The 71,470-nt window shown below is 43.0% G+C and overlaps 3 protein-coding genes across 26 annotated transcripts in view; all 3 read right to left on the bottom strand.

Moving 5' to 3' along the window:
• Positions 10,939–60,721, bottom strand: NGF (nerve growth factor). 22 transcript variants are annotated; one of them, XM_021377203.1, is made up of 6 exons: positions 60,327–60,638; positions 54,539–57,533; positions 39,929–52,558; positions 37,808–39,209; positions 14,988–15,127; positions 10,939–11,820 (listed from the first exon to the last, which is right to left on the bottom strand). In XM_021377203.1, the coding sequence occupies exon 6, from the start codon at positions 11,806–11,808 to the stop codon at positions 11,089–11,091; it is 720 nt and encodes a 239-aa protein (XP_021232878.1). In that variant the 5' UTR covers positions 11,809–11,820; positions 14,988–15,127; positions 37,808–39,209; positions 39,929–52,558; positions 54,539–57,533; positions 60,327–60,638; the 3' UTR covers positions 10,939–11,088. The 22 variants fall into 22 exon arrangements, 21 of the variants coding, with proteins under 21 accessions (XP_021232878.1, XP_021232874.1, XP_021232869.1 ...); XM_021377199.1 differs by having other exon boundaries at positions 12,367–15,127; XM_021377194.1 differs by having other exon boundaries at positions 10,939–15,127; positions 54,539–54,693; positions 57,443–57,521; positions 60,327–60,637.
• Positions 64,971–69,168, bottom strand: FANCE (Fanconi anemia complementation group E). Its single transcript, XM_021377107.1, has 12 exons — positions 68,928–69,168; positions 68,554–68,772; positions 67,678–68,290; positions 67,256–67,300; positions 66,951–67,010; positions 66,733–66,876; positions 66,525–66,648; positions 65,790–65,865; positions 65,645–65,711; positions 65,447–65,572; positions 65,256–65,356; positions 64,971–65,182 (listed from the first exon to the last, which is right to left on the bottom strand). Exons 2-12 carry the CDS (start codon positions 68,766–68,768, stop codon positions 65,179–65,181), a joined length of 1,575 nt encoding a protein of 524 aa, XP_021232782.1. The 5' UTR covers positions 68,769–68,772; positions 68,928–69,168; the 3' UTR covers positions 64,971–65,178.
• Positions 69,268–71,470, bottom strand: part of LOC110388163 (probable E3 ubiquitin-protein ligase makorin-1) — a 3,013-nt gene continuing 810 nt past the window's right edge. The window contains exons 3-8 of one of the 3 annotated variants that reach the window (XM_021377113.1): positions 71,192–71,325; positions 70,862–70,947; positions 70,546–70,766; positions 70,069–70,179; positions 69,867–69,999; positions 69,268–69,793 (exon numbers count right to left, since the gene is read on the bottom strand). In XM_021377113.1, coding sequence (XP_021232788.1) covers positions 69,638–69,793; positions 69,867–69,999; positions 70,069–70,179; positions 70,546–70,766; positions 70,862–70,947; positions 71,192–71,325 — 841 coding nt within the window. In that variant the 3' untranslated portion in view covers positions 69,268–69,637. Of the gene's footprint in view, positions 69,794–69,866; positions 70,000–70,068; positions 70,180–70,545; positions 70,767–70,861; positions 70,948–71,191; positions 71,459–71,470 lie in introns of all 3 variants that reach the window. The other 2 variants (XM_021377112.1, XM_021377114.1) reach the window with 2 other exon arrangements.

The raw sequence follows: 71,470 nt of genomic DNA on the forward strand, positions 1-71,470 counted from the left end.
CTCTCAAATTGCTTAAAACTTTAGCTGTAGATTTTTTACTCCTGAAGGCTAAAATCCACTCTCAGCGCACTGTATCACACTTAATTTCCTAATTTCTAAAATTTAGAATTGAATGTGATTATGTAGATCAGACCTTGGTCTGGCTCAATATACTGTTTTAATGCTTTGAAGTTGTAGAGATGATCTGGTGGTGAAAATGGGCCAGCTATCAGCCTAACTGCACAACTGATAATTGCCTGCTTCTCTCGGTCCAGTACATGGAAGGACATGGATTTCCCATCCGGACTATGCTTATTACTGAACATTTTGTATTCTTTTTTTTTTTCTCAGCAGTAACTTGAGTGTTGGCGGGTTTTTTTGATAGCTGTAATGAGTTATGGACTGAACCCTTTGTTGAACAACATTTTAAGTGTGTATTGTATCCTGCTTGAGAAACCTGGCAATTTATAGCTTCCCTATGATTGTAGGTATGACTGGTCTTGCCTTTTGGGAGCATCTTGAAGGGGAAACATGGAGTCAGTTAGCGTGCCTATCTAACCTGAAGGACAAGAGATTAGCCCTGGTGTGAACTGACCAGACAGGTGTGCATAGGAGAGATGGGGTGGGAATCTCAAGATGACTGCAGACCTCTCTCCAAACATGTAGGCATAGTTTTGCAATGTCTACCCAAATGTGTAGAAAGGATGTATCTTTGTTCTGTCAGCATACACGTTAGGTGGAATATCCCCCTTCTATCCTCCAGTGCTGTAATGAAAAGTAATGTCTGCTTCTTAGTACTACATGGGTGTTAAGGAGTTTTATTTGGGCTGGGGTTTGTCCACTAACATAATGACACTTTGTATAGCAAATGTTTTAGAAGCAGTGTCCTCTTTTTTGTAAGGTTTGTTTCTTTTAGGGTAACAGAACCCTCCTTTGTTTGCAGAGATTAGAGATTTTTGCTCTTTGCAAGAGCTGCAAAGTATTTACTAAGAATGTAGCTTCCAGTGTAGGCAGGGATACAGCAAAAAAAGAACTGAATTGAGATGCTCCAGGGAAAAATATGGCTTGGAAGCAGCTCAGTTCTTTGCATTAAACTGCTGAAGTTCAACTTACAAGTTTCTAATCAAAAGCTGATACCAGATGGAAGTAAAATGTGAGGAGTAATACAAAAAGTATGTTGCAGAGAAGATCAAATGGAAGAAAGAAGATGAACATGTTCTCTAATGACTGCAGAGTTTCTTCAGAAACAGCTTTATAGTAGCAAACTCTGGTTATGCCTCACATTTATTTTGTCTCACTTGAGACAAAATAGTGCCCTGTGGAGTTGGGAGTGTGCACTGCAACTTGGCTCATGTCATCATCAAACTCAGGTTTTTTGTGTTGCTGAATCATATAAAGTTAACTAACAGACCTTCCGTGATCTCTGAAGACTTACTTTTTGGCATCTAGCTGAAAAGACAAGAATTGAAAAGAATTGTCTCCTCTACTGGTAAAATTTAGTTGTAATTTCTTTTACTTCGAAGCAGTAGGATGACTTCTGTGCCCTTGTGTGGAAGAGGAAGAGTTAGGGTATCCAGCAGTTCAAGAAGGAGAAGGAAAAATAAATAATGAAATCACCCTAACGAGAAAGATGTGTCCTTATTCAGAGAACAGGAATACCATTCTTTCCTTCTTTGGGGAATACATGAGCAGAAAAAATGAACTGAGAGACAATAACATGAGTGTTGTCAAAGTATTCTAAAAAATAGCTGAGATTTGTGCAGATGCCAAGTCTAACTTTGGCTGATTCTCTTTTAGGAATTTTGTAGAGCAATCTTCTGAATTCTATTAATATAACATGCAATATACTTCAGACACTGTGGGTCTGCACTGTGGGAGTAAAGTGTTTCTTGGTGATTTTCAAAGGCCAAGAAGACGTATGTTTTTGAAATATAAACTTTAATGATATATGTAAATTGAAGATGATTAAATGTTAAAGCAAGGGAAAGGAGAGTGAAAAGAGTAGTATATATCGTATGTCCAAACAAATGTCAGATGTAAGATTAATATACTAATCAATATTGGTACTTATTTGGACTACATGCCACAGAAGTGAACAGCAAGTACCATAGCTGCCTTCAGGTCCAGCAATCAGAATTTTGTATGTTAGTGTTCTAACACAATTTGCATCGTAACAGCATGCAGCATAATCTGAGCTGCAATGCGAATGGCACCCACCGTTATTTAAAATAGAAGAAGGTTGTCCCATCAATTAAACACCATCATTTGTTGATGCAATATGTTAACATTCCTAACATACCAACTGATACGGCTCAAGGTGGTTAATAGCATAGATATCAAAGGTATGACAGGATATAAGGCCTGTGGTATATACTATACATGATAATGGATGATTGTAATGATGTATTGCATGGCAAGAAACATCAAGAGAGGTTATATGTGCTGGATTCCTAGTTGATTACTTTCTGCAACATTTTGCCTCCTGTTAGAGTAGGTTCGTGTCATGCAACTGAACATACACTGCTGTGTCCTTCTTTATAATTCCTAATGACCTCTTTCCACTGTTGAGGTGCATTTGACTTTCCCAAATGTGCATTTCCCAGACTCCTGATAGAACTAGTGTATCCTCAAACTCCATTTCAGTTATGAATCTGTAGCACTTTTGGTCATCGTGCAATGGCTAATATTGCATTCAGATTGCTTTCACACCGTTCCCGAAGCCCAAGATTTCAAATTCAAAATTTGTTAGTGTGAGTTTACACCCGTAACTTAATAAATAATGATTTGCAGTTGATTCTTGGTGACCTTGAAGCTCTCTTGATTAGAATAATTTAATAATGCAATTACTGGCTAGAGTCTTTTTTTCCTGATGTATTCCTCCTTTTTTTTCATAGATTCTGAGATATGATGGCAATTTTTTTCTGCATTTTGTCTTCCTGTAAAAGCATAAGAAATATTTCTTTATTGAGTGGCAAGATACATGCTATTTATTAGACTCTTCAGATCCCATAGATCTGATACCCATTGATGGATGTTTTAGTATGTTCTTTTGTTCAGGGCTTCAATTGTATCTAGAGCTTTACCAGCTATTAAATAAGAATGTATACTGGCCTGTCTTCTGTAAGTATCCAGTTTTGGCCATTGTTGGAAATAGGGGACCGAAGGAGTTAACCCTTTGCTATGACTGAGTACAACAGTGCTCATGGTCTAAAGTTTAGGGTGTCCAGCATTTTGCCTTTTCCTGGGCCACACTGACTGAAGAGAAATTACCCTGGGCCACATATAAGGTCTATAATATAGTTAATGTATACAAGTAACAACTTCTTTTTCCTTTTTTTTTTTCTTTTTTTTTTTTCATTAAAACATAAAAGAAAAAGGGCAACAAAAACAAAAACATAAGAGGTTGGACACATACAGACTAAACACTGTAATAACAAGCACAAAACTTCAGCTGCATTGGCACTATAGGCAGCATGGATATTTCATAGAGGATTTTACTTTCAATTAAATCAGGTTTTTTTTCTGTACATTTTTATGCTGCTTTGCCTATTATTTAACCTGAAGCAATTGTACTTATCTCAGGAAGAGATCTTGTAACTGAGTCCATCGTATTTGAAGAGGTGGTGCATTTGCATCTCATGGTTCTCTGTTTATATAATATAGGCCATTGATTGTGCTGCCCTGGAATATGAGTGGATGAATAATATCGCCTCTCATTTTGAATAGATGTTTCTTTCCAAAGATGTAATGAACTAATTCTTTTAGAGTGAGCCTGTTAAAAACCTGCCTTTCTCTGACAAAGGAAAAAAAATATATTTGATGCTCTGGAAATATATTTATAATCACGGTAAGAGAATCACAGAGCCAAAGGGGTTGAAGGGACCTCTGGAACTCCTCCAGTCCAACCTTCTGCTAAAGCAGGTTCCCTACATTAGGTTATACAGGAAAGTGTCCAGGTGAGTTTTGAGTATCTCCAGAGAAGGAGACTCCACCACCCCTCTGGGCAGCCTGTGCCAGTGCCCTATCCCTCTAAAAGTAGAGATGCTGCATTCTGGAGGGTAAGGATGTTACACGTGTAATTAACAATCTTCAAAAGCCAAATCTATAATTTATCATAGTTACTGAACTAGGTTAACTAAATTCTTTTAAGCAGCCATTGAGCTTTTACTGTTTGTATGCTCCTTCTTGTCGAGAGGTATAAAAATATCCCATTGCAACACTGCTGACTCACACTGAGCAGCCTCAAGACCTCAGTGCAAGAATCTTCTCACTTTCACTTGTTCCCTTTGATTGTGAGAATACTGTTGGCTACACAGGGACATGGCATGCTGAAAGACAAGTACAGGGTTTTTTTTTTTAGCTAAATGTTTCCTGAGCACTCTTGAAACCCAAAATCCAAGGGGTCATGGAGGGAAAGGTTTGCATGAAAGGGTTAAGCGATATCTTCCTCTTCTAGTCTCCCCATGTACCTCCTTTTTTCTTTCTGTTATCTCTTTCAGGACAGCCACTGTATTTAATTTATACAGAGCTGAACCAAATGATTGGTGTTACAGACCATGAGAATGACCTCATGTCTGTGTGATGTTCAGTTTTTCTTGCCTGAAGTCCCTCTGGGGTGTTACTCCCAGTGAATGGGCCATTTACCCTGCAACATGCAGTCAGAGCATGATGTATTTTTGTTTAATATCTTCCTGTAAACTTACTTTCTGTTACAGGCACACCACGGGCACATCTCTCAGGAGCGTTGTTTGGTGCAGTATTTTGTCTAAACATTTTCCCACTGGATCCAATCCAGTCTGGAATTGCAACTGTCATGAGAAGGCAACAAATCATTCCGAGAAATATCTAAATTTTGCCCCATTGGTCACAGCAATGTTTATGAACAGCCAGAGCCACATGACAGAGGGTACTCTTGAACCCTTTTAGTAATATATGCTAAAAAAGTACCAGAGCTCCCCTCTTTTTTTTTCGTATGAGTAAACCACAGAACTACTGTTTTCTAGTTTGAACAACCCTGGGTAGAATGTCATGGGAAAAAAAGTCAGGAAAGGAATTGGATTCAGCCCAGAAACTTTTCTGACCCTCATAACTGCTTTATTTCTTCAAACAAATAAAAACAAATCAGAACAACAACCAACAAACAGCTTTTTCAGAAATGTGCATATTCTTTGAAAGAGTATTTTAGGGCATTATTATAGTGATCTATGCACCGTATGTGTATGAATTTGTGCTCATTTTCAGTCCCATTAAAAAAAAATAAAATCAGAGTAAGCCACTGTTTACTTGCCATGCGGTCACTTTTACACCTTAAGCCTGCAAGATAACTGACAAGGATGTGTCTTGCAAAGAGTTCCATTTAGCAATTTTTTCTGTATCATCTAGGGGCTAGCAGTCTTGTGGCAAAAAAAGGAGCAGCATGTTTTCAGTTTTCTTGCCTAGCTTTTACAGTTCAGTGGTACTACTCCTGCAGTTGGCAAGACAGGTGGTAAGAGACATGTTAGATAACCTGAAAATGGTGCCTAATTGCTCTCAGTTTTAACTCATCTATTAACTTGCTTCAAACATCTGAAAAGTGGTTTACTTCAGGAGAACAATAGCCCTTGCTAAGTTTGTTGTATTCAGCTCTGGAAGTGCACTTTGAAAGAGAATGTGTCTTTCTAGGTTGAGAGAACTGGACTTCCATCGTTCCATGTTCCAGACCTCTGTCCTGCAGAAATAGAGAATTCCCAAGTAGGACACCTGCAGATATCTACAAAGCCCCTCCTTGTCTGCTGCTGTCATGACTGGGATGTTGTCTTCAGTTCTCAGCTGCATGTGAACCTTACCTTTGTTTATTTGAATCAGGGAAATAACAAAAGCTGTCAGCTGCTTGGGCTGAGGGAAAGCAGACCTCCAAGCAACAAACACTAACGATGCGCAGCTAATGTTGCCACTGTTTTAAACAATCATGAAGTTGTTCTGTTCTTTAACACCAACCTAACAAAAGGAACAAGTTTTGCAGTGAGATTTTGGTCTTGTAGTTATTCTGTTATACTGCCTAAAACCAGTGAGTGCTGTCTTCTGGCCAGATTAGAAGCTGGATAATTCTGTCTTGTATTTTCTTAATTTCAAGGCCCTCTATCTGCTTCCAGGTGTTCTGCTGGATTCTTTTCTTTAAGTATTAAACTGCTGTATAATCGGTCTTCCATATTCTTCCACAGTTTCTTCCACTTTGAGTTAAGACATTCAACGCTCCTTAGTTTTTGCTAGTTTCTTTTTACTTTTTGAACAGCGTCTTGGTTGAAGTGTCAATGAACAATCTTCAGAGTGCAGGAATTTAAGATCACGTGTCAGGTCCGATGACTGTTGCAACTCTTACAATGTCGGTGAATCAACTTTTTACAAGGGTAGACAGTGATAGGACAAGGGGGAATGGTTTTAAGCTCAAGGAGGGAAGGTTTAGATTGGATGTCAGGGGGAAGTTCATCACAGAGAGAGCAGTGAGGTGCTGGAACAGGCTGCCCAGAAAGGCTGTGGATGCTCCGTCCCTGGAGGTGTTCAAGACCAGGTTGGATGGGGCCCTGGGCAACCTGGGCTAGTGCCAGATCTGGAGGTTGGTGGCCCTGCTTGTGGCGGGGGGGTTGGAACTTGATGATCCTTGGGGTCCCTTCCAACCCAAGCCATTCTATCATTCTGTTATTCTATGATCTTGCCGGAAGTAACTTTTCTAGAAAACAGAGAAACTCCTCTAGAAGACAGAGAAAAGTAAAAAATACAATACACAGTGATTCCAACCCCTACAAGAAAGCTCTCTGACAACGGTTTTAATTGCTCCAGTGAAAGACGTTGCTTACAGAATAAATTATTCTAAAGGTGTGGCATCTACAGTGCTTCTCTTAATCTTGTTTGAATAAGGGATTAGATAATGCATCAGTGTTATGATGAAAGGAATTGTATAGAGAAAGCGTGCCCCTGTTTTGTAACCAGGCTCTTCCTCTGTCAATGTCAAAACCTCCTGTCTATATTGCAATTGAAATGAAAATAATCAGGGCAAGGCTCAACAGATTATAACCTGATTGCAAGGCTGAGGGTTAGAATGGGCACTCCAGGCTTTTGGCATCAACTCAGTAGTGCATACACAGCAGGATTTCAGACACGTCAATACAGAACCTAAAAAACACCACCAAAGCTAAACTGTAATAACAGCAGTTTATCAGCAGCAGTGGTGCAACGATGAGTCCCATGTTAGGTGATGGAAACACCAATTTACCCTCTGAAGGCATTGCTAGGTGCTAGTATGATTTGGAGAACATTAAGATGCCCTCACCATGTGTTGGTATTAAAGACTCTCCCACGACTGTTCACCCGCCTCTGACGTATGACACAAAAGATACTTTCATTGAGGTAATCAGAAGCTCTTTAAGAAAGATATATTGTTTGGTCCACTGTAATTTGGAAGGCTAAGCCTCCAGAATATCAGCAACAGTGTTAAAAATGCTTTCCAATGTTTTGTTCTGTTTATCAACCTGACCTGGTGTGCTGTAAACTGCTGTAGCATTTGTTAGTTTCTACACAGGAACTATCACATGAGTTTGGCAATCCTTCATCCATACACTGAAAACCCAAAAGTATGGAGCCACTTTAACAGGGTCTATATACATAAAACGTTCAAAAGCTTTCTCTCAGCCCAACTGGGTGACAGCTATGGGCATGAATTCAGTAACTCCTGTGTGGAGTCCTTTTCACTCTTTTTTCTCCCTTTTTTGGACCTTTTTTTATGAACAGCAAGAAACATCAGTAATAGCAGTTCACCATCACATAGGCTGAACCACTAGCCTAGTTAAAGTCTTGGAACCACAAAATCAATTGTAGTGATAAGCACAGAATAGATCACGTCAATATCTGCAAGACTAAATAAACCTCTCACCACCCTATAATGAATAGCTAAATGTAGTAGCTAGTAGTAATTTTAATCAAGTCCAGATTTGCAACAGTAACTCACAGAGCATGTAATGACAGCTCTTTTTCTCAGCCTGGGGACACAGGTAGTGTCTTCTTCATAGAGTCATAGAACAGACTTAGCCATAGAATGGCTTAGGCTGGAAGGGACCTCAAGGATCATTAAGTCCCTAATCTTAACCCACTGGCTCTCCATCTTTTCCTGGCTGTTACTCAGAGTGAGCTCCTTGCAGTCTATCCACTTTTTACCACGGAGGGCAACTCCCCCGCCCCTCCTACCTTGCCTATCCCTTCTATAAATCTTATAGCCCTCAGTGGTGGTATTCCAGTTATGCGAATCATCCCATTATGTTTCTGTGATACCAGTAAGATCATGGTTTTCCAAGTGCACCATGGTTTCTAATTTCTCTTGCTTATTTCCCATGCTGCGTGCATTGGCACTTCGGCTGGGCCTTTGGATGCTTTACTTTCCTAGAGGAGTTCTCCCACAAACCTCCAGGACAAATCTGATGTTTTCCCTTGCTGCTTCCTAAAGTGGCAGTGTTCCCTGGCTCTTCTGTGTTGTTCAGCAGTACACTCCCTTCCCCCAGCAGCTCTAGTTTAAAGCCCGGGTGATGAGCCCAGCCAGCTTGTTACCTAGCATATTCCTGCCTCTCCTGGTCAGTTGTGCCCCGTCCCACGTCAACATTCCTGGTTTGTGAAGGTGCATCCAAGATCATAGAACCCATAGCTTTTGGTGTGCCACCACCCACACAGCCAGTCATTCAGCTGATCCGTTCTCCTCCTGCCCAGATCCCAGTCTCCAACTGGGAGGACTGAGGAGAACACTACCTGCGCTCCTGATCCCTTGAGCCCCAAGGGGCTTCAAGTCTTTTTTGGTATTTTAATTTCCTGGTCACAGCCTCGTGTGACACAGCTTGAAAGGCCAGGACGGGATAGCAGTGGTTCAGCTTTATCATACCTGGTATCCTCTTCTTGATGCTCTGGTCGCAGGCCCCTGGCAGGCAGAAAACCTCTCTAGAGAGGTTATCCAGATGGGTGCCTCAGTGCCTCTCAGCAAAGAGTCTCCAATTACTAAGACCCTTGGCCTTATTTTAGTGGCATCGGTTGTGACTCAGGTCCTTGGTTTTGACTCAGGCCCTTGGTTGCACATTTATAACATAATCGCCCCTTTCTGGTTCCCAGACACTAGCATCAACCAATCTGTCAGACTGCTGAATCCACCTCAGCCTGGAGACTTTCTGGTCAGCTGCTCAAAAAGATCATCAAGTTGGGCACACACCTGCACCCACGATACTCCTCACCTACCTCAGTCTCTTGGGTGACCTCCGGATGCTTGAAGGTGTAGCACAGGAACTGTGAGTCAGCTGGCTGCAGACGGAACATTAGCTCCCAAGATTGCTTTAAGAAAAAAGTCAGTTTTAGGGCTTCAGTTTTCCCTAGTAATGCTGTCACTCATGGTAAAGATCAGATTTATGACCTTTGTCCGTTGCTTTAACGCCACAGAAGTGCACAGGCACGATTCTGCTCCAATTCTATTTTTTCCCTCTGCTCCAGAATACCGTTTTTCATTAATTTTCTTCCATCTCTCCTGTGCTGACTGGCAGGTGGCTGCCACGCTTACCATGTTCTGCTACTGTGACAGAGCCTATGTGATCACACTAAAAGTATTTCATAGTTTTCACTGCCTCCCCCGCTACAGAACAGGAGGTCATTATTTGGAGGACTTAGGACAGTCAGGATCCTGCCCGCTCCTTGACCTTTCAGATAACTGGTTATTCATGCAAATATTGCAGAAATGCTGTTCTGGAGAGGACAGAACATTCTTAGTGGAATACTGCTGTCCCACACCATAATCGCTTCCTAGAGGAGGCTGAAAAGTGGCATACCAGTGGTTATCTGGAATGGTCTCTGTACTGTCACCTTATATGTCACACTGATGCTATTTTACAATGCATTTTCTCTGGAGGTTTGCTGTCCTTTGCTGTTGGGGTTGGGGAAGCAAATGTTAGGGCTGCTTTTTTCATCATGGAAAGAACAGCGTGTGAGTAAACCGTGCCCTCCAGGATTTGGAAGAAACAAAGCTAAAAACCCTAAAGGTGTTTGTTTTGAAACAGTTCCTACAATGGATAGCAGTTGTTCTTCCAAAGGAAACAGTGTGAGAGAAAATACAGCTTTATCCAGTGTGTAATGACTGCAACACCCACCACGGACCTCAGGCTCCACTATCACTTCCAGAAACCAGTGCTCTCCAAAGCACAGAAGTGATGAGCACAGGGTTGTTCTGGGGCTCCTTGCTAAAACATGGAGCTGTGTTTTTAAATCTTTTTTCTATCATGCATGAAAAGATTTGCTCCTACGTCAATGCCTCCTTGCCAAAATACCACCTTGAGATCATTTGTACCATTTAATTATTGACTACGTGATAATTTTTGACTTGCATGTTTATGTTTACATTTACAACCCCATCACTCCAATATAGCTCATAAGCAACGCACTGTAGAACAGCATTTTAATTAAAAAATACATATATCTAGACTCTGCTCGTATGCAGACAGATATTCAAAAATAATTCAGAATGGATCATTTTTGCAGCAAAAATCTTTCGCCAATTTCTAAAAAATGCACTACGAGTCTTGCTTAGAAATTTATCTCGCATCGTGAAGAATAAGTGTTTTCTACCAGGAATCACGGATATGATTAAAAAGATTAATATCTTTATGGATAATTAGTAGAACTAGAGGCAAGTTTTGAAAAGACTTTTTTCAGTTTCTTGGAAGCTGGTCAAAACATTTCAGCTTAAAATAGACCTACAAGGCTGGCACAGCAAACTGACAGGTTATGTGATGGAAACTGTTCCGTTGTGGAAGAGAGGGACACATGTAAAGAAGCACTGCACTTCTGCAGAATGGTGAACTAAGATTGTTCAGTGGCCCTGTGAACAGCTCAGAGTTGTAGGGCTGGACTGCAACTAGGGTGAGCATCTTTTGAAGAGTGCTGGTCAATAAACCGCAAAACACGAAGGGTTTCCAAAAGAGTTTAATAAATAATGAGGTTCTTTTTGTATTGTATAAACTATAAATACACCATGCAGTCCTTTTTTTAACTTAAAATAATTTACAGGCTGAGGTAGGGGGATAGGAGGATGTTGTTGTGGGGTTCAGCTCCGTCTCAGGGTCTCCCTGACTTCCTGCTGAGCACGCACACACAGGCTGTGTCAATCCGGATAAATCGCCAGGCTGCTTGCTTGCCCTCCATGGTCAGTGCTTTGACGAAGGTGTGTGTTGTGGTGCAGTAAGAGTTCCAGTGCTTCGCATCGATCCCTCGGCACCCGCTGGAGACTGGCCTAGGGTCCCGGCACTTGGTCTCAAAAAAGTACTGCTTAAAAACGTTGTTGTTAATGTTGACCTCTCCCAACACGGTCACCTCTTTGCCTTTGATGTCAGTGGCTGTGGTTTTGTCCCCAACCCACATGCTGACACTGTCACACACTGAGAACTCTCCCCGGTGCAATACGGGATGTGCAGTCCTCTTGGTCCTGGCAGTCCTGTTGAGAGAGACTGCACTGCTGAGAAATCCCGTGCTCTGTCCTTTCCTTGACACTGGAGGTGGCTGCGTGCTGAACAGGACCCGAGAAGACCGGAAACGCTTCTTCTTAAAGAAGTTTTGGTCCATAGCGATATTTAAATCTTCTGTTCCATCTGGCATCCAAGCAAAGCGGCTGTGGGTTGTCTGTGGGGCTGCCTTGGAAATGTGCTGTCCGTTACTCTGTTGTGTACTGGGTAAGGAGTGTTCTGCAGGATACTCCAGTGGACCATTGTCCTCTGACTTTGGAGCTGCCTGTGTGCCGATCAAAAAAGCTATAATCAGAGTGTAGTACAGCATGGACATTACGCTATGCACCTAGAACAAAAGAAAAATGTAGTATTACTGTAAGCCATGCTGGCAGAAACAGATGGTGTTGCTGGCAATAAAGGTGTAAGATACCCAGGACCGTTCAGATTTCATCAGGTTCTCATGTGGGTACCAGATGTTGATCTTCCAGAAGAGCTCATTCAGACAGTATAAAAGTTGTTCATAAAGTGAGAACATTAGAAAATAATAGCTAGATTATTATTAATTCCTCTGGTATTTGTTATTAGAACACTATGAAGCACTTGTTTGGTATTATTAATGCGGAGACCATATGGCGACAGCATGTTCCCAGGAGTAAAATCTCTGGTGATTTTTGCAATAACCTTTTTCGGCCAGGACTGGTCTTTTGGCTGCAAACACCCTGCAGAGGAGCAAGTGTAGAAACAGGACCTTGGCTAAAATAGCTGACCGTTTAGTTCATTCGTCTGCATGGCTGTCCTTTGGGCGAGGGTGGGGACCACCAAGCTGGTATTTGTGGAAGTGGGGGAACCCCAGTGAATCCGGCCATTAGCACACACTCCCAGCCACACTTACCTGCCATGTGGACAGGCCCCAGCACTCTGGCTGGCTCAGCAGCCTCCAGCAGCCTCCATCTATCCCATCTGCCCTTTCGGGACGCACCACTTTGCTGATTTGGGGCAGATAAAGCCCACGCTCCTTCCCAGAAGAGCTCAGACATCACATGTCACAAGGGCAGATGGGATTTGTCCAAGTTCAGGCTGCCTATTAGGACAAATATGGGTATTACATAGGAGCACCATGGGTGACAGACTCTTTCTGGTTGGTATCTTAGGTGTAGCATAGCTAAAACCATTACGGTCACAGTACTGGGTTTAGAGGAAAACACCATCCTTTTCTCAGAGTGCCATGAGCAAGAAGTTGCATAAATGTCCCTGGATAGCAGATCCAAAGCGACTGCTAGTCTTCCTTTATTCTGGAGAATGTGCACATCTGTTTGGGTGTGGATAAATGTGGGACAAATATCTAAAATATCTCTAAGAACAATATTATGCTGGAACACCAGCAGCAGTAATACTTTATTAGGTAACTACCATGTGTTGACTAAATCAGCCATATGTTAGGGAACAAATCAGCAGCAGAGGCATTAAAAACATGATCTGAAACTGCAGTCAAGGGCTGACACTGTATTCCGCTGTGAAGAATTAGTAAGTACAGACAGGATATAAACAGGAAAAAAAAAACAAACCCTATCAATACAGGCTCCTCCCCTGTCTTGGTGCTTTGTTTTGCCTGACATGCCTCAGCTGGCCCTGAATTACAGAGCCCAGCCAGCAGGCAGGCAGCCTCACACCAACTGGACAAACAAGGTTTTTCAGGAAGAGGAATCAGGCTCAGCAATTCCGCTGTGATTTCCCAGCATGTCCTGATGTTTTTCTGGGTTTGGGTCAATGGCTGTTGAAGTTCACCCCTGCTGAAGTTCAGCCTTCTGAAGCTAGAATTCCGAGCAGCACCAAAGCACTCGCTAGGGCTTTGTCTTTGCAAGGACACAGTCTTGCAGAAGATGCAGAACCCTTACATGTACCATAGGGTCCTGTGTGGATACGTCTTATCTCAAATGAGCTGGAATGAAATAAACAGCTGTGTTTGTGCAGGGCTGAGCAAGCATTTAAGAAATCAGCAGAACGTGCCAAATAGACTGAAGAGATGCTACAGTCCCTGCATCATGGGGACACAAGGAGAGAAATGACAGAAACGACTTTAGCAGTTCTCCTTGAAGCCCTTGGACTGGAAGAACTGGGGACAATGTGATGATAAGGAGTCAAATATCTCACAGAGACAATCCTTACTGTTTGTGCTACTTTAGTTTACTTAAAACAAGGCTGACGGTTGCTGCTTGCCCACATGCTGCTCATACTTGAGCAGCCATCATCATCTGTACAAGGAAATAGAACTAGGTGTAGCTCAATAGCCTGGCTATGCACAATTCAAAGAGTAACCCCTTCTCCAACAACCAAATTAAAATCAGATGGGTCACTGCATCTCTAAGAAGTTAGCTTTTCCAACAGAAACGTTAATGGAAAAGGCTTGCAGAACAAACTCCAGGTGCAATTTAGACATGCCAGAACTGCCTCAACCTACTGTGTTTATACATAATACCCATTTTTATTGTTCCTTTCTATAGAAAAGAGGCATAGCAATGCCAACAAAGAGCTCCTTTCTGATTTTCCACCATACCTTTCTTCTCTGAGCTTCTTAGGTCGCATATTTTAAATCTTTGTATTTATATATATAGGATATATATATATGCTGTGCATTCTTGCACCCCCAAAAAAGCATTCTATGGAACCATGGCCCAAACACAGGCAAAAGTATTTGGGATATATGGTATTTTCCTGAAGATTCGGAACTGAATCTTTTAATCAATTATTAAATTAGTAGAAAATAATTTTAAAAAAAGATTTTAAAAGCGGATTAGTCTTGATGACAATGCAGGCAAAAAAATGAACACTTAAGGAATAGGCATGCCTGAAGAGTGTCAGGATTGTGACTCTTCTGCTGATGTAAAGATATTTTACAAGCTGTTTTAGGGGGTTGTTTCTAAACTTGTTATATGCTTGGCTACTAGACTCTTTCGTGGTGCTTTTTGCAATGTGTTCATAGTTCCCACCAAGTGCAGCCACCTGAGCTTCCAGGGAGATGCATAGTTTTAGTGCTGGTACTGCATGGGTCACAACTGTTACCACAAGCCTTTCAATACCAAAAATGCAACAGTTGTACAAAACCAGAGGATATTTAATGAGCCCTGTGACTTCTAAGTGAACTATAAGAAATCTTTTTCCACAGAAGGCATTCTTATTCTGGAGGCAGAGTAAGAGAAGAAGGGGTACATGAGAACTCCCCTATTAGCCAAACAATAGCTAGCTAGCAGATATCAGTGATGCAACTTGTTCAATATGTCAGAGAACTAAGCATTTCCAAAAATAAGAGTATTAAATGCAAACTGCCCTCATCTTCACTTTTCAGAAGACAGGTAATTACTTTTTAATTTCAGGATGACAATTCTTCCCTCATTTGTTCATCAAATGTCCTGCTACCTATTTTCATACAGATCCTTCTTCTGGTATAGATATTTGGACTGCTCTGTGATGCTGGTAATACAAGATTTCAGTCTGCTCTGTGTGTGCTGAGCTTACCTCTGAGTATATTGCACAAAAAGCTGCTCCTGAGAAAGGTCTTTATTTCATCCAGATGCTGCGCTGGGGTTGGCTGCAGCATGCCATCGGGCCAGTTTGGCTGCGTAGCTGAGTCTGGGAGTTGCTTACTCTGTGTTCAACTAGAATTAGAAGTATTTGTTTCAGTAAGTAGGCAGCAAATACATGTTTTCAGTACCCTTCCCCACTTGATAGCAGGAGTACAGGGACAAATCCGCTCTCTTGACTCTGAGCTGTGCCTTTTTCACTGTTATGGTGTAGTAATTGTCTAAAGTGTAGATCTTGGCTTTCAAAATCAGCATGCCTGTAAGATAGATACCTTATTCAGCACCTTTATGAGACCCTAGTTAATGATCCACTGTTCCCAATCTCTCTCAGGCATCTTACAGGCTCACTGTAAGCAGGAGAAATGCAGCATAAGGAAATAATACTTGCTGATGTCACTGTCTGAGCTCAGTTTGCACAACAGATGTAGACAAATGAGCATTCAGACCTCCCATCTTCTTCATCTGGAACGCAAATCTGGTTACAAGTAATGACACCGCAGGTTGTCAGTACTCACTCAAAACCAGAGACAAAACCACAGGATGATTTAGGTTGGAAGGCACCTCCAGAGGCCATCTCATAGAATGATGGAATCATTGAATGGTTTGGGTTGGAAGGGACCCCAAGGATCATCAAGTTCTGACCCCTCTGTCACTGGCAGGGCCACCAACCTCCAGATCTGGCACTAGCCCAAGTTGCCCAGGGCCCCATCCAACCTGGTCTTGAACACCTCCAGGGACGGAGCATCCACAGCCTTTCTGGGCAGCCTGTTCCAGCACCTCACTGCTCTCTCTGTGATGAACTTCCCCATGACATCCAGTCTAAACCTTCCCTCCATCCAGTCCAACCCACCTGCTCAAGTAGAGCCACCTAAAGCAGATCGCCCAGGACCACACAGGCATTTACAGTACCTACAGGATAGTTCCAATGGAAAAAATAAAGTATGCAGATGAAACATCACACAGGTTATCCAGTGGAGGTGATGGGACTCTGCTGATTGTTTGAAATCAGCATTGTTTTGGTGAAGACATGATGCCTAAAATCTTTCATTCGTGTGTGCTCTTTCACCTTTATTTTATTTTCACATCTTTAACCTGAATTCAGTAGATATTGAAAAGGAGAATGATGAGATGGGAGTTTGTTAGCAAAGATTATCTGATTTTTGCTGATATTTGAAAAGAACTTGAGGGTAAAAAATTTGCAGGCACATGAAGGCACAGATGTAGGTGCTTGTCCACTGGCTGCTATCAAGGCAAAAATAACTCTGGTCTTAATTATAACACTGCAAATGATCATATAGGCCCAAATCAAAGGAAAATCATTATTATCCTTATCAATTGAATCCAGTATTTGGATATCTTCTCAGCAGAGAATGTTTCTGATTGTAAAGTCATCTTAAATATTTAGGTAATTGATCTGTTCCATTTCATAAGATAAAGAAGAGTTACATAACATACTCCCATATTGCAAAGTATCCTGCTGGACTCGGTGTGGAAATTCAAGTGCAGCTGCTAATGGAGAACATGCTCCTAACACCAACATACAAAGTAATGTTCAATTTTTTTTAAGTTGAAGTTATTTTATACCTGCAACATGTTCACTAGAGAGCTGGCTGCCATTTTGTGTGGCTATTGTGTTTGGCTCTGCTACCAAGATCCAAATACAACAGCTTAATTTTCATAAATCTGTAATTTTCCAAGCTTGTGTTATACACTCGTTGTATTGCTTTGTGTAGCACTTCTGTATGCTGTATTTTTTGCAAGAGTGTACTAATAAAGCAATAACCCTTTCAATGTACTTTGTCAGTTTAGTAATGATGGAGCTAAAATAGTGACCATTGCCAAAAATAATCCAACAGCTTTTCCTACTGTTCTGCCACCCTAAGAAAACACTGCTTCGGTTCCAACTGGCTGGTTATTTAACCACAAAAGAGTTTATTTTCAGTAGGTTGTATTTTTTTAAGCTCTTTTGCTGTCTTCTTCCCGGATTGCCAGCTGTGGCAGAATCCAGTAAATCATGCAGTGTTATTCAAATGATGCTGAAGACAACGTCTCTATGCTATTCCTTTGTATCTACCATTCCCAGAGAATAATATAATGGCCTACTAAAGACTTGCTTCAGAATTTACATGCATTCAAGATTACAAACTTTTGGGGAAAAAAACGAACAAAAGAAAACACTTCATTCCTACTCCTTAGTGTCTGCACTGAGCTGATGAGCAAGAAAATGGGAAATTTTAATGAATTCAAGATTTAATTCCTCTATTACATCTACAGTGACTCATCTTGTAAATAAGAGGTTTATGTATGCTGAAGAGCCAGTTGGAAATTACCTGTGTCTCATGCACTTCCTTTTGTTCTAAAGGCCTCCAGTGCTGAAATGCTCTTTTGAGTATTTCTAGGGAGAGCAGTAGACTGAGAAAGATGCTGCCCTGCTGCAATGATCATGCATCATGTCACCATGATCATCACCATCACAGGATGGACAACAACCTTAGTCTAAGCAGTGATAATAACAAGGGTGCTTGATAGCCCATGATGCTTCTGTCCTTGGACAGTTAAAGAAAAAAGGTATTGTGAATCATGATCTGAAGGGTGAGGATTCACCAAACCAGAAATCTATCAGAATTTGGAAAACATTTATATTTGAGCTTCATTTTATTCTTCTTGGGCCATAAGCAATCGGAATGACTTATTTGCAAGCACCTAATTTTGTTACTCCTATCCTCCTGAACCAGTACCCAAATATTTTGATTGCTAATGCCTCTGCAAAGAAGCAGCCTACAGATGACATCTTCCCTGCGCCCATCTGCCTGGGCCTCACTTCAAGGGATGATTTCACAGCACTGCTAAAGGCTCCTAAAGCCCCGGTTCTGTTTGTCCTGAAACCTCAGCCATCAGCAATGGAACAAAGGAGCACAGTTCTTTATGATTTCTGTACATGCTTTGGTCCCAGAAAAGAAATCAAGTCTACTGCCCATCAACTTTCTAGCTTCTTTGACAAGCCATTCACTCCAAATGAAAATACCCGATAGGAGAGATCCAGCCTGCAGCAACAGGTGCTGGATTCTTGCAGTAGACATTGGAGACTCATGACTGAAGAGCACAACGAGAAGATTCTTGCACAGGACACAAGAGCTCATCTTGCAGTGGGATGCAGCTCTTTTTGTGACAGGCTGGCTGTTTACACAGTGAGAAACATGCACATTCTGCTTTGACAGAAGAGAAAATTATGTCATATACAAGATAACAAACTGATATTCAGCAAATACAAGATACCAGATCTCTGTTCAGATAGAAATCCCCTTAGTGCAGTGAGGGAAAAATGAGTTAATGGTCACTTGAGATAAATCTCTCTGAAAATAAATAACAGAAACCAACTTTAGAAGGATCATGTGAATCTGATTAGTCTGAAGTCAGTGGCCTCAATGGAATAAAACTGGTAAAATAAAGTTAGCTAGAGAGAAAAATGCTGAGTAGAAAGAAGTTACCTGACTGTACTACAGTTGTATGTAATCTGCATATTATAATCTTGTAAAGCAAACCCTAAAATTTAGGATTGACACGTGATGATTTGTTGATTTGTTTGATACTTTCACTATGGACTACAAAGTGTATGTGTATTTTATAGGGCAGCAGGGTTTCCTACACCCTAATTTGCTGGCACCAAGCTGTGACTGGAGATCTCAGGCACTAACTGACAGGGACACTACTGTCAGCATGAATGGGAGAGATCCATCTCACCTGTAGAAAGCTGGCTACATTTGAGATCTGTGGAAACAGATGCTTCCATCCTACCTTGTCCTCTCCTCTCTCTACACCTTTTCCAAATGGTTCTTGAGCTGATTCTGCCAGGTGCGTACCTTGGTATTTTTGGTTTCCAATATGAAATGACCTGAAATGGAGATGAAATCCAGAGAACTAAAAGATGTGTTATACCACATGGAAGAACTGGAATTTCAGATTTTTTTTTTTTTTTTTTAATGAAACTTCCAATATCAAACTGGAATTCATCTGGAAAGAGAAAGTACAAGGGTAATCAGACTACAATGTTAGTATCCCATCTTACAGCCAAAAGTAGTTACGGCAGAAAAATACGTCTTTAAGGGCCAGTAAGCTTTTCCAACTAATGATCTTATTCCAGCTATTCAGAAGGGAATGTAAATTCTGATTCTTGTCCAAATCTTTGTTAATAAGAACCAGCTGAATTCTAACAGCAATACTAGCTTTTTTTAAAAAAAAAAAAAAATTCAAGCTTGTATTTTTTTAATCTTTCTTCATTTTTCTACCACTGTGCAAACAAATTTGAAACAAATGAGATGTTTAGATATCTAACACGACTTGCAGTGTAATGCATAAAGTGTAGTTACTCCAAAAATGAAGAAAATAAAACAACATCCAGAAATGATAGTAATGATCTTCATGTCTTCTAATGATTGATAGCTGTGTTTCAGACTGCCCTGTTCCGTTCATTCCATACCTCAAAAAGGAAATTCATCTTATCTCCCAATACATTTACACTGATTAAAAGCATCAAAGATATTTTAGTGGGAATTCTGAAAACACCAAAGGGAAGTTGAATTCTGTCTGTATTTGGCAAGTCAGAATATAGGAAAGAGGCAGCAAAGAAGGCTGACGTTGAGAGAAACTTCAAATGTATGTTGTACCTCTGCTGTGGAGCTGCTTGCACTTCATAAAAATTTTGTGGCCAGAGCAGCTCACAATGACATATCGGACTTTTTTTTTCCATTAAAAAACAACTTGCAGATAAAGGATTGCAAAATTAAACTCCCATGGTACAAAATAGGAATGTTCCTGTGTCCATTCAGAAATTTCTGAGATAGTGGAGAAATAATAATGAAATTGAATATGTGCTATTTTGCATCTTCCTCTGAAAAAAATGTCAAGTCATTGAATAGATCAGTTAAGTGATCAGTAGTTCACTTAAACCAGCCACTAGCTTATGGTCTGTCTGTAGAAATCACTTTTGTAGAAGGTGAAGAACCTGAAGAATAATATACTGTCCTTACTGATCAGTTTCTTTCTCTAACAGCTAGCTATGCTCCTTTATTTATTTTTTTGAAAACTTTTAAAGATATTCATTGCTATTTCTGAATTAGCTCTTTTACCTTCATGAGGCCTATGGAGACTTCTTAATGGTTGGATACCTTCTCTAATGATTTGCTTTACCAGACAATATGGAAATTGTGGCAACAAAACTCAAATGAGCTTTAGAAATAGACTGTCTTACTTCTATTGCAGTTGACGCAGTCCCCAACATAGTCACACTCAGTCAACACCTACCTTATTTTACCTGTATTTAACTCATTTTGTTAAAAATACACATAAGTTATAGGAATAATACTTAAAATTTAAAATGCTTTTTTTTTTTAACATACCACATTCGTGGTTTGTTTCTCACTAGTGGTTCGACTTCTCTATTCTTTGACATACCTTGTAAATTTGAGAGGTGTCTTGATTGTGAATGACTAGCAGACATAAACAAGGTGACCTGTGAGCCACGTGCTGCTATATATGGGGTGACATGCAAAGATTTGAGCAGATATTTGCATATCTCCTCATTGCAAAGCCTGAGCTTTTTCTGAAGATTGTAATGGTCTTGTACTCCATCCACTTCTCCCATTGTCATGGTTCAGCCACCCATTTTCCCCCATGCATTAAAAACAATGTCCTAATCAAACAGTTAAGTTGGGTGCAAGACAAACTTTCAGATTTGAAGGCCTCCTCTCAGCCTCCTTCAGACTAAACAACCCCAATTCCCTCCATCATCTCTCAAAAGTCTTGTTTTCTCCTCCCTTCACCAACTTTGTTGCTCTTCTCTGCACACACTTGAGCAACTTAATATCTTCCTTGTAGTGAGGGACCTAAAGCTGAACGCAATATTTGAGGCATGTGCCTGCATATAAGGGGATGAGTGTTTCCCTAGCTGGCCACACTCTTTCTGATGCAGGCTGTGATGGCACAGACCTTGTTCACCTGGCCACAATGCTGGCTCACATTCAGCCAGATGTTGACCAGAACCCCTGGGTCCTTGTCCAGTGGGCAACTTCCAGTCACTCGTCCCTAAGCCTGTGTTGTTGTATTGATTGTTATGACCCAAGTGCAGGACCTACCACTTACCCTTACTGAATGCATGTTCTTAAGTGTTTATTTTCAGTATTCCATCATCATCTGGTTACTGAATTCAGATTTTGCTACAGTCAAAAAGTGTAATGGGGAAGATGCATCTCTTCCCTTTTTGTTATGCTCTTGCACGTTTCCACAGCTTTTCTTCTAGAACTCTTTGGCCTTGTTCTAGGTCTGAATAAATCTTAATGCCTAAATTGCAAGATCACGCTAATCACTGATGTTGCATTGTTCACACTTAAACTACGTGTGGCTCATGGACTTCCCTGTTATGCAGAGTTTCAAATGCAGTAATTCAATAAGAATAGGCCATGATTAGAAGATTACTGCTACTGTGTCTAGCAGTGCATTATTGCCCCATGGTCTTTTATTATCATCTTAGGTATGAACATTTTTCGTGTGAAAAATCAATAGATTGAATGTGCAAATGTTTAGAACTGGGATGATCAAATTGCTGCAAAAAATGTTCCCACTGTACATTCTTCAAAATAGTCTCAAGAAGCTGACTAAACAAAAACTTCTTTTTTAGCACTGTTTCACATAGTTTAAAAAAAAAAACATATAGAGGAAGGAGATGAAATGGGAGGAAGCCCTTTTGCAAATCTGGGAATGGTAACTTGTTATGGGAATGAGAAGCTACAGAAATAATAACCTGTAAATAACATTTAAAGACTACAGCTGGTACATGCAACAGAGCTTGAACTTCAGCACATGCTTCTTACAGTTTAGTAAGTGAAAAACATTGCAGAGAAATGCAGATATGCTCCAAGCAAGATATGAAGAGCCTTTGGTTGCTCAAATTATTGGATGACAACTCCAAAACCTGTGAACTCATAGCTTAAAAGCAGTGCTGCCTCAAGCTGATAGCAATTGGATGTTGTTGATGCCTCTGCTACAAATGAAGCCTACTATTCTAATCACTGTGGATAGTGAGTTATATTCAAGCATAACTCATAACGTAATGCTTTGTAAGGACTATATTCTCTGGCCAGGATGCAAAGTGCTAGCTTTGTGCAAACTTTCATATTAGAAAATGGTAACTTGAACTCACGGATACACTGATAAGAGCTGATTACTATGCTAAAAGTAGGCCTGAAAATCTCTTCCAAGAATTATGGCGTTTTAATTAGAAGAATGTGGACAAAGGCTTAATCTTATTAGTAAGGATAGTGAGGGATAAGGCAGAAACAAAGTCCACAGCAACATAGCCTAAACATGAAAATCAACTGCTTGGAGGCTAGTACCGACTATACTAGCTACAGCAACAGAACTGTTCCTCTTTGACATAAAAGCTTAAGTTTGGCAATGAGTAATTTGAAAGAACTCTCTCTTCTCCTGCCTTCTAACTGTGAGTTACCTCACACCCACTTATTTGAAAGCACATAGCGGAAACGTAGGGAAAGGTATTTTAAATTTAAGAACTGAATTCACAGATTTGTGAAAATAATTAAAAAATGATCGTTTTAGGCATTCTGAAGTCTTGTGACGTTCAAGGATAAATAAGAATCTCAACTGTAGCCGATTCCAACAGATGCTAATCTGTCCCTTGGCTTTGCAGTCTGCTTGAAATAGTACTTGTTTCTTCATGTCATGCCTCTGGCAATGCTTAGTGAAGTTAGAATTACAATCGCCAATGAATCCCATTCTTAATGTCATTAACTTTCTAAACTGTTCCCCATAGCTGGCAGCCTTTCCATGCGGAGAGACCTACTTAGTTGGAAGCTGGGAGAGTGATGGTTTGTCTGCCTAGAATCATCGTGCCTTTAATTGAAATTTGTTTAACTTGGTTCATTACGTCCGTTTCTTGATGGTGATCACAACTTTGCACCCTGGCTGCATTTCTGCTGTGGCTTACCTATTAGTGGAAGGAAAAAAAAACAAGCTCTGTGGTTAATTAAGATGATTTTTACAAGTAGAACTTTTTCTTTAACTGAATTGTTAACATCATAAATTCAGTAAATATTTGAATTGAAGATTAGAGACATGGTTCATCTGTAGATTCTGTTCTCCTTTCTAGCTTAGGAAGCGATTTGACAAAATACTGGTTTCAGTGGCCGCTTGTCCACAAATTGATACATAACCATGGTCAGAACCCATAAACCACAAGCTTAAGGTTGATTCCAAATTAGGGACAAATATTGATCAGAAAGCAACAAGAAAGGCCCAAATGACGAGGACTATATGTCAAACAGAAAACACAAGCGGCAGTACTGCTATTTGTGTTCATTAGTCCTGTAGTTGTATAACAGATCACAGGTTACAAGTTTACTTTCCTTCTCTCAGAACATGAGTCAGGGGTGACCAAAATGATGTGTGTTATAACATGAGCTTGACAGTCATCACTTTAGCAGATGGGGAAGTCAAATATTCACTTCTTAATAAGAAAAAGTAAAGCTGATTAATCATCTGAGTCATCCTGCTCTAGTTCAGTGTTGGTATGAATGGCATTCCCTATGGATCAGCCTACGCAGAAGGAAATGCTAGACTGCAATCAAGACCTAGTGACTGAGTTCAATCAACTGTTTCAAAGTATCAACCATAAATTTTTGATAAAATGGAAAGTGGGGATTTTCTTCTCTCAATCATGCAGTTAATCCATTCCTGAAAACTTGTATTTTGCTGGGAAAACAATTTGAGTATTTCCACGAGGGCCCCTTCAAACTAGAACTTTATTACGCCTTTTACAAGCTTACATTATGTTCCACTGCAACATACAGATCAATGGACTGGAAAATGGCACTTGCCCTTTCACATTCTTCTCTCTGAACAATGATGCAATGCACTGTTTCTGGGACAGAGAAGTGGCAGAGACTCCGTGATTCAGACTTGCAGAAGGCAGAAAATCTTTAGAAGCTTTTAGAAGATAATATTAACCTACTGCAACTCTTGCAGATACCACTACTAGCAGCAAAAATCCCACCTGGAAGGGATCGGGATATTTTGGAGTTAAGTCAGTTAAGTTCTGTTGTCGTTTTCTAGAGGAATCAATCCCAAAAGGTTATTTCTGAGTGTTTTGTTTCTTATATCTAGCAAAAAGTGTTTCCAGCAGCAGCTGAAGAAAGTTCCTGTCAATTTTTGGCAAGAGCTTGTCCACTTGGAAAAACAGTGGTTATCTGAATATTAGTCTAGTTCCTGATGCCCCAGGTTATGTGCAGTGATGAAGAATTTATCATCAGCACATCTGTAAGTGAGTCATCTTTTTTCTTGCACTCACATGGCTTCACAATTTTACTGCCTGCTTGCATTGACGTAAAATATTGGATATTTGTCATGTGAAGCTATCCTATTCCATCCTATTTGGAATTTCCAATATTACAAGCACAAATAACACCTTAACACCACGTCGCAGTTAATATATCCGTAATCATCCTGTAAGCTACATGATATGACACAGTATTCTTCGTTAATTAGCAATCACATAATGATAAAAATTACAACCCAGACATTTGGCTGCAAATGGTACACCTGGAATTAAACATCTTTTTATCCAGCTCTATTACATAGCACAGATTGCGGTGCGAGCGCCTTAGATAAGATATTACAAAGTAAGCAAGAACTACTTTTATATTTTTCCGCTGGCGTAAGGTGATGAATTCATCTAATGCCAACAAGGCTTTACCCAACATAAATACCAGAAATGGAGGATTTCTTGTTTGGCTTTTATAGTTTGTTGAATGATGGCATTGCTGGGAGGAAAGCGTAATGAAGCTCAAAGAAATGGGAGAAACAGGGTAAAGGGTTTTGTCAGAGCTCTTCTCCAGACTTCAGAGGTGTTTCCTGGGCTGTGTGTCTTAACACAAGTCCATGCCATATTAATTCTGCAGGCAATGTGGAGCTTCCCCATGTGAGTTTGGGGAATGCAGAAAGCGATATAAATTCTCACTCCCAATTCCCACTGGGCCTTTTACGAACTATGCATTAAATTCCCACAAAGTTTCGCTCCGTTTATAACGCTAATTTTTCAATCTGGTTTGCGGCACTAGGTAACGTAAACCAGAAATAATTTCTCTGTCTACCTTTATGTTCAACCGTCTTAAGAACAGCATTTGGGTGAAAGCAATAGAGAATTAAAAGAAACTGATATCCACAGTGACAAAAAAAAGTTTGCAGTTAACTCTTGCCTACTGACCCTCTGCAGATGCCATGCCTTGGTGACCCCTCCTAAAGGCCATCATACAATTATTTCCATGATCAGTGCAGTTATAGCATTCCAGCAGAGCTGATCAGCTGCGCTCATCAGAAGTGGGAGTTTTTCTTGACATAGTTCAACTGAGCTGTTCAGAGGGCTGTCGTAAAGCATGAGCATAAACACCTTGCAGAGCTGGGGCTGCTACACAGAATATCTCGAAAGGATCATGAAATAATGGGCAGGAAATGATGCATTTCAGAAAGTGCAGGCTGTGTTGTTCACCGCAGGGCAAAGAAATGTCTTTGTGAACAAGCAGTGTTTAATACCTGAGTCACCCAGGCCATAAAGGCTTCCAGAAATAAAAGATATATTTCAAAGTGGAAAAAACAGATAATCTTTGAGATAGAGCTGTTAAACGTGCCATAATCAAAGTCATATACAGCAATGAGGTACCTGGCTAATAATCAAAGTCATATACAGCAATGAGGTACCTGGCTAATAATCAAAGTAATATATAGTAATGAGTTACCTGGCTAATTTCCATTGCAAAATTTTCCAATGTTTTCTTTTTTTAATAGCCTGGATTGAATATGGTTGTATCAATAACAAAATAAAGACAAGCAAAGCAAGTCAATAAGCTAGACCACGAGAAGATCTGTCTCTATTCCCATACAATAGAGAGGGAAAAATAACTGATTAAGAATAGGAAAAAAAAAATGAAATTATTATTTTTAGACAAGTGAAATCACGTTTAACAAACAGAAAACTTTCAAAGAACTGATCTGCTCTGACAAGGAAGCAGGTTCATTCTGACACTTATTCATTTATTTCATTCATTTTAATTCTTGGAAGTTTCATATTTACATAACACGTACAGTGATAATATTTCTGTGGGTGTTACGTAAACACAGGCCAAAAATGACATGAAAGAAATCTGCTCTTCTGTATTTTTTTTTCCATCTTTGTGCTTGGATCTTTTTGCATTGACAGTGACAGTTTAGATATGTAACAAATCAATGGGAGTACACTCTGCGCTTTTGTTAGCACATTGTTACATACCCTTTGGAAATAGGAAATTTCATAATGGAGTCAACAGCAAAAATTAGGAAGCATTTTTTTTTTTAATCAACGTAATGGTCCATGCCTGGAGAAGCTAATTCGGGAAGTCCATCGAGTTTTCTGGTTACTGCAGGTATGGTTTCTGAGAGCGGCTTGGGTTTTGTTCAGAAAATAACAACAGGAACTACTGTCAGACTGAGGGGAGATCATGTTGGGGTTTGGGTTCTAAAATCCAGGCCAGGATTTTTGCTGTGTGCATGAAATATCCATGAAAGATTTCCTTTTGAAGGATAGGACGAGGAAATTTGAAAGCCAACTTCATGCGATACAACTATTACCAGCAAGAGAGGATGCGAATCTGATAGAGTTTGATTTGGATCTTCTGATACTGTGAACTACCATGCTGTAAAATCTCAAAGCTTTACTTTAAATACATGAGCTAAGAAAAAAAAGAGTCTTTACTAGCAAATGATCATGGCCTCCAAGGTAAGGAGGAGTCAAGGGTGTTTCATTCTTTGTTCAGTGGCACCAAAAATTCAGCACTATGGGAGCTTAGCAGTGAAGCCATCCTGCATGTTATTTCCAAATACATCACAAAGACGTTTTCAGTTTGGGCTTAGATAACACACCAGAGAAGTCTCATTCATGTGCGTATGTAGGTACGGCCTGATGTCTACATGCATATAGAACCATAGAATCATTACGGTTGGAAAAGACCTCTAAGATCACCAAGTCCAACTGTCAGCCCATCCCACCATGCCCATAACCACGTCCCTCAGGGCCACATCTCCATGATTCTTGAACACCTCCAGGGATGGTGACCCCACCACCTCCCTGGGCAGCCTGTGCCCGTGCATCACGACTCTTTCAGAGAAGAATTTTCCCTATTGTAGTAATTTTCATCTTAATAGCTGTATGCAAGCTCAAAATATTGAACAGTACTTCGTGTGTTTTCTCCTGCTATACAATAATGGTATAATTTAAACATCATTCAAATGAATATAACCACCCATGCATTATGCCTGTAAGTAGTCAAGTACTCTCATTCATCTGAACACATGAAAGCAACTATGTAGTGTGGTGTCCTTGTGTAGTGTGGTGTACTCAGGTGTGCTGTGCACTCAGACATGCTGACTCGTGGACTTCTGTAGTCAACTGTTACCCGCTTTAGTGACTTTACAACTCTCCACCAATACAGCCAGTACGTTTTCTTGTTTTACTTCATTCTCTTTCTGAGATGTGGACGATGACAAGAACCACGTGCAATATTCAGGATCTGGGCATAGTATAGGCTTATGTCAAGAGCCTGAATTTTTCCTGCCACCATCTACAATGCATAAATAGCTTTAATGTTAGTGGAATTGGGCAGATAGAGTACACATAAATCACTTTAATAGTTACTAACATCTATTGGCAAAAGCAAAAAGAGTCTTGCTTTGCTTGGCCATGTATTTTTTGGTGTAATTAATTCAGCAGAGCTGTAAAAAGGGCATTGTACAGCCACACACATCCCATAGGGCATCCATCCCAGAACAGGAGATCTTTCAATCACAGAAATGCTTTTAGATACATCTGCTTGCATGAGTATTCACAAAACAAATTCAGGATAGGGAGAATTGCCTTTATCGCACTGTTATGTGTGCCTTTCACCCTTACACTATGAGACAAGTTCTGCAGGACAAGATGTTATCTTGCATTTCTCCAAGCATATCAGCTGATCTAAAAGACATTTTAATTTCACTATCAGTTTCTGAATAAGCCCTTCAAACTCCTTTTGGTGAGAGGGCAGTTGCCTGCAGAGGTCACCACTGCTGTTGCCCGTTTGAAAGGTACTGGGTTTCACTAGCTTTTATTGGATGTACAAAACAGACCAATATTTCTAAGCCCACCAATACCATCATTTGACTTTTAGTGCTAGAATACTAACTCTTCTGGAATTAAGCATTAATTTTATTAACCCTTTTATTTTTAACGGCAAAGCTGCTTTGGAACTGAAACAAATGGCAGAACTACGCTACCTCCTTAGAAGTTAGGGATATTTTTCCTACATGTCTTCAATTGAATTCAATTGATGCTAATTGCTGTGCATTCAATATTCTATTCGTTCTAAAAGCATCTTGCAGAGAAAAGCAATTAATGGAATTTACACTTAAGGGAACATTTTTATATGCCTAAAGTCATGGAGCAGTAATTTATTCTATGGATGGAAGTGATCTAGATTTTAAATGTTCTGACCCTGTTCTGTTTATCCCACTAAAGAAGGGCATTTTGCACTCAAAAGTGCTAACCTTTATATGTATTTTAAGTATTTTTCTGATATGATGTTTGCACTAGTCTACATAATGCCTGTGAAATGCTAACTTATCATTCTATATAATAGCTACTTAGCATGTGGGTTAGAATGATCCTTTGTGCTAATTGTGATTTTCCACTGAATTTAAATGAAGACATCTGAAAAGATAATTTGAGCTTTTGATTGAGAAAATGGACACTGCTTTGCTAAGAGAGAGAAAAATAAAGCCACAGTTACTTTCTTTGCTATCTTTTTTGTCAGACTGACGCATCCCTTCAGGGTGAGAGGCTGGGACCAGTCAAGATGTGACATGACCATTACTATGCTGCACACATTCATCAGATTGAGTTCCTCTGCAGATCTTGCTGAGATTTATTACAAAACATTTCATCTATAAACTTCAATATATTTCGGGACAAATCTTTCTTATTTTACTGGTTCTTCACCCCACCACTGCAGTGTTGTAACCTTCTGACTTTCAGACAAACATAAGATGGTTGTTGTCAGGGTCACTTTCACAAAAGCCTGTTTTCCATAATATCTAAACCAACTCAGAAGTGCAAAGAACACATGAACTTACTGGCAAGTTCACTTCCTGCCTATCTTTTTTGCAGATAATTGTCACATTTTACTTTGGCTTAGCAAAAAAAAAAGTATGAAAAAGGCTTTATTGTAACACACTAAGGATTGAAAACACCCATCAATGATTTGTCTTATAGTCACAATGCAGCTTGGAAGTTGTGGCAGCTTGGAAAAACCAGCCTGACAAGCACACTCACTTCCCCTGTTCCTTTAAAACTCCTTGAGCATATAAGGGAAATTTAAAGTGAAGAAAGCAACTGAAGCACAAGCACTTTTTGTTCCCAGCACACAAATTCTTCTTGTCTCTATGACTGGGATCCCCATTTCTGCCTCTGACTGTTGCATCAGATAAAACAGCGTTAGCACCCAGCATAAATCAATAAACACTGTCAGTTTCGGTCTGTCAAGGCAGCAGGCAGTTTGTAAGCTTTTTCAAGTGGATATCCTAGAGGATATAGACGGTGTAACCTACAGCTGTCCCTATAGCTGGAAGGTTTCTGCCTTGGGCCATTCACACTTTGATTTGCCAGAATTCCTATTTATTTATATTAGGAAAAAAGTTACCTTGAGTAGAATTGCCATAAAAGAAAAGGAAAATATAATTGAGCCTTATATTCAGAACTAAAACAAAGAATTTTCATATAGAAGTAACTACAGTGCCATGCAAATAAAACTAAATTTGTATTTACCTGGATAGAAACAACGAGGAGAATACTTACCTTCCTCTAAGGTTAAACCGTTCTTAGAAAATATTTGTTTCAAGCTTTGAATTTAAGCACAAAAGCTTTGTGAACATGTTCCAAACGTGCACGCAATTCAACATGCGTTGCGGATACCATCTTCAGCTTCACTAACCAACATTTTTTTATGAGCAAACAGGGTTTTTAAGCGAGGAGCACTCCGTATTTCAAAAACGCTCCACGGGAGCGCAAACCCCTGCACAGCAAAATCACATCGGCTGATGCTGAGGAGCCCAAACTTCCACAACTACTTCAGTAGCCACACGACTTGCTTTGGGAAAACTGGCTGCTCTGCGGTCACTCACCTTAGAGGGGACGGGAATCTGGAGGGCTGTCCAAGCGGCTTTGCAGTCTGTAGCACCCCAGTCTGTGGATACTTTCCCAAGCCAGAAGAGCCATTCACATTCCCTCTGCCTTTCCAGCCTCATTCACTGCTCTCAGGGCTCAGCTAGCTGCACTGACTCACAGAAATCAAGCTCCCTCAGGGTCCTAGTGCTGTAAACGTGTGGGAGCTGCACAGACTCGTAGGAATTCTGCTGCTGGCTTGGTGCCTAGCCCGTGCAGTGATGGACAGATGTGCAGTGAAAGTTTGAAAGCATGCACTGGTTGTATGACTGTGCATGCATAATACCAAGAAAAGCCTCCGACTTCCTGGTTCCACTGTCAAGAGCTGGCACTCTCTTTAAGGGATTTTTTTTTTTTTTTGGGTCTTCGGCATTTCTACTTTGCATCTTAATCCCTGCACTCAATTTAAAGAAACTCTGGGCTCCGTCATTAACGGGCCCTTTTGAAATTAATCTCTAGAGCCCTTTACTCATCTCATCTGTCAATAAACAAACCTGAAGGAACACTAATAGTTAACGAGGGAAGCGGTGCACTGAGTTGCCTGCAGAAATCCCCACTATTGGCCCTCTTTAACAGGGCTCAGCCAAACACAGCTCAAGAGTAGCAAAGAAATATTTGATCCTGACTTGGGGCAGAGGAAAAGATTATGTAAAAACCCTTCCAGCCATAATATTCTGTGTTTAACATGCTTACCTTAAGCAGCAAAGAGATATGGAAATGTTTTCCATTATTTTTTATGAAGGAGGATTAAGCACTTGCAGCAATGAAACAACTGTGTGTTTTAAGCACTGATAAATAACAGGAGGAATACAAAAGCAAAGAAAAACAGAAGATAAAGAAAAAGCCACGGGCAATTGGCTAACTACACTGAGAACTGTGAAACAGCAACCTGGGATTTCACCGTTCTCATTCCATCGTTGGGAACCTTTGTGATTGCACAGAGACACAACCAAAATAATTAGACCGTCCTCCACAGAAAACAAGAACACTGCATTTTCTCAATATGGCAATAATCAAACCTTTTTCCATTCCACCCAGAAGAGGGCAGGCGTCTGTAGAGACTTATCCCTAAGATCTTTTGGGCATGGAAAAAAAGCACAAGCATGTGGAAGATACTACGTAAAGGTGTGGAGCAAGAAGGAAAAACAGCTTTGAGATCATGGTGTTTCTTGTTTGTCACATGGATATGTTGTTTTTTTTGAACGTGTATCAAGCAGATCTTCATGTTTTATTAAACTTAGAAGATAATTCCTACATTCTTTTCTCATAGTGCCAAACATAACAGTGGCTTCAGTACTGGACTCCAGAGTGGTGTCCATTTAAAATTGCCTGAAATGCCTTTAAGAAAAATCTAAATATAAAATGATTAATGCAAGTGCACAAACTACCATCCCACTTTGCCAGAATTATTCAGTTGTTTTTCTGGAAGAAAAATGCTTTCCATACGTTATCCTAGTCACAGGCCAAAGCACGATGCCTTCATCTGCGCTGACAGCCATTAAGAGTTTGTGAAAGCATTGCCTGTAAAACTTGACCTCAGGAGTTGGCCTTAGCTTCATATTTCACTGCAGAAATGCCAAATTGTTCTTGCATTGAGTGAGCATTTATCTCACTCATTTGGTAGAATATACGCAGATCAGGGCTTTGTGCTACAGAATTTGAAGAAGCATTGTAGCCCACCATGGCTGCAGCATACAGCATCAAAACAGAGAAGAAATTAATGTTCAGCATCTCTACAATAGATTTCTTGGCAAAAGCTGTCTGTTTTTCTTAAGAGTATGGTCACAAAACCTCTTTCAGGCACTGTAACAATAATGTACCATATTTGTACTTAATCCATTGCATTAATCTCTGTCTAAAGAAATACTCCTCTTACACGATATTCTTCTACCTCCTGAGTCTACACCAGCAAAGAAAGCTGCAGCAGTCACTGAGAAAAAGCACCAGCTTGTATTCTCTGCTTTTATGTTCCCACATAACCTCACACAAACACCATTTTAGCTTCTGGAGGAGGAGCGCTGTTATGGGCACAGTGCAATGAACAGAAGCGTGTAATTCCAGGTGGACTGCTGCAGGAAGAGCTGAGTGGCTGAAAGCATTGCACAGAGGTTACATATCTTCTCCTTTTAGCAGCGCTTTGAAACACAGATTTAAAGAGAGAAGTCTCACCACACACATTTTCTTAACTTTTATCCTCTGTGAGCTAAGGATTCTCTTGCTTTGACAAGCTGCTGCATGAAAGGTGAAGGACAGTGATGTCAGGCTGTGTAAGGGAAGATGTGCCCTGGAATCAGAGAAGCAGCTCAGTAAAGGAAAGTTCTATGAGCACAGAACTAGCGAATCCTGGTTCTCTGCAGGTTTGCATCTAGTTATTTCACTGCCTCTACTGCAGTAGTTCCAAGCCCCCCATGGTGCCTTGTATAAGCTTTCTTAAACAGTATTTCCTCTGAGATTAAATGAATTGAGTGTGTTCCTAAGAAGTACTGCCAGACAGCACAGCAGCATCCTGCATTTCAAAGAAACAAGAGTACTCAAACTAAAAAAAAAAAAAGCAGCACTGTTGAGAGCAATGAGTACAGACAGGTAAAGCATTTTGTGCTCTGCTGACTCTAGGGCAGAGCTCAGTGTTGACCTAAACCCCCAGCAGCAGCTGTGCATTGCCATAGCCTTGTCTTCTTACATCACCACTACCTTCTACGTCAGCACCTTCTCAGAAAGTTGTAGGACTCACAGGGTATGAAAAAGTTGCCTTATGCCTACGTGATACATTCAGTATTATCAGCAGGCTTGGGGGCTGTAGGTACACTTCACCTGGAGTTGGTGCCTTTGGTGCTGCTGAATGCATGTTGGGAAGGTGCTTGAGAAGAAGTAACTAGGCTTTTCATCCTGCTCAAAAAGGTGCAAAATAGCTTCTGAAGGGCTCCAGATGATACCAGGCAAAGCATTCACAGGTAGGGCAATACTCACATACAGAAAGAACAGCTGAACTCACCCAGCTGGTGAAAGAGCTCTCCAGATATACAGCACCACTCAGGAAGCAGCCCAAGTCCAAGAGACACTTTCCCCTCCCTGGCTGCCCCTTATATGAGTCCAGGGTGGCTCTGCCCTGAGTCCAGCCCTTCTGGGCAGGTGGGAGAGCACAGGTGCAAACAGTGTGCTCCTTGGGCCAACAGCATCCCTTCACCAGGTGCTCAATCACCAGCTCAAGCCCCGACCTAATGGTTCCCCTACACTTTTCCATCTAGAAGCAATGCCCTTTGAAGAAAAAAGCTGCCAAAAATATAAATAGGGTTGAATTATTTCTGAAATCTTTATGGTTGTGGAAGTAACATGGGTGAGAGCATGTTCTTCCTACAACCTTGCCACTTTACAGAGGAGTCAGGGTGCCAAGAGAGGGATGCACAAGTCCAAGCTTTGAGAGATACTGGGGAATGGGATGAAGATAATGACACTTTTTTTTCTTCCAGCGCACTTATTTACATCTGTATTTGTGTGTGCAGACGTGTAATACATCCTTGTAATATTAAGTCTCTATGTGAAAAAGATGTTTCCCTAGATGCTGGGAAGTGCTTAGAAGCGCGTGCGAGAAAAGTTTTAAGCATCTCAAGTGAGGTATTCAAAGTCGTAGTGCCTGTTTTACTTAAAAGAAAAATTATCAGTTTTTAAAATGTCTAGAAAACACTGCTATCTTGTGTAAACTTGTCTGAGAGTTCTTGTCCTAGGGCTAACGTGAATGTAAAGTGATAGTAGATATTTCCTGTTTTACTTACCTAGAGGGAACTTGTTCCTGTTGCCAAATCCATGTTAATCAGGAGGTCAACGGGAATTATCATAATGCAAATTCTCTTCTTGTGTTAGTGGCAAAAGTAAATAAAAATTAAAAAAAATAATACAGGAATCAAGTGGTTTATTTTGTCTTAGTACGTGTATCTTTATGGTATTATGTGTATGGCAGAAGTTACTGGAAAAAAGCAGACGAGTCATTGTCGGGTTATGGATAAATAGGTCAGACAAACAATTTCATTACTGATTGCAGACTCTTAGCTGTTTCAACTGCACGGCTTCTCAGTTGAATCGATAACACAGAGAATGCAGCACATTGGAAAATTGATTTGTACACAATACATTTCTAATTCACTGCAATTCAAACCAAGCGGTGATGAGAGACGTTGATTTATGGTGAATTATGGATGTGATTTGCACCAATCTTTTCTTTCTCTTTTTGTTGGCTATGTAATGAAAACATCTCAGGAACCTGAGCCTACTGAAACCAAAATGCCTTGATTGTTCAAGTGCTGTTACAGACATAGGATGTAATTCTAATGGAAGCAACATATAGACCAAGCAGAGCTATGAGATAAGCATTATATTACTGTTCAGACTCAGCAGAGATTTTGTCTGATAGTTGTTTGGAAAATGTCGTAACTAGAAACGCTTCTGGAATATGCACCTTGGGACTCAGCTATTGCTTTGAAATGAGGGTCAAATAAGAGCATAGATGCCACTTATAATGTTAAATGTTATGTGAATTTTGAAAATCAGCACTCAGATGTTTATTCCCTATTCTTCTGTGAGAGCTGAAAAGCTACAAGATATTCTGCTTTGTAGCTGCACAGTTTTTTTCCAGGACATAGCAAAAATCAGTACAGCCTGTTTTTTTTGCACTTGGCTGAACCAGGGCTGGGTTGGAATCTGAAGTCTCTTTGGAAACCATGAAGTGCTTGTCAGACAGAGTTCACTAGCTGCGGACTTCTATATGAGGTCTCTCTCCACGAAAAAAAAAGCCTCCCTCGATGCCATTTTGTAAGGAACACATGTGGTCTGGTGTGTTGTTAACATTCACCTCCACGTCAGGAGCATTTCAAGAACTAGTCAAATACCTATTGGTTAGTTTTGAGTGGATATGGAATCCTAGAATGGTTTGGATTGGAAGGGACCATTAAGATCATCTAGTTCCAACCCCCTGCTATAGGCAGGGACACCTCCCTCTAGCCCAGGTTGCTCACAGCCCCATTCAGCCTGGCCATGAGTGCTTCCTGGGCAACCTGTTCCAGAGTCTCACCACCCTCTCAGTAAAGAATTTCTTCCAAAAATCTAGTCTAAATCTACCCTCTTCCAGGTTAAAGCCATTTCCATGTAAAACCATATATGCTGAAAACACTGTGCTAGCATTAATCTTTCTGAGATCCACAGAGTCTGACAGGAATATCCTTTTCTTGGGGGGCTGCTGACACTGTCAGTGGAGCTCATAGTTGGTTAAAGACTCATTCACCCATTGTCAGCATGCAGTAAGAACATTTGTCAGGATGTTTGGACATATTACCTGTTACTAGATAGCAAAGTCATCATGTGCTGTCTTCCTGACAAGCCTTTTCTTCCAGCCCTGTTCCTCTGCTTGCTGCAGAGGAATTGGGTACAGAGGAATCAACTGTGGCACAGAACGATTCCTCTCTTCTGTTTCATCTGTGAAATGGGTCTCATGTTCTCTCCTCTCCACTACTTTCCTACCATGCTCTAATAGAAACTATTTCAGTGCCCGGCTGTGACTGACCCTGGTTTCTGCATCTGACTTTGGTCCCTTTCATACTATCTATGGGAGGTGCAAAGGATGTAATGAGAAATCCTGTTATAAAATCAGGAACATAGGCTAAACATAAAACTTGGAATGAGTTGCATTTGACTATTAAGGGTAGAAGCCTTAGCTGGTGGGACATTCTAAAATAGCTTAAAGAATGTGCTCTGTTGGAAGGATCTTGCCCTCACACCAGAAGACTTCAAAGGATGGACTTGCTTTTCAGTGTTTCTGTATCTGATATCTACTTGCCCTTAGTGGTAACTTTTAAAGAGACTTTGGGGAAAGGCTAAAAAGAAGTGCAAATAATTGCATTTAGAGCAATGAAGTAGAAGCATTTCATTTTATACTTGTCTTCCAGGACCTAAGCTCTCTATTGTGTGACAACAATAGAAATGGTAGAAGTGTAAAAAGCTGGACTCCCTGCCAATGTTACAACTTGTCGTTACTACTAAAAAAGGCAGTAAACTGGGAGGGTATATCGAAGAATAAATCACTCCTCCCTTGCCTCGTTTCTTGTTTTCCACCCATTTTCTGCCGGCCACTGTTGGAGACGTAGGTCCAGGCCAAAAGCACATTTGGTTTGAGCCAGTGTGGGAGTGCTTATGTGTGTTAAGTTGTTCTGCAGTGAGAAGCATGGTTCTCTGCATAAGAAATGGAATGAAGGTGCAGCTTTTCAGTTTTACTATGAGGAAAGCCAGGTATGGAGTCGACCCCTAGCAGCACTGTGAAACTCATGCACAGCCTTTGTCTTTCTTTCTGTAATACAGAGATTGTCTCCACCATGATTTTCCCCACTGTGTTGCTGGGCAAATCAGATTCTGTAACATTAAAATCCCTCAGTCTTCATAAACAGCAAAGTGAAGCTTTCAACTAACTCACTTTTATGTGTCCTTTACTTTCTTGCCTCGTTCTGCACAAATCTACGTAAATAATACTATTTTCAGACCGCTGGCAGGAAGAGAGAGAATCTAGGGAAAAAATACCCTGATTGGGCAAATCAGGATAATGGCACAAGTCTTGAAAATGGTATCAGCTCTGCTTTTTAGGAACACTTTCACACACATCCCTTCCCCCTCATTAAGAGACCCTGTGGCACTGCCAGTAGACTTGCAGTACTACAAACCGGAACTACCATCTGTGAAAGTCAACCATACAAATCAAAATGCAGGTTTATGCATGATTTTTTTTAGCATGATTTGAAAATGCTCGTTGCATGCACAGAACGAATAAAACCAATTTGGGTTTGAAGAGAGCAGAGTTTACTCTGGGACACAGTGTTCAGTATTTGCAGATCATTGGACAGCTCAGTCTAGTACAGATCATGCCTTTTTATGGGGACATTCCAGATCCAAAGAAAGCAAATTCTTCTGAAACACATTGTCTTCGTTAAACTTTTAATATGTTTTGGTATTGCTAGCAGCAGCTTTATATAATGCAGTCTTGTAGTGCTCAACAAAGACCAAAAAAAAAAACCAACCCATATTCTGTGTGCTATTGAACAACAGGAGATACAGCCAATGTGGATATATTACTACTGTGAGACTTGCACAGCATTTTACACCTGGAATCAGGATGAATAACAGCCAAGAAAGTGGGTATCATCTGCATCCTCTCTTGTAGTATATCCATGATACCTGGTACTTGGAACCAAACCAAGTCACTTACTGAAATTCCTTTAAAATCACATTCATTTCGCCTTAAGTTTTCATTGAGAAATTCTACATGCATGTTTCATGTCTTTTTTTTTTTAATATACTACTTAACAAGTCTTTGAAAAAAATCTGTGGTACACAGAACAGCACAGCATAGAATAGAAAAGAAAAGAACAGTTCAGGTGGAAGGGACTTTCAAAGATCACATAGCCCAACAGGCTGACCACTTCACTTACTGTTTAGAAAAACGTGCAGGTAATACTGTTGGAGGTCTTGCCTCATTTCTTCTTTCTAGTATCCTGAAACACCACACAGTACTGCTGGTGGACGTGTAGCTGCCTTGTAAGCAGTGTCATGCATGGCTTCTGCAAGAATATCCACGTTGTGGAGTGTTAAAGGCTTGGATCTGCATGAGTTCCTGCCATTCTTCTGTGTGTCTTGGCACCACTGTCTGTCCTTGCTACGCCGTGATCCTTTTGAAATGCTGAACCACATAATGTCTGAAAATTATTCTTTGTTATGCAAGAAGGGAGGGTTGGTATGTTGGGTTTTCCCCTTCTTGCTGTTCTCCTCAGAATATTCAAATGCAGTTTTATGATGTATTTGAGACTCTGTAAGCCCTTCCAAAATTTGTGTCGTTTCACACACAAGCCATCAGATGGGTAAAGTCATTCTGCTTGACAGTTAACCTAGGAATTCGAAGAGTTACTACATTAAGAGCAGATGTCAAAGTTACGTATGTTTAATATTTTTTACTATAAAGAACCACTGGTAAGGAGCACTGGAGGTCCAGAATATGCAGAATATTAAGAGTGCCTGCCTATTCTTCAGCTCTAATCTTGTTTTTGTGGTCCCAAATTCATTGTAGAAATGTGGTGATCAACGTGAAAAGTTGTGTGTGCTCCTTTTTCTTCCGTCATGTACTTTCTGTTTACATATAGAGCCTTCCAGTTTCCTAGCCACTTGTACTTTTGAAAAAGTACACAGCGCTGTTGACATACTGTCATTTTGGAATGAAGCTGTGTCTTTGTGCCAGCTCGTCTAAATTTGAAAGAGCATTAGTTACCTGCAGTTTGCAGGGAACACTGAAGCACAGAGAGAAACTGAACTGTAATTTATCATCCACAATCTTCGAGGATGACTGTAAATCTCAGCTGCTGGATTCTTAAAGGCGTTCACCAGGTAAAGCAGGAAGAACCGTGTTCTCAAGGTGATGGACAACACTATTATTTGGCTGAAGCTTAACATAAGCATTGGGAAAAAGTACATGTGAAGGCTCTGCCCAGCGCTGGAGTGGAAGTGAACTGTTAGTATCTATTTTTAAATGTCTCCGTTTTTCTTAGTATTATACTTAAGTTGCACGTTAGGTGTCCAGAACGTAAATTTTTGGCCATTGCCTAGTGCATTGATGAGAGTGCAAACCAAGCTCTACTCTGATTGACAAAGAAAGTTTTTAAGAGGTGATTGGCAGCAACTTGTGCCACTCTGATATTTTTCTTCTGTGACTTCTGTGTCAAGAGTGAGTTGTTCAAAACCTCCAGTTTCCTTAAAATTTTTAACCTGCTTGCTGGGAACAAGAAAATTTCTCTTTCCCAGTATTCTTCTTTCCACATTGCCCTTATTGCAGAGAAGAACTGCCTGAAAAGAAGAAAAAAAAAACAAAGCAGAACAACAACAAAAAAAAAACCAACAAAAACCACAACCTTCATTCCAGAGTCAAATTTGCAATGAGAATCTTGGAGTCTATTTTTGTCCAATACCATTTGGATAAAATTCAAGAATTTGATTTTTCCCATTGCTTTACTTTGTACTCCAGTTGACTCTGAAAGCACGGCCTGAAACGCTGAACCACAAAATTCAATTAAAACACTGGGAGTAAACAGGGAGAAGAAATCAATGAGTGGATTATTCTATCAGCTGCTGTTCCCATGATCTTTCTAATCTTATGCTGCACTACTAGAAGGGGTGTTGGGAAGCGGAGTCATCGTAAAATCAGATCAAACAGCTTTGTGCTCTGAGCACATAGCAGAAAATTGGATCGATAGCATGAGCCTATTTTTTGATTTGCTTGTAAGCAGCTGGACTGCTGAATCTATCCGTAGTGCGGAGGCTGATCTGTTTTTTAATCCTTCTCTCTCCCACTACGAAGTTAAACAACAGTTCTTGGAACAAACCTAAGTCAGTGCAGCCGCCAGGCGTCTCAGGTGTATATTCACTGCTGCTATATGCATCCAGTAATGAATTGAGACATTTGGAAAAGAAATGTTGATTACGCACAAAATTCCATCTGTGTCTATTGAAAATTTCAGGCAGGAGGGAGATGTTCTAAAATCGCCATATTTACCCCTTGTTCCTACCTTTGTCTGCAGTCCCTTTGGGCTCCCAGCACAAGAAGGACGTGGAGCAGTTTTAGACTAAAAGAGGGGAGATTTGTGTTAGATGGGAGGAGGAAATACTTTGCTCAGAGAGTGGTAAAGCCCTGGCACTGCTGCCCAGAGCTGTGGGTGCCCCATCCCTGGAGGTGCCCAAGGCCACGCTGGATGGGCATTGGCAGCCTGAGCTGGGGGTGGGAGCTTAATTGTGATAGAACCAGTTCTGAAATTCAGTTTCACATCAAAACTCAGAGAGACCAGTGGAAGTCAATGGAAAGAAGAAAACTTGGTCAGGTATTGGGCTGTTCTAAGAACTGCCTCTTGGTAAAAAAGACTTATTTATGTAGATTGTCAGTCTTCATTTTGGAAAGGCAGCGAGCAGAATGTACTTTTATTTATGTCTTATATTCACTAATTACTTTAGATTGGTTTACTGCTGGAATACAAGTGATGTACGCTTCTATAGATAGTCCTAAATAATGGAATGGTCAGAACACTGCAGGAAAAAGGGATTGCAGGTGACTTCCTTCCAAAAACTCATATCTGCACTGTGCTGCAGAGCCACAGACTTCATATGTCTTTTCTGATAAACAAAGGAAGACATTTCACTCTAGGAAATGCAATTCAGCATTCAGTGTATATCTGGAAGAAGTGTTGCATCATAATAACTGTTTTCTAGTTACACAACACTAGCTCCTGTCCTTCATTTCCACTATAATCTTGGTATCTTTGAAAATTGGTCATTTTTAATTGGATTCAAATGGCAGATATGTGGAAGCTGACAGGTATTTGCAGTATGAGACACAACATTATATTGTGATGTACTTCAACCAGAGACTCTCATACGTACTCAGAAAGTATAGCAAGGAGAGTAGCATCATTGTCTGTTTCCAGCAGTGTTTAGCATCATCAGCATGGCTCAGGATAGTTTCAGTGGTTCCCTGACCATTCATCACAGGAGTACATTGTTTCTCATAGGCACCTACAAGCTACCATAAACACGTCTTCCTTTCTGAAGGAAGTCCTTCAACTATATTTATTTTTGTGGCAGAGAGAGGGACATGGAAAATCCTCTGTGCAGTAGCCACAGGAGCTGATCTGCCACTGAGTAGGCAGATGGCCAACTGAATGCACAGGCATATATGCAGACAGCTGAAAGGACAGATGTATCAAATCAGATTTATGAGGTCAGTTTTCCCAGCCAATAAAGTCCAGATTGCTGTCTGACCTGTTATAACCTTCCTGTGTTTAAATGAATGTGAAACAGATAATCCAGCCTTTGGCGGAGACAACACTGATAAAATGCAAACATTATTTCTGTAGCTACATAGGATTGTTTTTCTAATTCAACAGAAAGTGTTGGCTTGAAGATCTTTAAGGAGTTCACAGTATTTTTGTACTGCTTGTGTGTGAACAAAATTTTTCTCAGTCCAAGGGAAGGGGCAGAGTATACTTGTTCAGTAGTTTACTGCAAAATATAAATGTACATCTTACTGTAATGCAGCAATGGCAGATATGTTCTGAGCAGACACATGTAAATTATATCTACTCTTCAAATACAGAAAATGAACCCATCTTACTGTGAGAAATATGGACAAAATGCCAATTAAAGTTTCATGCTAAAAGTATAGTGGAAAAGAAAACAATATCCTTCTCTCCAAGTTGGAAAGATATGGATTTGATGGGTGGACTGTTCTATGGACAAAGTACCAGCTGCAGGATTGAATCCAGAGAGTGGTTATCAATGGCTCCATGTCTGGATGGAGATGAGCGGTGTCCCCCAGGGGTCAGTGCTGGGGCCAATACACTTTAATATCTTCATCAGTGACATTGACAGTGGGGTTGAATGCATGCCCAGCAAGTTTGCTGATGACACCAAGCTGTGGGGTGCGGTTGGCAGACCTGAGGGGTGGGATGTCATCCAGAGAGACCTAGATAGGCTGAGCAGTGGGCCAAGGAGAACCTCATGAGGTTCAACAAATCCTAGTGCAAGGTCTTGCACCTGAGTTGAGGCAACCTCCGCTACCAGTACAAGCTGGGGGTATAAGGATGGAGCACAGCCCTGCCAAAAAGCACCATGTATGATGATAACTGAACATCTTTTCCTCCCATGCCACTAAAATTAAATGGAAATAATTCATTATGATGGTGGTGTTTATCTACTTGAATGAAAAAGTTCCATTTGTTCCTCTTTTTCTATCAGTAAAATAAAACAATTTTCCATTCTGTAAAATTCTTTTTCTCAGCAAACGGGTCTAAATTCTTTCAATATTGTTGTTTGAATCTTTATTTTTTTTTATCCTATGGGAAAAAAATGCCAATTACAATATGAACATTATACGCAGGACACTTCAAGAAGATACTGAAACTGAAAAGTAAAAATAACTTTCTGATGGGAATATATTAAATAACATTGAACATAAAGGCTCATTGGCAGTGTCAATTGCCAGCTGCAAAAACATACAGTATTAGGATGGGAAACCTACTACGAAGAAGCAGGCACTTGGGAAGAACACATTAGTAAAATGCTATTTTTATTTAAAGGTTTGTACAGTCAAAGTTCATCTTTCAGTGTTTTTTAAAGATTAGAATTTCAATGGCTTGAAAGCTTTAGGACCAAACATCCCTGGAGCCGTTGTCCTGGTGGGGACTGAATTAGAAGAAATTAATTCATTATGTATCAAATCTTATGCATGTTATGGACTTCATAAGCTACTTTTGTTCACTTTTTTTTTTTCTTTCCTGTCTTTGCTTTGCATTGTGAAACTGCAGAAGTAATAATAATAGATTAATAATTGGTGCTTGCAGAAAGTAGAAGGTTATGCTGATTGTAGAAGTCAGTAAGCCACACTGGAAACCATTATAGAGGCAAACAGCATAGAGAGAGACTCAGATATTGAATGTTACAAAGCTGGCACTGAAGTGAAATGTTCACTGTGGCACCATCACAGTCAAAAAGCATCACTTCCCAAAAATGGACCCTGCCCATTTCTGTTGTAGTTTATCCATTGTGGAGAATGGTTTTGACTGACATTAAAAACACTTTCATAGCGCTCCTGACTCTTAGACTCGTTGTCTCTTGCCTTCCTTTATCATGCTGGAAGTTGTGTCAGGTCTGTGACAGACTCTTCACCTAAACTTGTATTTTCCTTCACCAGCTGCAAAAAATGGCTTCCAACACTCTTCTTTGAGAGAGCCATCAGGTGTGAGTTTTTACACTTTCCGATGGATGGAGGGATTCTGGTAACTTACTCTAAGAGCTTTCCAGCACTTATAGAACATCTGTACCGAAACAGAGATGCTAAACTGAAGCCTTTCCAACACTCACAAATGTAAACGTGTGTTTTTATTACTAATTGCAGTTGGTGTGTATCTCTCGGGCTGTGCACTACAGCAGACACTTTCAGAAGATGGTGCTCTTCCTAGGTGCCATCTCTAAGTAAATTAGTGGAATAGGAAGCTTTTTAAAGTGAGATGTGGCTCTGTGTAGTTTTCCCTCACAGTAGGCAACACCTGGTAATGGTTGCGGCCTATTACATAACTTCCAGTTTCAAATGAGGTTCCATGAACCCAGATATCAAAATGGAGGTACTATTTACTCCTGATCATTTCCTCACCTATGACGTTCTCAATAACATTTCTCGATTTAGCAGAGTGTATTACAGTGGGAGTGTTTGCAAACTAAATGAGTACCTTCATGTTTGTCTCAGCTAACAAAAAAGCAAGCAACGTGTGTCTTATTTAAATTTAATCTTGACCCTAGGACATAAACCTCAACTTCTCTTGCCCTGGCCTGAGTTTGCCTACCGTAGATGACTGCAGATGTTGACTGAAAGATGCTACACGGATAAGATTGCATTTAGCACCTTATCATGTCTTTTCTCTCTTTTGGGGGTACCCTGATAACCTTTTGCATTACATAGAAGTTTTGCTCCAGTTTATTTACACTATTTTGTGATTTCAGCCAAAGTCACAGGGGTCAGTCAGTCTCTGTAGTTTATGTTGAGAGCACTGAATCTTGTCTTTTTTTTTGTTGTTGGAGGATCTCCACAAAGAAGCATCACTTAATCCTTAGAGTTCAACTTTCTTTATAGATCTGACCTTGTTCTTTTCCCTCTCCCTTTCACTTTCCTTTTCCCTTCCCTTCCCAGATGCTTTACTTGCTCACATCAACATGCCAGTTACACACTAGTAAAAAGGCTCTCATTCTAGCGTGAATTGGTTGATAGAAACAAAACTTAGTGCCTGTTCAAAGACCTGCAAAGTGGATTTTGGATGCTGAGGATACTTGGTATGTAGGCAGAACTATACAAAATATTGCAGTTTTCAGACTTCAGAGCCCAGTTTTACTTCAGGGAGATAGATGGCATGACCATCTTTGGACTTCATGGAAGGCAGGTAGGCTTCCAGATAACTGCAAGGCAAACTCCAGGCATTTTCCATAACTTGTACTTATTGTTTCTTACATTGACTGACAACAGTGGTGTAAACTGACATAATGAGAAAAGAAGTGGTAACATTCAATCTTGGGGCTTTTTCTCTCCCTGAACATTTCTCATGGTGGAAAGAGCGAGTGTTTAGAACGCGGTGCGTCTGCTTCATCAAGAGAAACAAAAAAGAGCTGTCTTAGCAAGCTTTAGCTAGAGGCTGAGTTTCTGGCATCTTGGAAGAGAATGGGAAGTAAATCCTGCACAGCTGGGAAAAGATTCAGTGTGAGGTTCTGTGTGAGAAGGATTTGTACTGCAAAGGAAAAAGAGCTTCTGTCCTCTATCTTTTGTGCTTGTGGTTACAGTTATTCCATTAATTTGATGATGCAAATGTTAAGCACATGGCGAAGATGACTTCAGAAGTCTGACCTTTCAATTTTCTTATTTCCCTTCCTTCAGCTGAATGGGGGAGGTAGTTATGGAATTGACAACAGACCCTGGGAGGACCAGATAAGAATAAGGTGATAGTACACAAATGTCAGACTTCAACAAATTAATCCCAGGATGGTCACCCAGATGTGTTTGTAACAGATAATCTAAATACAAACATAGCGTTCTAATCTCTGCCATGGTGACTCAGAAACAGATGCTAAATGCATCCACATTAACCTTAAGGCAAAGCATTAGCATCTGTTGCATAAATGTTTAAGACAATCTGTTTAAGACAATATTTTCAAGGGTTTTTTTTGTTGTTTTTGTTTTTTTTTAATTACAATCACATTTCACAATATTCAACTGCCCTTTGAAATACCTAAAAGGACAGGAAGCAATGTAAAACATGGAACAACTAAGTAAGTTAAGGACAGTAAAACTGGTGTGCAGCATTCTGTGGTTTCCTTTGGATGCTGTTTTTGGTAAAGAAGAAATCTTTGATGAGAGCATACCTCTGGTTCTTTAAATGTTATTAAATTGAAATGCAAATATAGAATCATAGAATGGCTTTGGTTGCAAGGGACCCCAAGGATCATCAAGTTCCAACCCCACTGTCACAGGTAGGGCCACCAACCTCCAGATCTGGCACTAGCCCAGGTTGTCCAAACAAAGTATAGCGTGGCATTTCTCAGGAGTTAATATCCTGATGAACAGTGATTTTTTCCTTCTGCTAAATTGAGCTGCAGGGTAGTGAATCACCTGGTACAACTTTTGATAGAGTGGTGTATTTTAGATATGGAATCATGGAATGGTTTAGGTTGAAGTGGACCTTAAATCCACATTGCATTAACAAGTTATTTCCCAGATGGGAACAAATTCCACATAGCTCTTGAAACAGCGTAAGCTGATCCATCTCGGTAACATTTATTTTCAGATAGTGTCATTGTTTCACTTTTATTGATTGTTTTCAAATTTTAAGCTTTAATTATGCCAGGATGGTTAATCTGTAGGCTCAGAGGGTTCATGCCCAATAGGAAATTCTTCAAACAGGGTGAAAGAAACCCAAACTTCAGCTGGGGCGAGGCAGGGGACGGGGAGGATAAGATATGACTGAACAACATAAAAAAGAAATTGAGTGCTAATTCAAATACCAAACAAAACCACGGCAGAAAGTTCTCAGACTGAGACTCCCAGAGGACGCGGGTACATTACTACCAAATAAGTACTACGGAATCTTGGACATAAAGAGGTCCTATAAAAATTGAATGCTGCTGAAAATATCACCTCCCACCCAGCCCAAATAATAGGTGACGTTTTAATATGGTCTTTTATATTCAAAATATTTTACATAAAGAGCCAGATTCAAAGTTTAGAAAAATCAGAGAGCGGAGTCTGGATGCCTTATTTAAAACAGCAATGTGAATAAAAAACTCTGCATCTCCTGTACTACCATCAGCTGTAATCTTAACCCTTTCATTTTAAAGTTCATTAAGTCTCTAGAAACATAGAGATGTTGGCAGTCTTGGAAGGGCTTAGCTGTTCAGTACCTACAGCCACGAGGCTCTGAAATGAAATGGTTGTTACAGCCCTTCCCAGCACTCCTCAGAACGTAAAGCTGATTCTACAAATGTCTTCTCTCATGGTCCTGAAGTAGTTTCATCCAACAAGTGCTCTCAGAACACAGTTAACACTAGTCTACAGGTTAGAGTCCTTACAAACAATGGGGTGGTTTCAGATGGTTTCACTTGCTTTCAGAAGCGCCTACCTCCGTCTCAACAGGTTAACAGTTAAAAGGTTAACAGTAGGGGTGCTCTTTCAGAAAATGGTAGGAATGGGTTATTTTGCATATACAGAAAGAAGTTCAGTTTGACCCTTCTGCTTTATGAGTAGGTGCAGTAAAAACTTAGAGAGGTTATATGAGTGCAGTACACTGCAGTGCAATCAGTTACATTCACTGCTATGTTTCCAATGAATGGTGGCTATAAAGAATTTTGAAAATGTAGTTGTGGCTGCCTACTATGAGGAGAGCGTTTCCAGGTTGTGAGTCTTATAAGATTCCTTAAAGACTTGGGGAAAATATCCAGTTCCCAATGAGCTATAAGATTTCAGATATGCACTAGGTTCACTTTCACTTGTTTTTTCTTTGAGTTCTAGGGGACTTTCAAGTAAAATTCCACTTGTCCTTAGCATGATGTCTCCATGACCTGAACTTACTCTGGTGACAGGTTAACCTTTAACTGTATATCTATAAATAAGTAATGTTACTATATAAACTACAACTGTATACAGTACTGCATGCTGGTCTTGCTAAAGCATTTAATTACAGAAGTTCTGTAAGTTATGTAACTATATAAATTACAACTTCAGCACATTCTGCTTAACTAAACTCTTCCTTGTTCTACATCTCTTCTGCGTACTTGAATTATAGGATTGCAGTATACTGAGGCTGTCCAACAATAAAAGCATTTAGTATTGAAGACAGCTACAGAGCAGGGAAGAAACTATCTTGTTATCTTGTTTGCTTGGAGTAAGTCATTATGTTGTTTTTTTTCAGACTGAAGTTATACCAAAATCATAGTCATATATTTCAGAAAGCACAGGTCAGTACTGAAAGGACTAGACTGTCATGGTATGTGAGAGTAGAGGTCTCTATACATTGCAGGGATGGGTTGAGAAGGTGGGCAACAAGACATGATGAAAAAGTCAACTTCCAGAAAGTCCTCCACAAGTCTGGAGCCCAGCTTTAGCAGTTCTCATTCCACTGCTTCAGAAGGAATACAGCAGGGCTGGAAAAGTTTTGAAGAAGGTTGAGAAGGACAGTAGTAAAGGGTATACAATTATTTCGCATGCAGAAGCTGCTTAGTAGAGTTGAACGCTTCAGTCTGGAAAGGAATAAAATTGCAGAGAAAAGAGGAGAGAAAAGAGGAGAACTGTTTTGGGTCAGGAGAAACATAGCAAAGGTAATGCTAGCGTGCTTTCTACAGCATGAGAAGTAGGGGGCAACAAAAGCCGCTCTCAGAGTAAAGAGAATACGACTGTTCCCTTGCTACAGACAGCTCAGCACTGAACTTCTTGCTGCAGAATGTCACGGGCATGGGAAGTCTGCAGGAGTTCAAGGGAGAATGAACACATTCCTGGAAAGGAAATCCTGAGAGGACTGACGCTGTCTTCTGATTTAAGAAATTCCTAAAATACGAGTTTCTGGAGAGTGAGATAATGTTGTGGAGCACATCCATATGGTGTGTGTCCTAATCTTATGCATTTCCATGATCATCCTTTAGTCATTATTATAGGAAATGAGATATTTAGCTAAGCAAATGTTTGGTACGATTCACCACTTATGTTAAGGCAGTTTGCATTGGATGGAGGTCCAATATTTACTACATTTGCTTGCCACAGTGTAAACTGGAATTTATTGCAAAAGGAGATTCAGTTACGGAATGTGCAGCTTTTACATTGAAGGACACAGCTGAAAGTGAACCATTCCTTACCGTTCCAATATTTTGCCTTTCAGCTCCATTGGTAGAGTGGAGGAGGGAAACCCTGCGTTTGTGTTGCTTATTTACACCAGGCTTTTATACCATTCATTTATGGACATACAGGGCACCAGCACTTAGGGCTGTGAACAGAGAGCAGCGGCCTATGTGAGATACCTACAACTGTCACTGCAAGCACAAAAAAAGAGCAAAAGGGTATAGAAAAATAGTGACCACTTGCTGCAGTACAATGATTTCTAAGAGTGTATTTTTTTACATCTTGTTGTGCTTCGGGCCATTATTTAAGGAAAAGTATTGCGACTTGCACGCAGCCCCAGCCCCGAGCAGGCTTTTCCTTTGCGCTCAGAAGACATTTTGTGACCAAGCTTTTACTTCCTGTGCTTAACGCGTCAGCAGGAAGTAGTTCTACAGCAAATACGGGAGATGCTCAGGGCGTGGAAGCAGCAACTCCACCACTGAAAGAACATTAACATGAATTACAAGGACTTGCCAAAATGGGATGTTTCCTAGGATTAACTTCGGAAAGGCCATTTGATGACAAGTAGGGAATTAAGCTGAAAACAAAACAAAACAAAACAAAACCCTACACTGCACCAGGTTATTTTTAAAATCTGATTTTTAGTTTATTTGAATTTTCTCTCTATTTATCAACCTTACCCTGATCTGTGGTGATCCATGATTTAAAAAAAAGACTACACTAGGATTTGTTTCCAAGAAACAATAGATATCATATCATATCATACCATACCATATCATATCATATCATATCATATCATATCATATCATATCATATCATCAGATATTAATTACATTATATTATATCATAGCATATCAAACATAAGGCCAAATTTTTTTGGAGAAGATAATAATGATTCCATTCATGAAATGCCATGCATGTTTGAATGAATGCTTTTATTCGTCGTGGAGGCCACAGTGTCTCCACGTTTGGTAAGTGCTGATGTTACGCAGTTCAAACACGCTTGCACATCTGCTTTATAGAAGCATGGATCACCTGTAAAGTGCTTGGCACTTTTCTATTCCACTACAGTACACATTGAACAACAAGACCTAAAGTAAAAGCTGGGACTCCACTGATGAGGTAGTGTTGGACTATGTGGGCACGTCTGGACATTCACACTCTGCTGTGGGAAATCCTTACCAAGCGACATACATTTTTTAACTTACTTTTTCCTTTTTGGTTTCCATGCCTCAGTGGACTGATGAGTGGCTTAATGGAAGAAAAACTGTCCCTGGAGAAGATTTCTAATTTTGCTCCCTGGGTGAGCAGAAACTTTTAAAGAGCAGGCTGCAGGCTGACACTGGTGGAGGAGGGCTGGGAAAGGTCAGAGACCCCTGAATCATAGCTTTGTTTTCAGCAACTCCGCTGGTAAAGCCCCATAGACATTCTCCAAGGCTCTCTGTTTAAGATGAGAGACAGCTCATTTCCCCTCCTAGATTTATAAGACTGTTTAAAACTGTGACATCTTTGGGACCCTTGAGGCCAGGATCTAGGGAAGAAGCTGGGAAAACTGCAAACACAGAAATTAAATACATTTTTATAAAGGCACTGCCAGTTTTCTTCCACTAAGCTTCTTGTAGACAAGATGCTCCTCCTTTGCTACAGCATAAGCATGAGCAGTCTGCACTGGAGGGCAAAATCCTTGAAACTCTGTTTCTCTAAACTCAAAAACATTCAATTTTTACTGTTTGTCCTTAAAATAATATATTTTTTTTTTTTACTTAAGTGACACTCTTTCTGTATCTCTAATACAACAGTTGCAAATTAGCTGTCCAACTACTTAAATGAATGTTATAGATAGCAGTAGATTTATTCTTCTATCTTGTTTTGTAAATAAGTTTAAAACAGATTTCAAAAACCTTCAAGGCAATTTTTTGAAAATTAAATTGGGGAGTTTAAACAATTTAAAAAAAAAAAACTGTTCTAACAATTTCAGGAGTTCATTCAAATGAAGCATTTCATTCTAAAGCAGAAAATCTATGTCATTTAAGTATTGCCATCTATTTGTATACTCTATTTATAAAGTCTTTCAGGCTACCAGAATACATTTTCTGGGATGCTGAACTTCAGTTTTCTCTTACACCAAAGACAGTAGAGGGGAAATATCAGATACCTTATAGGAAATAGAAAAACGTTCTATTTTTGTTCACCTTTCAGTTAAGCACACTCAAGCAGGGTGCCTGCAATCATGCAGGATTCAGGAACCCCTGGAATTCCTTATCTGCAATGCAAGGTTAAAACACACCACGTTTAACTTAATTTCTCAGTGTTGTGGGTTTTTTTTTTTGTAAAAAGTGGAAATAGATGGAACAAGCAAAGGGATAGTATCACATATCCAGCGCTACCAGAAACAGAAAAGTTCTTACCACATTCCACACTGATGCTTGCCTTTTCTTCCTGAAGGGTTCATGGTATTCAGCATTTGTTTCAACAAAACTTGATCGTATTCATCTCTCTTGGCTGCTGATGTAACAGTTACATGAGGATGTCCTTGCAGAAGGGTGATTACCTTGTGCAGTCTTAGTAATGGCAGTAAAATATGCCTTCCTTGGCCATTAGTCTTAGCTTAAAGCAGGAAAAGGAAATATAATTGTATATGAATGACAGAAATTCTTAGTTTATCTTCTTAAGATTTGAAAGAAGTCTTATTTGGCACCTGCAAGACATGTATCATAAATATATATATTTTTAATACACATATTTAAATGCTAAGTTATACTGTTTTTCTTAACTCATCATATTAAATTGTATTATTCCTCCTAATATTGTAGGTCTGTTGAAATCTGAGCTCAGGTCTCGTTTCAGAGGATTTCTTTTTTCTTCACTTCCTGCTCACACAGCTCATCATGTGAGTGAAGGTTTTTTCCATATCCAGACTATTTCCTAGAAACAGTTCCTTTCCTTTGTACCATGTTAGTACTGGCACACCAGTCAGACAGATGGATCCTATCTGCTTTCATCTGTGATGAAATTAGTACTGAGTTCTTCATCTAAACCACTTCAGCATGCAATGTAATTCTTTTATATCTGTACTGATTTATTAATTACAAAGATCAAAGTTATGAGTTAACCAACAAATAATTTTCAGTTTTCCTTGCATCTCAGTGTTTTTATGTACTTGGACTTCATTTGACCAGAAGACCACAGCTTTGCACTTGGAAATTGTTTGATTTGACAGGTTCTGTATTTGCAACATCAAAATATGTTGCTATGGAAAATGTTACAAGTTCTAATTAAAAATGCAGAGGTCACAAGTTTCCCAGAACCAGTAGGGCGTAGATCTTAGGAGAAAAGAATCACGACATAAAAAATCCAGAGATATGTCAGTCTGCAATTTTCCAGATCTGAAAGGAGTGCAGCAAGTGTTCAGAAAAAATACGAGACTGGAATTTTGATCAAGTTCCCTTGTACTCATTCATATTCTGTGCGTATACCTTTCCATTAGCACAAATTGCCCTTGGAAATCATGGAGAGCGCTGAGCTTTGAAATGTCCTAATACAAATTAGAGGAGAGTTAGTAATCTGATGTAAATTAGTAGAGAGAGAAAGCAGACCTGCCTGGTTCTTCTTTGAAATCAAATGTCAGCACTGAAATACCCTCCACGTAATATCCAAGCGTTTTGCCATCTACATGCATCCATCACTTCCTTTGAACGTTCGTCCATGTTCAGTTGTGACTCACTGATTTTCCTTCTCTTCCATACCTCTTTATTTGTTTCACTGTTCCTACTTCTTCCCTTTGTACATTTTTCTTTGTAAACAGTTCTTGTGTCTTTGTGTTCCTTTTGTTCCCGTTCAGCCAAACCACAAGAATCAATGGTACAAGCGCAGGCCTGAGGTAGTAATATCTGCGCTGGAACATCCGTGAGAATGTACCCACAAACTATTCCCATCTGAATTTAAGAGTAGCTCAGTTGTAATGAATTCATCCATGCTCAATGCCATGCTGTTATGAACACACCTGTTTTGGAGATTTCTGTGTTGGTGTGTTGCATAACTCAAGAGTTTTCCATTTCCACTCAAAATATATTCCGTTTCTAATCTTTTTGCGGTGTTGGAATTCTCAGTGCTTTCTTTTTTCCTTTCTTCTTTTTATTGTTTTTCCAAAGCAGTGATGTGTCATTACTGCAGCACAGGACCAAGTCATCTTCAGTTTCCTCCCAGGATAGCCGCTAAGTATCCTGTCTTACGGAGGTCGGAAGCTTGCAGTCTGATGGGTCTTGCTCACTCAAACGCTTTTCTAGATAATAAAAAATAAACATCACTTTGCTGACTGTGTTTGCCAAAATACAAATGCAGGTGAGCATTGTATCGCCTTCTCCTCTGGGAAGTGGCTGTGTAGCAGCAGGTCTCATTGCGTTAATGTGATCTTCTTGTACCAGCCAGCGCTCAGGCTGAGATTCACGTGGCCCACAGAGAATCATTCTCTTAACAGAAGTGCAATCAGAAATGCTCCTTGTAGGTAAGCAGACAATTGTTTTTAAGAACATTCTGTTAAACCACATGTGAACTTTTGCGTAAGATTTTAGTTATCCGCTGAAGATCTTAGAAAAGGTACAGCACGAGACTCAGGGGGTAGGCTTACCATTCCAGTGTGTAGTATGTATGTATGTGTAATCTTTTTTTTTTTTTTTTTAATGATCTTTTTGGAGTTTCTGCAAGAATTCAATACTTGGTTTGTTGCCAGAGTTAACATGTGGGTGACTTACATGGCTGTGGCCTCAGGCCACAACCCTTAAACGGGGAAGATAGAAGGTCAAGTGGAATACAAGAGCATGAAATGGACTTTGTTGTTAGTATAGGCATTTTTTTCATAACTGCAGAAACCAGCATTGGGATGATGTATTTCAAAGCCTGTCTGCATCACTATAGTATAATAGAAAATACCATAATTGATAAATCAACAGTAGATCCCCCCTCCACCCCCAGCACTACTTTTTCAGTTTTAAACTACCATGGCTAATTAGGACAAGGACTGGATGCCTTCAGGAACTCCTACAAATGCCGATCTATAGCTTTATGAAAGTAGGAAATGTCATTCATCTGTATTTAATTAAACTTTTTAAAGTCTATGAACAGAGCTCATTACCACGAAAAATTCTAGGCAGCTGCCTTAAAGCAGTTTCTACAGTTACTTCCTTCTTTCTGTTAACAAGGAAAGAATTTCTCAGATAGTTACAGGATAAATTTGGGATCGAGATCCAAATTATTTTGTTTTTTTATTGAACTGAAGCAATGCCAGATCTTAACTTCCTTATTCTAAGAGGAGAGACTGTGAATTCAGACGGCAGTATAAAGGGCAGCCATGCTTCTTAAGAAGGTACAAACCTTCTGCCTTACTCATTTCTACATCAGTAATTTACTTGATCCTTGTTAAAAAGTGGACAAATTAGGCTGATCATTTAAAATTTCCTCCTGCTTAATATGATAGCAGAGACTTTAAATAATACTTTCCTCCTTCGTGTGTGCAGATAGTACAGATCTGTTTTCTATCATAAAGCAACAGAAAGCACGCTACAGTCATTTTACATGAGCTTAGTATTTCCATTTTCCTGTGTTAATTGTGGACATATTTTTATTGCTGTCTGCCTTTCCCCTTAATTGATGTTTTTGAAAATAAGAAAGATACTGTGAAAAGGCATTATCTTTAAGGGACGTATTACATCATACCAGCCACTATGAAAAAATTAACTCTATCCCAGCCCAAACCAGTACAGCTGCAGTGCTTCCTAAGAGAATCAGTGCCAACTCTCATGCACCACGTATACTGAGTGCTGTTGTTGTTGTTTCTTATGCAACAGCTAGAAAAACATCTAGGGCCTTGCCTAGAAGTTGATGGACAAATTTAAATAGTCCCTGTAAGTATTTTGGATGTAGAAACTGAAACCAAAGAGAAGTTTACTTATTATGCTTGCTATATAAGGGAAGTTGCTTGCTATACATCTTATAACATTTAGCAAAGTTTCTTGCAAGGTTTAGCAATGAGCTTACATCTACCCATTATGCACATGCACACACGTATTTGAAAACAAGTTGGGCATAATAATCAGTATTTCCTGCACCATGACTCAGTATCCTTTTAAACAGCTTTCTTCTTGCTCTTTCAAGTTTCTGTAATATTTTAGTTCATGAATTAAATGAATTAAAATTAGGACTCTCTGTTTGGTCACTGTAACAAACAGGTGTAGCTAATCACCAGGTGACAAACAGTTTTACGTACAGAAACATTTGGATCCGTATCTCCCAAATGTTCATCCCAGTTGCCATGAAGGAAGAAAAATGGTGTTGTCTTTTGCTGTCTGACACTTGGCTGCCTTTTGTCTTTGCTTTGAGTCATCCACTGACTTCCAGCAGGGAATCATCAGGCTGATGAAACTGTACAACAGAGTCACTTTTGTATTCTAGAACATACAACTCAACCTGTTTAGATAGCAACAAATAATTCATACTAAGCAAAAGTCCTAATACACAGTAAGACAGAATTTACTGTCTTCAGAAACTGAGTTAAACATGCATTTAGCATCAATTTCCGTTCCCTTATAAGAAGATTCTTGGCTTTCTTACTTCTTAGGCTTATGGACTATTTTAATTTCATTAACGAAAGTGACATTTCTCTAGCTCTGTGTCTAAACTGACTTATCCAAATTCTGAATCTTGAGGGGGGTGGAAATCAAGGAATAATTTCAAACTAGAGTTGGAGGTCATACAACATGGCAGTCAGAATCTTCCTGTTTGAGTTTAGGGTTTTAGTTTTATCTGTCGGAGGAACTATATGTGTAATTACTCTCAATTACCAAGGGCTCCAACACTTCAGACAGTTATTCTGGAAAGTTTTCTTCTAGGTGGATTATCTGACACAGATGGAGTCTCTCTTTAGAATTGAGCTAGCATTAAGTAATTAACTAATAGCTAATCTCATACTTCAGTAACAAGGAACTAGATTATTAAACATGGGCAGGTAGATGGAAGATGGAGAGAACTTTGTTTAGTTCATCATTAGAACTGATGTTGGCTATGATCAAATTAATAGAACATTTTTCCCACTGTTAAGAATTTATGTTGCAAATCTTTACAACAGTCCGTCACGTTCTCTTTAAAATGAAGAAAGATTATAAAAATTTTTTTCTGAAGAATTGTATAATCTGGATACATTTTCCATTTTTCAGATAACACTGTGTGTCCCAAGGAAGTCAAGCTACAGAGTAACACTGGTTCTTTTCTAAATGTTAGGTTTTGGATATTTATTCTTCCTCCAATGTCCTTCTCTTGAACACTGTATGCAGTAATAATGGGGGGTCCATCTTCACAGCGACACTTCAGAACTAAGAACTGTATGATTATCAGAGGTATAAGAAAGAGACTTAAGTCAGTGAACATGGAGAAGGTAAGTGGGGAGCAATTACTTCTCTTACTTTTGCAATGCAAGAAATACAAGCTCCCATCTAAATTGTCTAGTAGGTGATTAAAACAAGGAAATGGAACCATAAAATGTATTCCATTGACAGAGGGTACTGTGAAAAGTAAAAGTATAAGCTTACACAAAGAAGGGTTAGGACGGTTCTTGGAGCATTAGTACAGTGTATGTTCTTGAGCACAATCAGCTCACAACAGAGAAACAGCTCCATGGTTTTGTGACTACATTATTCTCTGCAAGTTGTGCCCACCTGTGCCAGAGAAGAATTCAGTCCAGTGCTGGTGCGGTTTTGGTTGTTTTTTTCCAAATAACATGGAGTGGTACGAGATGAATGAGTTCTTCCTCCAGTTACTATCAACTCCATAATAGCTATCTATATAAATGTTGAATAGCTGGTCAAATAATTGCTAACCATTGGAGTCCCCCAAAATGTCTGCACCTACTTTGATGAACTGTGCTCCTTTATCTGACTCTGAAACAACAACTTACGGAAGAGATGCAGCATTTTTTAATTTAAGGTCCTTCATTTTCAGTTTGGCCATACAATATGCTGTCTCACCAGACTTTGTTTTAGCTGGTTTGCAGTGAACTAGAAGATAATTACAGTGTCTGTGATTTGTCACTCTCTCTTATTTCCTGTTTGCTAGTGCTCAAAACAACAAGTGCATTCCGTCATGAAAAGAATGAGCCTACTGACAGAAACCTAGATGGAGTAGAAAGCAGCTGTGCTGCTGTTACAAACAGACTTTATTCCAAAAACTCGTAGCATTGATTATATGCATCAGAGCAATGATACCATGTGCAAAATTAATTAGATGAGAAGAGCAGCTCCCTACTTCCATGAACTGAGGATGCAACCGAGTATGTCCCTCTGGTGCTTTGGATTCTCTGATTCAGTCTCTGAAACTGTAGCCTTAGGGATGCTTGGCAAAAAGGAGCTAGCACAAAGTAGGCAGGTTCTCACCTTGCTTATTTCCAAAACCACTGAGTTTGAAGTTCAAATTCAAATGACTTTTTATTTATTAGCAACGTACAGAGAGCCAATGTTTAAAAATGACATCTGGCTGTAGCCACTGTCTATGCCCCAAACCATATTTTCTGCTGACAGTGAGTCATGATGCTCACTGATGGTAGTTGACCCATTTTTCTCTAGGCATTCAGTTTGACTGTTTCTTCTTCACGCTGATTCAGCATCTGGTAACTGTATTGTACTAAGTTTCCTGATGTAATATGTACCTATCCAGGAGTGGGGGAGATTGTTATGACTCTTTGGAAGTTTCAGATTGATCCTGGACTGCCAATTGCTTGTTCTTCCCTCACATTTAAAAGTGTTGTCTGTGCTGTCAAATCTGGGTTTTATCACTGTTTTTACGGTACTCGGGTCAAGGGACTCAAAGTAAAAAGGAAATGATCACAGGAAAACAAAGGTAAGATATTAAGTTTCTTAATATCTCGACATTTACTCCAATGCTGGATCACTTTATGGCTGTGTCACTTCTGCATTTAAAAATAAATGAATAACGCTAGTACAGTGTACGATAATGAAAATAGAGCATGAAGAAGTATGATGCTTAGATGTCCTTTTCTACAAGTGAATGAAAGAAAAGCTAGCTACAGAGGTCTTTTGGAAGTATCTAATTAGCCAAAGTTACTTTAATTGAACAGCTTGCACCAATGCTCTGTAAGCAAAACATGCAGCAAACAACTCACTCTTCTCCCTTGATCCATGTAGTCCAGTCTTGTCTCCTCTCATCTAAGACACCTCTTTCTCACATTTCTTCCACGGCTCCTACAAAAAGCACTTGAAATGGAAAGAAACGTAAAGAAAGATTTTCTGCCATGTTTAGTTTGCTACAGAATGCACCGAACCTTTCAAAAACTTAAAAATGCAACAGAAGCATAAGCAAAGACCTTCAGATACCTCTGTCATCAGAGATGGGGGAACTGAAGACGCTCCTTAAGACACATTCATCCTGATCACTTTGCCTCAGGCTCACTAAATCACAAGTTAATTTATGAAGGCTATTTTTTTTTTTTCATGCCAGAACCACCTTTTGTAATTATTTCTAGATGTAACTCTGAAAATATTCAGAAGCAGAGAAGTGACCTATTGACAAACAGCTCTCATTTTCCACTGAAAGCTGCAATGATCTAGAGAATCGGTCTTACACAACATCTAGTCTAATTAATTTTATAATGTGGATTCTGTTGTTTGAGGTCCATGTTGCAGCTGGTTTGGAGCAGAAAGAAGTGGTTAACTTAGAACTATTACTTCTATAGCTGGGAAAACTGTTCTGTACCAAACTTTCAGATGACTCCAGAGCTTTGCATGGCCAACGTCCTCAATGCAGAACAGTGAAATGAAGCTATCAACACTGACCTTTAAGAACTAAAAAACTTCTGTGCCTGAGAGTGCCTCACTGAACTCAAGAGTGTCTCTGTATGATAGATACTTGGATGCAGCCAGTGGTATCTGGATGTGTCACAACTGTGTATTTACTTTTTGATTACTGATAGAATAGCTACTTCAGATTGGCAAAGACGTTTGTGTATAGACTGCAGAAAAGTTACTATGGATAGTGTTCAGAAAAGTGCTCTTACACTGCTATTCAATGAGACTTGCATGCCTGCAAAATGTCATACTATCTTCCTGATTCCTTTTTGCCTTCTGTCATGAATGAGGCACTCTCCCTATTAGCCTCAATGAAGGCTTTGTTTTTGTCTTCAACACTCGGAACAAACTTTCTAGTGAGCAGAATGAAAAATGCTAACACAAAGGATATTTTTCTTCTCTAATTGCCGTAAGACTGGGAATATTGCTTACTGTCAAATTGAGCTGAGAGTCTATTGAAAAAGACTGGGTAAACTGGCTAGCTTTTTCTTCCATGAGCCCTGATGTGTGTGTCCCACCAATAACGCTTTCGAAAAGATCATCTGGGTACTACGTGCAAGATCTAAGGCCTTGTCTCTTGGAAACTTAGGTCTGTCATATTGCACACTTCATCTTCACACCACACAGGAGAAACACAGAGGAAAGCTTGGTGCATGTCCAAGGCCACACTGAATCAGGAGCAGTGGTCGGTAATATTGTTGTGTTTTATGAACAGACGGAAAAAAAGCAGGGAAGAGGACCGTCTGAACACTGTCATACTTGGCATTATAACCTAACACACTGATATCCAATGCGGGATTATATGTTCAGAGATCAAGATGACCTAATAGGGAAGTATATTTAACTGCTAAACTCCCTGTCCCTGGTAATTCAGAGAAACTCAGCAGAAAAACACACACGCAAGGGAGCTATCCTATGGGGACTCCTTGCCAATGTCCCTCAAAAGCAGATTTTAGTAACAAAATAACATGGATGACTGTTCCCAGAGCCTGTACTGATGCGCTGAGATATCTAATTATCTGCATATATAGCCTACAAAGACACTAACAACAGACAATTTGGAGAGTTTTCTTTTATTAACGCTGAAACACCAGCGATTCAGTCTCAGAAAAGCCTATGCCTTTCGATGGTAAATAATCCATCATGAGAACACTACCTAAAATTAACTTACAAAATAATACGTAGTCACTTCAGGAAAAAAAAAATTTATCTAGGCAAAGGCTGCACGTCCATTTGATGGACCTGTTATTAAACGTGGGACCTGGATTATAGCAGAATACAACGAGCCATTCTCCACGTGCATGCAGAACAGGAGATGGTTCAGTCCAACGCCCCTGCTCAAGCAAGGCCACCGCGGAAACGCGGAAGTAGCATACCCGCCTCGGACCGCTCTGCGCTACGAGTCCGCCAATATCTATGGTCTTTGGTCCTCCGGATAGGACCACGTAAAAGTTGCTTCTTTTTGTTCTAACCGCTAAGCACGGGGAACGCGTCTTCCATCCACAGCTCCCCGCATTCTCCCCTCATCCGTTTCACGCTTGTTTTCGTTTCTCTCCGCACTCTCCAACCCGAGCGCGTCTGCGCGCCCCGCGGCAGCAGATTGGCTTATGGCCGCGGCTCAGTGACAGCGGGCCGCCCCAGCGCCGCGCATGCGCACTAGGGCAGCGCCGCTCGCTCCTGCCTGCTGAGCGGAATCGCACACTGCTCCAGACGCAGAAAACACAGGGAACGGGCAGGAAAACACTCCGTGCCTCTGCCACGGAAAAACACTGCTTTGTCGCGTGCAGTAGAAACCGACCTGCACACTGCGTAGGAATTAGAAACCACGCTTTCCACATCGCTCCAGAACACAACATCCCTGCCCTGCTCGTGGATGCCCCGAACTATGCATGGAGCTCACACGCGCACGTATACCCCAACTGTACAAACGTACTCAACTAAACCCCATATGCAGACCAATGCGACTTCCCCATGTAACCTCCTGCCCCCTCCTCCCCCCCATTCACTAACAAGCCCGACACACTCAAACCCTCTCCCACCCAAGTCGCAAATCCTCATCACAAGCTACGTGCTCACACAGCACGGCGACAACTCCCTAAACGCAGCAGCCGTTCTGAGTCTGCTTCCCCCACCAACCCCGCGCTCGCTCTCCGCCTGCACCCCACCGCGTGCCCCAACGAGCCCGGGGACTGACGGCTTTACCTCACGGCCGCCTCCGCGCGGCCACCGATTGGCTCAGCGCCTCGGTAGATTTGCATGTAGCCGCTCTGCGCCTCGAGTCCGCCAATCTCTATGGTGCTTGAGCCTCCAGGCAGTAAGACGCATGTGCACAGAAAGCCGGAAGCGACGTGTTTTAATTCTAGCTGCTCTGCGCAGAGAAACCACCAATCTCTATGGTGATTGGTCCTCTGGCAGTAGTGCGCATGCGCCCAAGCAAGCGGCACTTGCATGATTCACTCTCACCATGAGACCGGGGGAGCAGTCAGCCCCGAGAACGGAGTGGCTTGGCTCCCAGCTACCCCTGCGCCTATCGCGGCATCCGATTGGCTCAGCGCCTGGGCTGATTGACAGGTGCCCGCCCCAGTTCTGCGCATGCGCACTAGCGCTAAGGCGCTCCCTGCTGCCGCCTATTGACTACCCTTTGGTACTGCAGGCGCTGCTCCGCGCGGGGGCTCGCGCGGTGCGTGGACAGCAGAACCGTGCGGCAGGCCGAGCAGGGCTGCACAGCAGCAGTGGGAGGTGCACAGACAGCCTCGAAAGCCTCTAGGACACACTGAGAGAGGCTTCTGGGGTACACTGCGGGCTCCTCTGTGCGACCTAGAGAATCCTGGGCATCCCTGGGTGTACGCTCAGGTGTGGCGGAAGACATCGCAGGGGTCCTCAGGGTCCAGTAGGGCACACTGGGAAACTGGTGAAGAACCCCAGACTCTTCAAGTGAATTTGTTGTTGCAAAATGTCACCAGGTGTGGCAGAACAAAAGAGGCACAATTGCTGCAGGGAGTATTGTATGTTGGATTAAAACGCTGAGATTGTATTCACTTTATACAATGGACTTCAGGGTGTGCTGGAGCCCACCAGGGTGCCCTTGGAAGCCTCAAGGGCACAATGTGGGACTTCTATAGCATCGTAGTGAACACTGAGGAGCTCTGGGAGTACCCTAAGGTTCTTCAGAATAAGCTGGGGGCATTTTGGAGGCATCTAGGGCACACTTAGAACACACAGGGCTGCTCTGGAAGAACACTAGCGTGTCCCAGAGCACATAGGGTGGCTCCTGAGAAGCCTCCAGGACGCTGTGGGAAGCATCTCAGCACACTGAGGAGCCCTGGGAGAACTCACTGGACACAGTGAGTGACACTCGCAGGAATCTTCTGCGATGCCTGGAAAACACCGGGGGGCCCTTGCGCGGGGCAGTGCCTGCAGGACCTCTCGGCGTCCAGCAGGTGGCAGCAGAGAGCCGCGGCGCTGGCGGGAGGTGCGAGAAGCGGTCCGCGGCTCTGCAAGGAAATAGCAGAAACACGGACAAGGAGCGGGAAGCGAGCAGGAAAACGCACCATGTCAAATTGATACCGGAAAAACACCACCACCTGAGCACCTGCCCATCCATGCCCGGACACTGCTCAGCAACGGGAAGCCGCATTTCCAGGAATGCCTCGGAACCCGACTTTGCTGACCAGCGTTGCCCAAACAGGTAAGGGCAATGGACAAGCACCAGTGTTTCCCAGTACATAGCGTGGCACAATATAGTGCTCCCAGAGCTCGTTACTGTGCTGTAGGGTGCCCTGCAGGCTTCCTGTCCTTTTCCTCTCGCCTTTCCCTTACTTTCCATGGGTGTTCTCCTTGCTTTGCTCTGTTATTCCCATTCTCTTCCTCTACGTTGCTCAGACGTAGCACTTTCTTCATGAATATCGAATCCTAAAGCACTGCCATTCTGTTAGAGTTAGCCAGTCGGGTTGCACTGCATCACTTTTTTGCCTTGGATCTCACTCTAGGGCACCAGAGCATAGAGGCAGATTGTATCTGTGGGGTCCAGCTGGGGGGAAGCAGTTCTCTTGGTGGGGTCTGAGTGGCCCTAACCCCAACCCCAACAGTAATACTAATCATAAGCCTAACATCCCTGAAGATAGCTGTAATAACTTCCCAAAATAACTCTAACTCTACCCCTAAACCTGGCACTAAAATGATCTCTAATCTTAATAGCACAGCAAAGGCTGGCAAAGCTCAAAGTTGAACAGAACCCAAGGGGACCCAAATGGACTTCAGCAAACCCCAGTGTAGACCAGCAAACTTAAATCCATCCAAAACTATTAGACAGAAAAGGGAAATCCCCTCCTTACAGTGAAGGAGATAAATCTCCAGAGAAGAAGCAGCACGTAGGGAGCTGCTGTCAAGTGTCCCACATAAATCAGCTGAATGTTATACACACTGCCATGTATGTGCAGCCTAGGAAACCTCTAACAACACTTCAGACCATCAGTACCACTAGGACGTAAGACAAACACCAGCCCAGCCTGGCTCTCCCTCCTTCCAGGATAAGGTTCTACAAAACCTGACTGATGTTCTCTGGCACTTCCACCTCTTCTCACTGCTCAGGCTAATTTTAGAGCAAATAGGAGGGTCAAGCAGAGTCAAAACCACAGAACCAAGCAGCCTTCCCCCAGCACACCCAGCATCTCCAGGGTTTGCTTCCAGCACTCATGGCTTATCTTGCATGTACACCCCATAGGAACCCAGGTACATGATAAGCTGCAGCCAACTGCAAAACCACAGCTAACAAGTCTCTGCAGAAACTAGCATAATGCTTCTGATAGAACAGGAACCTCCTTTGCAGCTTGCAAAGATGATCCCTGAATACAGTTTCTAGCAAAAACAATGTAGGCTGGCCCAAAATGCTGCTCCCAGCATCTCCAGAGGAGATGGAAGTGCAAGCTGCACATGGCACAGAGCGGTCAAGAATGTTAAAACAAAACGGGCACATAAGAAGCAAACAGTTACAGGTGTCCTGCTCCAAGGAGGTGCACCACAGCCAGGTGGCTTCAAACCACTTGCAGCCACCCAGCCCATAGAGGTGCCGAGGCTTCCCCATGGCACTCCTGGTAAGCACAGCTTTTCTTCAGCAGGGACACCAGGAAGCTGACGGCCAGGTGAAATTTGGAGACGAGTTTGTCCTTTGTGTTTTAATCCCTCTTCTCCATTTGTGGATGTCAGTGTTTTTGACTTTTTAAGCAGTTGCTGAAGTATGCAGTGCATCATAAACAAAATGCACCATCGCAAACCCTAATGGTGGCCATCCTCAGAAATCCACCCACACTCATCTTTTCAGTTCTCTGGTCGGAAGGTGTCCAGCTCAGGTTTCCAGTGGGTGTTCTTGTAGGTACAGGAGAGTAATCTGGGCACACTGATGAAAGCAGCACTTTCTATTAGTCACAGAATCATTAAGGTTGGAAAAGACCTTTAAGGTCATCAAATCCAACCATCAACCCAACCCCACCATGCTGCTTATTGCAGCCCTGAGCACCTCACCAAAGGAAGGGCAATTATCATTCTTTGCAGAACAGGAATGTGCCACAGAGAGGCTGCTCCCAAAAGCCACGCAGATAAAAAAAGACCAATTCCCAGAAATAAAACCAAGTTTACCTCAACCCCATTCTCCTGCATTAAGCTACAGGTTCTCCCCTCCCAAACCAAGAGGCACTGATCTCCTGCACAGATCACTGAGGTGTTCCAGCTCCTCGCTGCTATTGCCCTTCAAAGGACAGCAACTGAGCAAAGTCCCTCAGCACCAGATCTGCCAAATGTGGAAACAAATGCAGAGCCCAGCCTGGAGGAAGTGAGATTTGTAAATCCCAGCGGATTTGTAGACCCAACAGTGCCCAGAAGTCAGCTGAGCTGTCAGATATGAAGGCTGACGTGCACAACCACTTGTGCCTTATAAAATACAAAGCCAGTATAAAATTGTGATGGCTAATTAAGCCTAACCCAGAGCTATCATGTTCAAACAGCCCAGATGTGGCCAAGGGTTGGCCATCAGGTCTCACCTTTGCCTGGAAGACAACAGCAGGCCTGGCCTATGGGATCTACCCTACCCATGCAGGAGCTGGGAGCCAGTAGCATGCTCCATGGAAGACTGATGCTGGAACCATGGAATCATTAGAGCTGGAAAAGACCTCTGAGATTCTCAAGTCCAAGCCCAATCCAATGACAACAGTGACTCTGTAGATGTGAAACCAACATGCCAACTGGAGAGCAATACTCTGATTCCACCGTCAGTCATCTCTCTCTCTTAACCTCCTGTGTGCTGTTTCAGATGGGCACAGCACCACATCACACAAACCGCATTATCTGTCTGATGGAACTAAACCATGTTTCTCAATTTGTAACCCCAAAGCCACCTTTGGCGTTACAATCAATCACCTTTATGCCATAACTCCCCTCTCAGGCGTTGCCGCCAGGCCTACAAATCCTGCCCCTCCCCAACCGCCATCTTGGGCGCGGCAAATGCGGAAGGAGGAAGGCAGGCGCCATCTTGAGCGCGGCAGAGCCAGAAGGCCGTTGGGAGGCGCCATCTTGATTGCTCGATTTGGCAGAGGGCGGCGCCATCTTGAGAGTGACAGAAAGAAGAGGACCGGGGGCGGCCATCTTGAGTGTGGTATAGCGGGAGGGAGACGCCATTGTGAGTGCTTGATATGGCACAGAGGGGGACACCATCTTGAGAGTGTCAGATGGAGAACGGGGGCGGCCATCTTGAGTGTAGTAGAGCGGGAGGGAGACTCCATCTTGAGTGTGGCAGAACCCTTTCCTCTCCACTCCTCCCAAGTTTAAACGCTCCCAGACACAGACCAGACAGAGGAAGCTGGAAAATTAACGTTTAACTGAGGAAATCATTATCTGCACAGGTCAGAGTACCCGCTGGGACAGTGCTGCACAGCCACAGCCCAGCTCCCACACACCCGCAGCCCTCCCGGCTTTCAGGGCCACACGCTGGGTCCCTATTGTGCGGATGAGGGACACACAGCCATCCTCCGTCCATGGAAGCCTCCAGCCCTTCCCTCGCTGCTCACCTGGGGGAGGAGGAAAGGAGAAAAATGAAAGATTGCCCAGAGAGAGGGCAGCCCACCCAGCAGCAGGCTGCACCTGCCCGGCGCTCCTTCCAGCACTGCCTGCAGAGATCTCCTCAGGGCCGCGTTGCTGCCATCCAGAGCTGCTGCCAGACGGCTGCGGTGGGACGGGGTGAGCTGCAGGCAGAGCAGACAGTGAACCACAGGACGCCACGAGGTGGAAGGGAGCTGCTAAGGATCACTGGCTCCAAGGCAGGCCACACTCACCTGGCTGCGGTACGTGGTGACTATGGCTGTTACCAGCTTGGCGTAGCTCAGCGATGCGGTGAAGGCTGGGGCCTGCCGGCACAGGGTGAGCACCAGGAGGTCGAAGAGCTCAGAGGGCAGCAGCTCCTGCAAGAGAGCCAGGAGCATTGCAGGCCTTCGCCCCAGTGCTGCTGGAGCTGCCCATGGATGCAGCCTCACCTGCCTCCCCAGCACTGCCAGCACCACCGGCAGCAGCTTCTCAGACAGAGGGACCGCCAGCACCTGGCTGCAAAACACAGGGAAATGTGCCACGCTGCTCACACGGCCTTGCTGGCTGTGTGCTCTGCAGCTCGTCATCTCTTACCCCAGCACCATTCTCACAGAGTCAGGCTCCAGGCACTCCTCTACGAGCTCACACACCAGCTTGATCTGCTCAGTGCCTGCAAGGGTAAAGATGAGGCTGCCTAATCCATGGGGGTGTGCTGACCCTTCCTGCCGCCCCTCCAGCCAAGGGGATGTCCCAGTCAGGACACCCACAAATCAAGTGGTGCCTCCTTCTGCTGTTCGGAGAACTCAGCATCCTTCATTCATCTGCAAAGGTTGAATTGCCAGCAGCCCTCAGCAATGGGGGATGCTGCCCTGCTGAGGGTTTAGAATCACTGAAGTCAGAAAAGACCTCTGAGATCATCAAGTCCAGCCATCATTAAACCATGTCCCCAAGTGCCACATCTCTACGTCTGTGCAGGGTTCTCTTATTCCACCAGCAATGCCTCCCTCAGGCAGTTTCAGCACAGCATTAGGCACTGTCAGGAATCCCCAAGTCCATGGAGGGATGGCAGCTCTCCTCCAAGAAAGTTGATGCTGGAAACCAGTGTCACCTCCCTCCCTGTCTATCCCAGGCATCTTTACACTCCTCTCCCATCCCAGCTTCCACATGCTCACTTGCTCAGATTGCACCAGTGCTGCAGTTCCTAACACACATTTGGGACGATAAATGCCCTCAAAGAGACAGCACCCTGCAGTCAGGGCTTCCCCACAGCCCTCCCTCCAGCTGCCCCCAGCACCTCCCACGCCTCCCCATCAGGGCAGCCCAGCACACCTTGCCCCGGCTCCTGCAGGACTGGAGCCACCAGGACCTGACAGAAGGGCTCCGAGTACTTTGAGCAGAACGAGGTGAGGGCAGCCATAAGGTGGCGGGAGGGTGGCTGTGCAAGGGACAGGACCTGTGGGTAGAAAAGGCAGAAGTGGGGACCTGGAAAGGGAAACAGGGCACACTCAGGCTGGGAAAGCTCTGCCCAAGCACTTACTCGTGGGAGGAAGAGCTGCTCAGCCAGGACAGCCGCGCTGGCATAGCTGAGGTCAGGTGTGAGAGACAGCAACCAGCTGCAGAACCGCACCAGGAGCTGCTCTGGACACGTGGAGAGCTGGAGGAAGGAGCACAGCCCCTCGAGCTGGGGACAGAAGAGGGGACAGGGCTGTTAGGGACAGCAGCAGCACTACCAGCTGTCAGGACACCAGTGCTCACCTGGCTTGGAGAGCAGCTGTTGAGGATGTGCAGCTCAGGTGGGATGCTCAGCTCTGTGTGCTGCAGGGAAACACCATCCTTGTGTAACGCACCAAACAAACCAAGCCACAAAATGCTGCTTCTAGGGCTTTTCCCTACTGCCTTCCAGCCTGACCCACCCGCAGCAAAGGAGGTGACAGCTGAGCTGTTATCCCCTGCCAGTCACCTTGTGAAACCCATCTCCTCTCCCACTCCCTTCTGGAGGCCCTGGAATGAGCCCACTCAGCCCATCTGCATCAAGGATAAAGGCAAAAGCAATCACTTACGTGGGCCTCTTGCAGCAGCAGCATTTTCAGCCTCGGTCCATGCATCTAGAGAAAGAACAGAAGTCAGACTCTAGAAGTTCACTGGCTGAAAGAGAGGAGCAAAACCTGCAGAGGTGGGGAGCTGCTGGCTCAGTTTGCTTCCTGATTTCTAGGAGAAGTACTTTGGGAAGCAGCATCCCCAAGCGTCATAAATCCCAAACAAGAATCTCTAAGGCATCCATGCCATACACACAGCAGCAGTCTGAAGGCACCCAGGGGACTTCTTCCACAGCAGAGAAGCTGTGGAGGTGTCCCCAGGAGTCAGAGGGATGCTCCAAGAACAGCAGCCACCTCACCACAAGGCAGGGAAGGCACAACAAAGGGAGTTCAGAGAGGTAGCGTGGAGATAGATTCAAACCCAAAGTTGAAGACCCTCCTAATACCTGGATAAAGGACTGGACTTCCACTGCCACGTCCGGCCCTGAAATCCTCCTGGGCTCCTTGTCTGCGTCCTGTGGGGGGCTTTCCAGGGCAGCCCCAGCCGGGCTCTGCGCTGATCCATCCCCTGATGTCTCCCCAGGCACCTCCTCTCCCACTCCTCCTGTGCCATCCAGACCTCCCTGCAGCTCAAACACCGCATCCTCCAGCAGCGGCCTCTTCCCCTCCCTCTCCTCACTCAGCTCCAGACTTTCCTCCAGCACCTTCTTGCGCTTCCCCCCTGGGAGCACGCAACCAGCCGCATCCCCGTCCTGCTTGCTGAAGCACCACTTCAGTTTCCTTTGCCCCTCTGCTTTGCTCTGGGCAATTTTCTGGCACAGACACCTGAGCTGCTGCTGGCAGGTGGCCGTCAGGGCAGAGGGAGGTGGGGAGGAGCTCTCCTCTCCCCGCAGCAGCAGCACCCCCAGTGCCTGCACCCAGGGGTCCGGCTGGGGGTCCTGCCCTGCAGCATGCAGCAGCTGGCGGAGGCAGTCTGTGGGTACCACTGCTGCTACTGCATGCAGCAGGGTGAAGAGGTTCCTCTGGCACACGACAGGGAGCAACAGCAGCCGTGGTTTGCTGGAAAAGGGGAGAAAAAGAAGTGGCTGCGTCACCGCGAAGCACTGCACAGCTCTGGGTCCTTATGTGCCCTCCTGAGCTGTGGAGAGAGGGGTAATAGGAGGAGAAAGTTGGAGGGAACAGCAAACGCCTCCAGTAGGTTTTGCAGTAAAGCAGTGGGCACTGTGCATGGCATTGCACATGGACCACTGCACAGGATGCACAGGAATGATGCACCCAACCTCCCACTGAGCCCTGAATTTTGGGGATCGCAGCTGACTCACACAGCCAGGGCCCCATCCGGCCCCTCCAGCGTCGGCTCCTCCGCGCACAGTGCGTCCACAAAGCTCCGCCAGGGGAACGCCTGCCCCGGTCCTTCCTGGGCCTCCACCCGCTGCAGTGCACGGAGAGCAGCCAGCGTCCCAGTGGGGCCGGAGGAGAGAGCGTAGAGCAGCAGGCGGCAGGGCTTGGCCAGGAGCTGCAGCCAGGGGAGCTCCATCTGCCTGCAGGGAAACCGGGGGGGGGGGAGCCCGGCACGGGGCCGGGAGGAGCAGCGCCTCCAGTGACCCGCCGGGTGCTTCCAGAGCCCAGCAGTGGGGGTTGCGTGGGGGGTGCACGGTTAGGGGGGGGGACCCCACGAGGCGTTACCCCGCATTACCCGGCCGAGGGTCACAGCTGCGCTGCGGGGCACCTCCACGCCCCGTTCTCCGGGGGCATCCGCAGCTCCAAGCGGAACGCAGAGCGCTGCCCGCGTTCACCCTCCGCTCCACTGCGCGTCCCCCTGCCCGTCCGCGGTGGGGGAAAGATGGGGCGAGCGGCCGGGCCCCCCCCCACGCGCCGTACGGAGCCCACTCGCGCCACTTCCGCACCCGCCCCGCCAAAAAAAAAGCGCGCGCTGTATGCAAATCATGCCACGTGCCAAGTGCTAAGGAGCCCTTAAAGGAGAACGCGCACAGATCGCACCGACCGCCGCGCGGGCAGGAGGTCTGAAGGCAGCGTCAGCAGCGCGTTTTATTTCGTGATTCTCAGGTTTCGGTAAAAGCAGTTTAAAAACACGCCCCGGGGCAGCCCGGCTCCCCACTGCCCTCAGCCCTCTGTGTATTAAAACCTCCCGCCGCGTCTGCCAGAGGAGCAGAGGGCAACAGAAGGGGCTGAGCCCCACCGCCCCGCACACCCGCCCCATCGCCCGGCTCCACGGGCTCCAGCCAGGCACACAGCAGCCAGATCATCCCATTCCCCCATCCCACAGCCACCCCCAAAGCAAAGCCAGGAACAGCTCAAAGCGTTAAAAGCGCATGATTCCATTCACAGAAGACACTTCCTCGACGACAAAAGCACTCAGTGAGTGCCCAGGGGGGGTCCCACGGCTCAGTCTGAGTCGCTGCCGTCCCCAAAGAACATCTCACAGCTATAACTTGTGTACAGCAAGTCCAACTCCAGCAGAGCGCTGGTGACAGCCCATTCGACCATGTGGAACTCATCTTCTTCCTCATCAGAGCTCTCTGACGGAGAGGGGCTGCGTTCCTACGGCACAGGACAGAGGGTGAGCCCAGGCCCCGTGGTGCCCCGGCCCCAAAGGACGCATTGCCCCACTCACAGCGCGCATCCTCGGGCGCTGCCGGCCACGCCGCGGCGGTGGTCGCCCACGAGGCAGCTCATGCAGGTAGATGCAGTCGGACCCGAATGGGCAGCGGCCGCGGTTCCGTGTGAAGAACTTGCACCTGATTTTCCTGCAGGGTTCAAACAGCAGTTGTGAGCGCTGCCGGAGCGGCGTGGAGCCCGCGGTGCTGTGCACTCACCCCATCCGTGCCTTGAAGCTTTTGATGAGCTGCTGCTTCTCATCTCCATCCGAGACCCAGTACTTGTGGGGGATGTAGTAGGGAGAGGTGAGCCGGCACTCCGGGCAGGCCCTGGGTGAACGCATAGAATCATTAAGGTTGGAAGAACTCAGAGATCCTCGAGTCCCACCCCACCCCACCATGCCCACATCCCTCAGTGTCACACCTTGAACCTCTCCAGGGACAGTGACTCCACCACTCCCTGGGTATCCTGTGCCAATGCCTGACCATCTTTCTGATAAGACTTTTTTCCTAATATCCAACCTGAAATGGGTCCTAAAAGGGGAGCAGCCCCTGGCAGAGCTCAGCACCCACGTGGAGTCACTCAGCATCTGCGTTCCCTCCCCATGGCAGCTCCCAGACCCAAGGAAAGACTTCAGGGCGCGGAGCAGTGGGACAGTGACCCCATCCCTGTGCTGCCCCAGGTGTCACACTCACTTGATGACCGCTCTTGGGAAGTCCCGGCTGCGTCGCCACGTGCGGATGCAGCCCAGGCAGAACGCGTGGCTGCAGCTGGGGAGGATCCCAAAGAGCCGCTCCTCTGGCAGCGCCTTCCCATACACCTGCTCCATGCAGATGCCGCACACCACGGCCTCGCTGTGTGCCCTCAGATCTGCGGTGGGCGCCGGAGCTGCGGCAGCACCGTGCTCCGTGGGGTCCTGCAAGCAGAGCAGCACAGCGCTGCAGCACCCGGCCCCACACTTGGGGGTCACATGGGGTGACAAGGGCTGCACAACCGTGGGACTGAACCCACCTCCAGGCGCTGAGCCCACGCTGTCTCCATTGTTTTGCTGGGGGCTGGGGAACTGGGATCCCGTCTCAGCCCCTTCAGGTGGGGGCCTGCGGGCACAGGAGCTGTTAGAAAAGCACATCCCACCGCAGCATCGGGTCCAGCTGCCTGCAGGACGCGGGCTCAGTGCTTAGGTGCCCCCCACCCTCACAAAGGGACCTGGAAGGTTCCCCACAGCCCCAGCATGGCCCTGTCTGGAGATGGGGGAGGAAGATCTGGGACACGGGCAGACAAACGCAGGATACTCCACTGACACCCACAGCCCCGCTGGGCCTGGGGCAGCCCGGCACCCACCTGCAGCACCCCGAGCTCTGGCAGGGACGAATCCTCCACGGACAGCCCATCCGGGGGGGTCACCGGGTGCGGGGACGTTCTCCTCGCCATCCTCTCCCTCCACACGTGGGAGTCCGAAGGCCGCCCGCGTTGTGCTGTGGGCAGAGCTGTGCCACGCTCCCCCCCCCGCCCCGGGCCGCCGCCCCCGGCTCTGACCACCCCCGGCCGGGGGGCACCGGGCTGCGGCCGTTCCCCGCGGGCAGCGGCTGCTCCGGGGCGTGCTGGGAGCTGGAGAAACAC

Source organism: Numida meleagris, chromosome 25, assembly GCF_002078875.1.
Source record: "Numida meleagris isolate 19003 breed g44 Domestic line chromosome 25, NumMel1.0, whole genome shotgun sequence".
In the NCBI taxonomy this organism is placed as follows: Eukaryota; Metazoa; Chordata; class Aves; order Galliformes; family Numididae; genus Numida; species Numida meleagris.

Bases quoted from the DNA above. Each gene is read 5' to 3' on its own strand.
- FANCE (XM_021377107.1), bottom strand. From the start codon at position 68,768: ATGGAGCTCCCCTGGCTGCAGCTCCTGGCCAAGCCCTGCCGCCTGCTG. The intron at 67,011-67,255 runs GTAAGTGATTGC...GTTTCCCTGCAG, and splicing joins TGCTGCTGCAAGAGGCCCAC to CACACAGAGCTGAGCATCCC. The intron at 66,877-66,950 runs GTGAGCACTGGT...TTCTGTCCCCAG, and splicing joins ACAGCTGCTCTCCAAGCCAG to CTCGAGGGGCTGTGCTCCTT.
- NGF (XM_021377185.1), bottom strand. From the start codon at position 30,427: ATGAGGCTGGAAAGGCAGAGGGAATGTGAATGGCTCTTCTGGCTTGGG. The intron at 11,821-30,304 runs GTGAGTGACCGC...CTTTTGTTCTAG, and splicing joins AGATTCCCGTCCCCTCTAAG to GTGCATAGCGTAATGTCCAT.